Source organism: Silene latifolia, chromosome 1 (genome assembly GCF_048544455.1).
Source record: "Silene latifolia isolate original U9 population chromosome 1, ASM4854445v1, whole genome shotgun sequence".
Lineage (NCBI taxonomy): Eukaryota > Viridiplantae > Streptophyta > Magnoliopsida > Caryophyllales > Caryophyllaceae > Silene > Silene latifolia.
In genome coordinates, this window is record NC_133526.1 from 127,678,671 (window position 1) to 127,750,759 (window position 72,089).

The window sequence follows — 72,089 nt, forward strand, 5'->3', positions numbered from 1 at the left end:
CATTTGGCCTGGTTCACCACCGTGCCTCACCAAACGCCCCATTTTCTCAACCTACCACCACCGCAACTCTCACCCATCCCCTGTCAAACCACCACCGTCATGCTCGCCGCCAAACCACGCACCCAGACACAGTGGCACCACCGTTTCGACCTCCCCCAAGTCCACGGTGGCGCCACCCCAAACCTACCCATCTAAACTCGCCTGAAAACCCGACTCTTGACCCGTTTGCTACCCCCTGTCGCTGCCGCCTTTTACCGTCACTATCACCACCCAAAACCACCATAACCACCACCACTACACTCGTCATTAACCACCCTACCCATATACCCCGTCAACAACCACCAGAAACGCCTCTATCAGACACGCAACCACCAACAAAACTGATAGAAATTCGAAAACAGAGGAGGAGGAGTTGAACTCTTACCTTTTCCGCCACCGCAACTACCACCAGGGCCTCCCACGGTCGTCGACAATCAGCCTAAGGCCTTCCTTGCTGCGCCGTCAACACCCAGGCTCACTCTCTCTCTCTCTATGCGTGAAAGGCTGAGATTGGTGTTGATGAAGAAGGGAGGCGGGTTGAGGGAGTAAGAAATGAGGGAGGCGGGTTGGGTAGTGTACTATTAGGGTTAGGGTACTATTAAGGTTAGGGTACTATTAGGGTTTAGGGTTACTTGGGCTGAACAGTTATTGGGCCAACTCAAATGGGTTAGCTCACATTTCGAATTCCATATAAACCCGTCTCATTTAACTTAGATCGATACAACGCGAGTCAAGTAAAATAATTTAACGTAATTATCGACTCAACAATTAACCCGACTTAATTAGTAATATAAAATGTATAATAATTAATATATAATAATATCCGTTTAATTGATTATATAAAATACGGGGTATTACAATTTGCTTCAATCCAACCTGCCTCATCAACCTCTCCGGGAAGATGCATATCATAAACTCCAAACCAGGAATGCGAACAGCTCGGATAGGATCCAGGGAAGATACTCCAGTAACAGATTTGAGGTGCCACCATGGTACGATCCATCTAATTAGGGGGCCATCTTCACTTTTCAACTTGTTTTCCCAGTAATTGCACACTCGAGTGAAGTCCACCATGTAAAGCCTGATCCTCATTGCAATCGAACGAGCATGGTAAGAAGGAACATTAAGTGGGGGCTCGATCAATCGAAGTCGCTCCATGAGCCAGACCTACCAAAAGCGGGTATTAGCAAAAGCAAAAAAAGAGAGAAGAAAAAAAAAGAAAAAAAAAGAAGCAAAAGAAAAAAAAAAAAAAAAAAAAAAAGAGAAACGAAAAAGAAAAAAAAGAAAAGCACTCTTTTACCTGCAAAATAATGGGACTTCCCAAATACGGTAGGTCGCGGGTCGCTTTCCTGTTATCCAAACCCAATAAGATCTCGCCTAAACACAGACAAGCTGGGCTCCTGCGCAGCTCCATTTGCTCAATCAAGCTCAAAAGACGAGGGTCGTCCCTCATGTCCTCCTCAACATGCCCTTGAAGGACATATACATACAGCAGGCAGAACCCGAATGCCCTTCGTCTTGCAACATAAGAAACAGTAGGACCAGCCTTATTGATGAAGCGATCGATGAAATCCAACATTAGCACTCCTTTAGAGGTCACGAGACGATCAACATCAACTCTGGCCAATCCAAGCAAGTCTCTAAACTTATTCTTATACCCTTGAGAAGTGGAGGGAATAGCAGGCAAATGTTTCGGATCCCAACCACCAATCGCAGCAATCTCCTCAGGAAATGGGCAAATGTCTCCTCCAAGAAAGGCAAATACGTGATGATTAGGGTCCCAATAGTCAAGACAAACATCGAGAAAGTGTTTGACTACCTTGATCAATTTCAAGCTCAAAAGGGCTCCAAAATTATAAGCACCCATGTCATACTTCTCCACGCTAGAGAACTCATTGGTCCACTCTTTTAGACGAATTTCAAGAGTATTCATGATGTAGGCTTATTTTGGGAGTTTTTGTGTAATAAGACAAAGAAAGACGGAAGAATTATGTGAATAAAACCTCCTTCGACGTCTCTATTTATACTCAAAGTTGTTTCCTAAAATCCGTCAGAATGGACGCACTAGGGAACAGGCGCAGCAGGTGCTGCGCCTCTTCGAAGGGACGCAGCTCTTGCTGCGCCTCTTCCTCAGCTGTTTTTCTATGATTTTCCGCGTTGGATCTTTCCTAAATTCCTCAACGAATAATTTCCTATTCATACGGGTTATTATTTTGGTAAATGCGTCAAGTTACCATATTTCGTTTTTCCTAATTTCGCGGGCGCGCATCTCAGGACGATATCGACATTTTCGTCATTTTAGCACACTTGAATGTTCTTTTTTTAATTTTCTTTCTGAGAATCATTCCACCAATTTAATTTCATGTATTCTTTTTTACATTTTGGGATTTAATTTCATTATATCATTTTCTTCGAACTTTACCTCTTTTCCTTTTGGGGAATCATTTCACTCTCCACTTCAAACTTACATGTTTTTATTTTTTCTTTTTTTAGGGGGTAACCCTCCCTACCGTCCAGTCATTTCCGACCAATTGTTTTTGCATTTCTGGTCATATTCTTTTGCATTTTCGAGTCATTGTTTGCGCTAATTAGGCCATATGTACAAATATATGTTCTGTGTGATTTCTGTGTAAATTCCGGCAGCATGACAGCGTAAACCGTCATCTACCAAACCTGTTCAAAGCTAACCTGCAGGTACAAACAAAGCAACCCTGCAGCAAAGGCCATCATATATACAACCAAAAAAAGGATATGTACACCAAAGTGGGGGCTCGAGCCCCGAAACAAGATCCAAATGTCCAAAAATGTATAAATGTACAAAATACAACCAAAAAACAAAAAGCAACGCGGAAGCTACTGCTCGTCGCCGTCTAGCTCAGCAACTCTCGCCTCGAGAGCAGCAACCTGGGCATCGCGAACCTCGAGCTCCCTCAGCAGGCGAGCCGTCTCCTCCCAGGACTGGGCAAGCTCTCGCTCCAGCTCACGCTCCCTCTACAAAACGACAAAGCTGACCCATGTCAATCATTTCAAGCATAAAGGAAAATTAGAAAACTCAAAAATAAAGTAAACAGAGGGTTCATACCTGACGTCCTCGGCCACCAGCAAGTGCCTCGACGGCAGTAGCCCGAAGCCAGTTGGCTACCCTCCACAAAGACACGAACCGGGATGGCGTGACCTGCATTTCAAAAGGAAAATGTTTAGCAACTGAGCAAATGTGTTCTTACACGAAAACTATACAGGCTAGAAGACTCACTCTCCGAATCAGATGCTGCCAATCGTCCACGCCAGCATCTCTTACCGCCACGTCAAAGTCGTGCAGCTCGGAGATCGTCGTCATCCTACTCGTGTCGGTGCACTCAAGGGTCTCGGGGTACTCTGGGGGCTCGATGCCCGCCGCCTCGACCTCCTGCAAAGTCAGATGATTTCCGTTAACCGATGATCTTTCATCGTAGGCTCAAACAATCAAGAATGAAAGAGGGAAAAGCACTTACCACAACCGGCCAGTACGCCAACCTCCCGTAGAGGAACGCCGAGTAGTCCTCACCAGGAAGGAGGAGGGCGTCGCCACCGACGCCAGCCAAGTCAGCCTCCCTCTCAGCCTCAGAAGGCTCCCTAAACATTGTCCGAGGGGGATTGATGGGAACCGTCAAGACATCCCGGGAGCACTGCGGAGCCAAGCGCTCACCCAAGTACCACACAGGACCCATCGATGTCCTCAACAGCAGCCGACTCGAGCTCCTAGGTCGAAGGACCTCAGCCATGAAAGGAGGAGCACCAGCGTACTCCTCCCAAGGCCTAGGCACCCACTGAGAAAACCAAGCAAGGGGTCATTCCTATGATCGGTTCTAAAAGATAAGCAATAAAGAAAAAAAAGTGAAGTACTCACGCCGTCCAACTGAAGAGCGTTCACCTCTCGCCGACAGACGTCGTGGAAGGAACGCCGACTCCTCGTGCGGCACATCACCCAATCCCTCAAGGCGGGATATGCCCTCTCCACCGGCTTCGTCCTCTTGGGCACGAGGCCCGGAAAGTAGGAGTACACCCACGCCTGTAAATCAATATAATCAGCAATGATCTTTCATGATTTGACAAGAAAAAGAGATGATCTTACATGAGAAGAATTGAAGGTTCATACCTCCAACAACAGTCCAGGGCCGACGGCAGCAGGAGAAGTCCCCTTCTCCATCAACTCCGGACGAACCATGGCCCTCATAAAGCGGATGAAGACCGCAAAACCAACAGTGACCCAGTCTCAACGGCCTAGGGAGCTCAGGTCAGAAAGGAAGGGAAGAAGCTTTGTCGAAAGCCTCTCTCCCTTGTCTCCGAGGTAAATCGAAGACAGAAACCACCAGAACCACAAGCGGACTCTCTGCTCTGCAGTGCAGGGAGGAGGGGCCGTCTCCCTCCCCTCGATCACCACCAACGTCGGGGTCTTCCCCGCGAAGTAGTCCTGCACGTAAGAACTAGGCACCAAGCCAGGTACTGCAGCCGCCTTCGGCGCCAAGTTCCAGCCGATCAACCTCCTGGCCTCCGCCGAGTCAACCCTCATAGCCGTCTCTGGCCACTCCACCACCTCAGTCCAACACGGCAGACCAGAAATCATGCCGTAGTCCTCCAAAGTGACCCCCACCTCACCAAAAGGCATGTGAAACGTGGAGGTCGTGTCCCAAAACCGGTCCAAGAACGCTCGGACGAGACTGAGGTTAGCCTGAAGCTTCCACCTCGCAATATCTCTCCAGGCCTGCACCAAGGCGCCGAACGCTCCCCGCTCGATCATGGCCCGCTCCTCGGTCGACAGCCTCTCGTAGCACCCCATCACTGTCGTGTAGCCCGAGAACGACCTGATGTTCCCGGCCTCCTATGTTGATTTGAAACAAAAGCTATCTTTAGCTCAAATGGAGAAGAAAAGGAATGACAAACAGAAACAAAAGGAGATGAATGAAGAGTTATGAATCCTATTTACCAAGCTCTCCACCGTCCTGTAGGACAGGTGATCCTCCGCAGCCCAAAGCAGGTGCCTACTGTCCCAGTCTCGGCCACGCAGTGCTCCCTCCCTCGGTGGCGACCACCTCGTCCAACGTTGGCCCATCTCGGGGCCTCCTCCTCCTCAGCAGCCTCCTCCTCCTGGACCTCGTCCTCAGCAGCCGTCACCGCAGCGGTGAAAGCCTCCTCCAACGCCTCCTCAAGCACCTGAGAAGGGTCGACGGCAGTGTCTATATCCATGGGAGCCCTCCCAGACATAGAAGCCTCGTCACCTGCAAAATTAAGGTAAATTTAGGCCGCGTCAAGTGACGACAAGCCTTGATTAGGGGATTTTCGAGTTTTTGGAGCTCCGAAATCGCACTTTTCTTGCCATCATTGGCAATTTTCCCACAAACCCGTCCGCTCCTGTGGTAATTTGGGTCAATTCAAGCATAAGTTTAAGCCTAGTCATGGGTTCGAGTCGGAATTTCGGCAACATTTTCGTTATAACGGCGATTATGCCCTAAGAAAAGTGTCCTGAAAAAGCCGTCACAAACCAAAATTCCGAGATGGTAGGAAGTTTACCCATAACACAAGGATCCCAAATATCAAGTTTTGTCACAAATGGGCAATCCTAAGGCCATTTTCGAAGCAATTACGGTTTCGCTGTGAAACCGTCTCAATTTCACTCGAATGCTCAAAACTCAACGAAAATTCGTAACAAATACATGGTTATGATCCTTATATTACCAATTGGCCGTTTACAAAGTCAATTTAGCAAGGCAAAATCATTTGGGGGAAAAGCCCCAAATTTTCGACTAATTAGGGTCGAAAACACTAATTTTGTCGATCCCATTTGAGCAAATACGGAAGATAAATGCAAGATTGATACACATACCTCGATTAATCATGGCAAATGCAAGCTTTTGGATCAAATTTCGACGGAAATGGTTGGAATTTGAGAGAGTAATTGGGATTTTGTGTTTCGAATAAATGAAATGAAACCCCTGATTCATCGGGTTTTTACGCAGAAAAGACACGCCTAGGAATAGACGCAGCAGGTGCTGCACCTCTTCCAAGGGACGCAGCACTTGCTGCGCCTCTTCCTCATCTTCCCTTCATAAAATTTTCAAAAACTCGTTATGAGTTCGTTATTTTTGTGGGCCCATCCTTGGTGCGCCTCTTCCTTGATGCTGCATCACGCTTTTGGTCCGTTTGACATATGTTCTTCGCCCGGATTCACATCCCCCAAGCCAACAACAAAGTATCGCCTTACTTTCTCACACAAGACCTAGCTTATCACAATGAGCATCCCTCTTTGACAGGTGTTTCGACGCGCCTTTATTCTGTTCCCCCAGCGAGAGTACACGGATAGACTTTCCCTCTCGAGACATGGAGATCAGTTCCCGATTAAGTTCCCCAACGAGAGTTCATGACCGATAGTCACTTCCTCTCGAGACATGGAGATCAACATCAACCTTGCATTCTTCCGAAGTTTGTTTGAAGCTGAACACAAGCAGATTTCTCCCAGCAGTTCCAGAATGTGTCATGCTGTCTTTCCAGGTGAACCTTCATATCTTTTTGGTAACCCCTTTTCAGGATAAACCCTTCAGATCTTTCAGAAACTTACCTTAATCCTTCAGACAATCCCTTTCAGTCCTTTAGAGAGAGTTGTCCTTCAGCCTTTCCTTTAGTGAGAGATAGCCTTCAGAGTTAGCCTTCGGAAATGTTAAGAAATTTCTTTAGAATCCCCGTACCCCCTAATGCCTTCAGACACCAAGTTATCTTCAGAGCAAAGAGTTTTGCTGAAGCGTCTTCAGTCCCGTTTCACCCAGGGGTATCTCAGGTATGGTCTCTTCTTATGGCTGGCGAGCCTCCTTACGTAGTCTAATGGACTTTAAACGACCCTCCCCGATAATCGACAGACTCTAAAATGTTCCCGACGACAGGTCCTTGGTTCAGACCCCTTGAACCGCCTCGCATCGCCATAGTCATCAGGTTGTAATCATCGATTGACCTGATGGCTATACTTTGACTTTCACCTTGTCCAAGCCTCAGTCAAAGTGGGGGCTCTGTAGATACCTCATTTCTACACCTCCCGCAAATCACCCGGTGATGATTGGGCCGTATGTTTGGTACGCAAAACGATTTGTGGCAGTTTGTAAGTTTATCGTCAAGTGATCGCTCAAACATTTATGTCTACCTCTTAATTGTCATCTACGTGCCGATACGGTCGATTTCACAGTAATTAGAGTACATTTGAAGTCCGGGCCTAAAACCGTCTTCATTTTCTGACAACAATTAAAATGCCGAGTCGAAATGTTCTGGAATGTTCCGGATATTTCTATTCCATATTTTATAAATCTTTTAATCTTTGGTAAACAATTTCCCGTAATATTCACACAAAATATTAAGGAAAACCAAATTATTCCGTTATTCCATAACCTAAACACGGAAATCTTTCTTCCGTAGGAGAAAACCACTTGGGAATAGACGCAGCAGGTGTTGCGCCTCTTCCAAGAGACGCAGTGCTTGCTGCGCCTCTTCCAAGAGACGCAGTGCTTGCTGCGCCTCTTCCCAAGGCCTTTTCTGCGTATTTTTTCGTATCTATTCATATCTTTTCGAGATTCACTTCCAAAGTCTCTCCGAAAACCCTACTTCCTCCACGTGATTAGTATAAATAGGAGCCTTTGCTCCTCATATTTCTCACGCGAGTGTCCGCCCTTCTCTTGTCCCTTTGCATTCTAGACCACGTTCTTACTTTTTGGCGTCTACGTGCTTGAACTTTCGACCACGTAAGCTCGGATCTTTCTGAGTACCAGCCTCGTTTTGCATAACTGACCAATTTGACCAACTCCACCATAATCAACTTTAATCAATCTTACTCGTTTTCCTCTTACGAGGGCACTTTCGTTACATTCGAGTCGAGCATCGCTAATCGTAAACTTAATTCATCTCGTTTCGTCAAACATGTAAGTCTGAGGGTGTAAATCTCTCTTTTATTTATTGTTGTTTATTTATCGTAATCATATTGTAAGATTTGTGTCGAAAATAAAATTAAAAACGATTTATTAAACCCTTTGTTTAAAACCCTTTTTACGGATTATCAGAGGACAACCGTCGAGAAAGGACGCAACAACTGCTGCGCCTCTTCGAAGGAGCGCAGTACCTGCTACGCCTCTTCATGAGGCTGCCGTAGTTCCTGCTTCCTTTCTTCTTCCTTCGTCTTTCGTTGATTCGTTCTTTTTCTTTTACTTTCTTTTGTTCCTTGTTTTAATATAACAATCTGAACATGATAATTTGACATATATATTATTCATCATCATTAACATGTAGTTCATCTCATTAATTCCCGACTTAAATCCCAAGTAATCCACATTTGCGGGTTTTCGTCATTAAACTCAAATCCTGGTTTTAGAGGTTCGATTCATCAATATTGAGTCTCTGGAATTCGTCGTTGATATATTTTTTACCTTTTGTTCATCGTCACCATCATTAATTCGTCATTAATAACTTGTCTAACCTAATTAATTTGTTTGGTTTGTTATTTTGTCAATTAATCCTTATAAATCTTGTAAATAATTCATCCTAATCGGTTTTATCCATGTTTTATCGTTTTTATGACCTCAATCATATGTAAATAATCTGTTAATCACTTCCATCCGAGTAAATAATACCAATCAATCATTAAAATCACCAACGAACATTAACGATTTGCAATACCGGCTTCACAGCCAGAACTGAGCTAAGGAACAGACGCAGCAACTGCTGCGCCTCTTCCAGAGGGCGCAGCTCTACTGCGCCTGTTCCTGGTTGACTTCGCTCTCTGAACTTCCATTTTCCCTTGACCTAGTTTATTAATTACGTAATTAATCTACTATTATTCGTATTATCACCCTAATTCCTGTTCTTTAATTTATTTTATTTATTCTTTCTCAAATTATCCGTTTTAAGAGTATTTTCGACGTAAATCATTAAATCCGCTGTAATTATTGTAATTTTCTTTATTGTATTTTACTATTGTATTTTTTTCTTTGTTATCACTTGTATGCCTTCACATGTAATTGAACTTAAATTCCGATTCGACCTAATTGTATGATAAATTATGTGTTCACCGACTTAGTTAATTCTCACATGCTAGGATTAATTCTATGGATATTGCATTGCATGCATATAATCGACAATATAACGAGAATAGATGATTTTCCCTAATCATTAGTAGAGGATGCTATCGAGGCGGGCGGGATTAGGTGTTCGATCAAAAGAGATTCCTAATACGTACCCTCACCCCTTACTCCAGATCTCTGTGAACATCCGTGTTCATTGGCATCCACGAGAGTCATTCTAGACATGGAATGCTAAGGGTAACGAGTTCTTAGTGTTCATGTCACTACTTTGTGTCTTGACATGGAACGAGGTATTCGAACGGTTTCCAATTTTCCACAATAAATTGGTGGCGACTTCACAAATGCAAACGCTTGTTCCCAAGTGCCCCCGTGGCCCATGTCCACAATACCCATCTGGTCCAGGGGATTTGTTGGTAGGAATAGAGTACAATGCAACCCATATTTCCTCAGAAGAGACCTTCCTAACCAACTCCAGACCTTGCTCATCACTCACAATTTTCCCTTTCCTCACAGTAGGCACATGGACCCTTCTGACGGGCTTGCTTGACCCAGTAGGGTTGTATAGTACTCGGTGAATGCCAATACAATATCAGTCACACTTGTGCAATTATGGCCATTCATATCCTGAATAGCCATAATCTCATTATTCATTCTCCTAGCTTTGAAAATACTATGAAAGTATTAAGTATTATCATCCCCCTCTTGCATCCATTGAGCTTTAGCTTTTTTAGTAGGGAAGCTTCTTCTTGCAGCCTCCATATCTTTATATCAATGGGCAACCTCTTTTTCCTCCTGCTGTATTCCTAACATTTAAAGGATCACAATGCAACTCCTGAACATGATAGAAGTGCATCTTGGCAACCCTAGCAGATGTTTCAATATTGGCAAAATTTGATCCATTGAAGGTTTTCAGTGAATTCTTTAACATTTTCAATTTCTTAACCACTTGGAAAATCTTATAGCCATAAACATGCCTATCCCATATTTCCTGAACTGTTGACAAGAAATTAGAATCTTTACCCCCACATATTAAAATACTTAAATGCCCCCTTTTTCCTCTCCACTACAGAACTCGGAGATATTGTGCATGGGCAATGATCAAAAACCCCTTCACGGTGAAAAGTGGTAGTAGAGTTAGGAAATGACAGCATCCAGTCATCATTACTCATAGCTCTATCTATTCTAGTGAACACCATTTCACTTGGCTCATGCTTATTGTTCTGATGTGACTCATATTTGAGCACATTTAGTCCCCGAATTAACCTCGATCTTATGCTTTATTGTGCATAATTGGGTCATTTACTAAATTTAGTTTCCCATTTTGCATATTCTTTGAGGTTTTGTCTCCGTAGTAGGAAAGGAGTGCTAACCTTGCATTTACATGGCGAAATGGAGCTAAACTGATCGCATCTAATGACCAAGCATCAAAGAGAAGACATCACTAAGAGGCCTATGTAGATAATAAAGTGAAATGGGTAATGACGAAAGGATCCTTGCATCCCCGAAATGATCCTCGCGGATTATGAAGGAAGAAAAGAAGAGAAGCAGTCTGCCGTGGGATCCGAGCGTATCCCACCCAATCCGAGCATCTCGAACCTCCACCATCCGAGCGTCCCGCAGCCAAGACGCTCGTCATGCAGCCAGGATCCGAGCGTCTCCCAGACAACCCGCTCGGATCACAGTCCAGAGACCCGTGCCACTTCCCAAGACGCGCGGATCATGGCGAGACTAGCAAAACGGAGATGCTTATTTCCTTCGAGAGGAGCATTTCCTCAACTTTTCTTAAGGACTTAATAGTCATTTAAGCCCTTAGTAACCCTAATCCTTATACCTATCTTTTGTATAAATACCCCATTGTACTACTTAGATTAGCATGCTCTCTTAATACTTTCTTAATCAAGTTCTAATCATTCCTTAATCTTATAATCAACTTTTAATCTAGTCTTAATACAAATCTCAATACTTAATCTTTCCTTAATTTCTCTATTGTTCTTCATTTATTTTAGGTAATTAGAAGATTATTTGGGTTTATTTGAAGGATTGACAACCTTCCATCAATCATCAAGTACTTCTATTATTCTTTGCATTATTATTTGGAATCATCTTCATAGGTATAATTCTCTCTTAACTTTGTTTAATTATTGTTAATCATTTTCATTTATTCATCATGTTTTGCCTTGCTAGTATGATTGAAAACCTTGTTAGCATGTTAAACTTGATAATGAATGAGTAGTTTCCTTAACTAGGGTTAATGGGGAATTAGGGGAAACCAACATGGGGATTGATTCATGCTTAATCTAATATGTTTTCAAAATTAATTTTCTTGCTTGTTGTACAATCTAATCGATTCGGCTCCGGGACCCAAACCTTCTTAGGGATTGTAAGCTTATACATCAACTTGATCCCATCACAACAATAAGTGCTTGCATCTAGTAGAGAAAATGTTTGTATGATCAACTCCCATGAATCCCCTATGAACCCATGACACCGTAGTTCTTTAATCAATTGTTTACATCTCATTTTAATCACCTTGCTTGTTTTTATTGCTTTGCTTTTATATTGATAATTACTTTAGTTGATCTCCTATCTCAACCCAAATTGTGACACCCTAAGACACAACCTTTTGCAATTGAAAATCCTACATCAATACCCGGCCCTTGGGATCCGACCTTTACTTACCTCTTTGCTAAGAGTAGTTTGTGAAGTTATAAATATTGTTTTGGTTAGGTAGCTTTTGACGACAAGTTTAACCGACACCAAAAATGGCGCCGTTGCCGGGGACGGTGTTAGCTTGATTTCATTTTCATTAATTGGTTTTAGTTGTGTCTTTCTTTACCTTGAGGGAGATCACTTCCTCAAGGTACTTCTCACCTTTTCTCTTAATATATTTTGCAAGATGGATATTATAGATTGTTTTGTTGAGGACCACTTGAGTATCTCTTTCTTCAAAGACCCTTTGCAAGCATTGGAAGCCTTAGAAGCAAGTGAGGCCAAAAATAAGCATTGGGAATTGGAAGTAGATCTCCTTGAGGCCGCTCTAGCCAACAAAGAACTTACTTATTAGCAATCCATGTTGATACATGACATTCTTGAGGAAGCATCCCAATCCATTGAAGATGAACAACCAATCGAAGATCATACCACACAAGCCGAAGAGCTAGATGAATATGTCATGGAATTTGAGTGTGAAGAGATTGATGAGCTTGAAGAGCAAGTTGAGTATGCCATGAGGATGGAGTGTATAATGGAAATGGAGCAAATCCTAAATGAACCTTCAATGGAGGAAAGTGAGGTACCAACCTCAACTCTAAAACCCCTTCCCCCAAATTTGAAATATGCTTACCTTGATGAATCTAAAACTAAACCCATGATTGTTAATGATAAACTTGATGAGAACCAATTAGAAAGTTTGCTTGATGTGTTGAAACAACATGAAAAGGCTATAGGTTATAGTCTAGATGACCTTAAGGGGATAAGTCCCAATTTTGCATGCATAGAATTCATCTAGAAGAAGACCATAGGCCTACAATCCAATCCCAAAGGAGATTAAACCCCCACATGCAAGAAGTTGCAAAAGCGGAGGTTATGAAATTACTTGATGCGCGAATCATATATCCTATATCAGAATCTTTGTGGGTTAGCCCCGTTCAAGTGGTACCTAAGAAAGGAGGTACCGCGGTGGTAACAAATGATAAAAATGAGATAATACCCACAAGGAAGATCACTGGTTGGCGTATGTGTATTGACTATCGTAAATTGAATTCCGCAACAAGAAAGGATCATTTCCCCTTAACATTCATTGACCAAATGCTTGAGAGGTTAGCCTCCAACAAATATTTTTGCTACCTTGACGAGTATTCGAGATTCTTCCAAATCCCGATACACCCGGATGACCAACATAAGACCACCTTCACATGCCCTTACGGTACTTTTGCATATGGGAGAATGCCTTTTGGCTTATGTAATGCCCCCGCTACTTTCGAAAGATGCATGATGAGTGTCTTCTCCGATTATCTAGAAACCATAATGGAAGTTTTTATGGATGATTTTAGCGTTTATGAGAAAGACTTTGACTCTTGCTTGCATAACCTTTCTCTTGTATTGCAAAAATGTGAAGATGTTAGTCTTGTTTTGAATTGGTAAAAGTGTCACTTTATGGTCAATGAAGATATTGTTTTGGGTCATTTAATTTCGGGAAAGGGCATCGAAGTTGACAAGGCGAAGGTTGAGGTGATAGAGAAACTCCCACCTCCCATGAATGGTAGAGGGGTGAGAAGCTTTCTCGGTCACGCGGGTTTCTATCGCCGTTTCATAAAAGATTTCTCAAAAATCGCGAAACCCCTCACTCGACTTTTGCTTAAAGATTCCAAATTCCAATTCACTAATGAGTGTGTTAAAGCCTTTAATAGAATTAAGGAAGCACTAATCTCGACACCAATCATCCAACCACCAAATTGGGAACTACCATTTAAGATCATGTGTGATGCGAGTAACTATGCCGTTGGAGCGGTTCTTGACCAACGGGTAGGAAAGGCTTTACATGCTATGTATTACATAAGCAAGACTCTTGATTCCGCACAAGTGAGCTATGATACTACTGAGAAGGAACTCCTTGCCATTGTCTATGCCTTATACAAATTTTGTTCCTATTTGCTAGGATCAAAAGTGATTGTTTTCTCGGACCATCGTGCTCTTAGATATCTCTTGATAAAGAAAGAAGCAAAGCCAAGATTGTTGAGATGGATTTTGCTACTCCAAGAATTCGATTTAGAGATAAGAGACAAGAAGGGAGCCGAAAATGTGGTAGCGGATCACTTGTCGAGAATTCGATTCCATAGTGATGAGGGAGAGACACCGATCAACGACTCTCTCCCCGATGATATCCTAATGGTCATTCAATCACAACTTGAGAGGCACACCACACCATGGTTTGCCGACTATGCTAACTACATTGTGGGAGGAGTCCTTCCTCCAAATTTGAACTACAATCAAAGAAAGAGATTCTTGTTTGAAGTAAAGAGATACTTTTGGGATGATGCCAATCTTTACAAGGAATGTAGTGATGGACTTTACCGAAGCTGCATACCCCAATGGGAAGTTCAAGGTGTTTTGGAGGGATGTCATTCATCACCTTACGGTGGACACTATGGAGCACGAAGAACTATTGCTAAAGTCTTCCAATCGGGCTTCTTTTGACCTACCATGTTTGAATATGCTAGAGAATTTATTCTCCATTGTGATCCATGCCAAAGAACCGGGAACATTTCTTAGAGAAATGATATGCCACAACGAGGAATATTGGAGGTAGAAATTTTCGATGTATGGGGAATTGACTACCAAGGACCATTTGTATCATCTCAAGGAAACAAATACATTCTTGTAGCCATTGATTATGTATCAAAATGGGTGGAGTCAATTGCCACTCCAACCGATGACGCCAAAACGGTTACTAAGCTTCTCAAGAACATAATCTTCCCAAGATTTGGAGTCCCTAGAGCAATCATTGGTGATGGAGGGACACCATTCCATGGAAAGAAGCTCACATCCCTTTTGGCAAAGTATGGTGTTCAACATAGGACCGGCTTGGGATATCATCCTCAAATAAGCGGTCAAGTTGAAGTTTCAAATAGAGAGATCAAACAAATTCTTGAAAAAGTTGTTAACAAGACTCGTAAGGATTGGAGTATGAAGCTTGATGACACTCTTTAGGCTTATAGTACGGCCTATAAGAGTCCCATAGGAGCCTCCCCTTACAATCTAGTCTATGGAAAGGCATGCCATTTGCCAATTGAGCTAGAATACAAAGCCTCTTGGGCGATCAAAGCTCTCAACCTTGATCTCAAGCTAAGTGGCCAAAAGAGGATAATGCAAATCCAAGAGTTGGAGGAATTCTGACTACAATCCTATGAAAATGCCAAGATCTACAAAGAAAGGACAAAGTTGCTTCATGACAAAAGAATTAATCAAAAGGCCTTGCACAAGAGAGACAAAGTCCTTCTATTTAATTCCCAATATCGACTCTTTCCCGAGAAGTTGAATTCTAGATGTACGGGTCCCTATGTGATTACCGAGGTAGGAAAATATGGAGACTTTGAAATAAAGTCGAAAGATGGAAATAAATTCAAAGTCAATAGGCAAAGGTTGAAACCATATTATGAGGGAGCATTCATTGGAGAAGTCGAGGTCATCCGCCTCGGGCCTCTCCCTCCATGAGAAGACCATCAAGGAAAGAGAGTTTGGTGGAGTCCTCTCCAAACCACCATTTGTAAATATACTAACTCTTCTCACTTGTATTTTTAACTTTATTGCATTTTAATAAGAAGCATGATTCTTGACATGAAAGTAGGTAAGGCAGGGTCACTAACCCTTTTTATGAATGAAGGATTTAGGAATTCAAGTGTGGGGAAGCATTCTTATCAAATGAGGAAGAAGAAGATCAAAAGGAGAAGAAACTCCCACGGGCAGACCTGAGCCCGTAAGAAAAGCGCACAACCCGAGCGTCCTAAGCTCTACCCGCTCGTCTTGCGCATAATCCGAGCGGGCTGGGTACTATCCGCTCGTCTTGGGGTACCTGAAAATTGGAGAACCTGCACTGGTTATGAATCTGAGCGTCATCAGTAGAAGACTCTCGTCTCAGGCCAAAGACGTTCGTCTCATTGAAAATCCACGCGTCCTGGCTACTTCAAAATATGGGACTTCACTCTGACTGTGGATCCGAGCGTCCTGAGCTCAATCCGATCGTCTCCTAAAGCACATATCCGAGCGTCCCGAGCATGGCCCGCTCATCTCCTTGCCGTCCTGCTCTTCTATTTCTCGACAAATATAAACTCCTCCCACCACACAATTCATGACACCTCATCCTTCCTTCCTCTATAAAACATAAAACCCCCTCCCATATAACCCACAACATATAAAAAGCATCCACATATCTGTCTAATTCAAAAACCCCCAAAACCTAGGGTTTTCAAAAAGGACCCCAAATTGCAAAGAATATCCTCATCTTCAAAGCCAAATCCAAGATCTATGTCAAGATGAGACCAACAAGGTCCTTACCTAGAGAAAGGAGGAGACCGAGAGTGATTGGAAGTTCTTCACCTTCCTACCTCAACACTCTAAGAAGAGAAAATGAAGAAGTTGTAGATCTCCCAAGACTCAATGAATTCTCAAATATTGAGTTTGTTAATGATGTCCAAAGGCTTGTCTTTCATCGTTTACTCGGTAAGAACATTCTTCCCACTATATTTATTTTCCACGACACCTTGAGAAAACTCGGCATCTACCATCAAACCGAGGCACTATTTGAGCTATTTGGTCTTTCTTCTATATTCAATATGCATGAGCTCACCTATAGGCCTTTGGTTCTTTGAGCTTCCTAAAGATCTCCACCATAAACAATACAATTTGTGTACAATTCCGTCGTGAGAATGAAACCTGGATGATGACATTAGTGGAATTTGCGAGTGTGATAGGTCTCGATGTTTCGCCTACCCGAACATCTAGACCCCGAAACTACTCTATAGCATCTCTTTGGTGAGCTTTAACCGGTCGTGACTTTACTTACATCAAAGAATACTCGGCCTCCTACATTCAAAACCCCATCATTCGGTGCACCTATCGATTCCTCACCGGTACTATTCTAGCCCGCCGTGACCCCACGGTCGTCAATGAACTCGACTTTGTTTTCATGGAGTCCTACCTCAAAATACAAGGGCGGAGTGGTTACAACTTTAATGAACCCCTAGTACTTCTCGAGAAATGGGCCAAGTTTAGAAATGGGGACAATGATGGCATGATACATATTGTTAATGGAGGGTTAGTAACCAAGCTTGCAAAACACTTCAACCCCAATTTCAACCATAACAATGCCTAGACTCCTCTTCCCGGAAAAACAAGGATCGATGAAATGTTACTTCTACAACAACATCATTGGATAGTCCTTGAGGGCTTTGAAAAGATAAAATGGATCATCAAAGGGAGCACCCCTATATACCTCCCCATGGAAGGATTGACAAGGATTTCAACTAGAAGGGGCCCCCTCTCTCAAGTCCCATCCTACCTCATCCCGACAAATGCAAACCAGGCTAACCAAAACCAACCTCCTACTCCACCTCCACAACAAGAAACCCAAGCAAATGACAATGAGAAAGTTGTGATCCCACCATACCACTTCCAATACCAACCTTACAATCACGCGAACCCCTTCATCCTCCCTAGGGACGATTTTATCACGGGTATCCTTCAAGACATGCACCTACGGCATTATGAGGCCAATGTGGACAACTATTCTTTGTATCCACAATTCCACCGATTGGCCCGGCAAGGACACATTAGTGAGGAGGGAATGCTTCCCTCTTGGGCCCAAATGAATATCCTCTTTCTGAATTCGGAAAACGCCAATGGTGGAGCGCATGGTCAAGAAGAAGAAGAGGGTAAAAATTCGAGTGGTGATGACACGGTGGAGTTAAATAGTGAGGGGGATGAGTTCATGGACTTTCATGAGAGTGATGCATCAAGAGAACCTTGGGATAGCGACTTCGGGGGGGGGGGGGGATGATGACGACCTTTGAGGAATACTTCATGAGCTAGATGGAGCGGGCACGAGGCACCAATCAAGGCCAAAGTGAAGTTTTTCTTATCTCCCCTCATTTATTTTTCATGACAAGAATTTCATGATTTGTTAACTTGTTTTTTAATTGATTGTTTCATTTTCTTGGGTGTCCTCGTAAAAAGTATGACTATTATTCCACCTAGGCAACATTTGGGTGATGTTAAATTAATTGTTCCCACGTATAAAATCCAAAATGACAAGATTAGTTTCATGCATAGCATTTTGTGCATGAACTCCCCCAAATTTCTACACTAGCAATAGTGTCTTATTTGGTTTGGGGAAGTTCAAGCATAAGCATTGGGAGTTAATTCAAATTATGCTCTCCAACCAAACAAATTCATGCATCATATAGTGTAGTGTAGTTTGCATCACTTGTTTATATGTCATCTAGGTTTGCATTTAGTGTAGAAATCATGCATTCTCATATATCTTGCATAATTTCCTATCGTATTGGCCATTGAGGACAATGCCCATACTAGTGTGGGGATGGGAAACTCTAACATGACTTTAAAAAAAAATGATAAAAATTGAAAAAGTTTGAAAAACACAAAAACATGTCTTTTTATTCCATAAAGCATAAAAACCATAAAAATTTGAAAAATTTTAAAACCCAAAAACAAGTTCATTTACTTTATAGTGTAGTCTTGTATATATATTGTGTTTGTATATATTGTGTTTGTCTATCCTTTTGCACATTGATCGACTACGCCACATCCGAGCCATGAGGATATTGAAGACCGCATGGTATGATATTTCCAATCTCCTTTTTCTTCTTTATGTTAATGACTATATGGCTTTATTTTGATTGATGCGGTATAACCAATGTGATTATAGGATTGCATTTAGATTATTTGGCATACTAGTGGTAGAAGAATATGCATTAGGTTGTATAAATGTTAGTTGCATCATGGCATATAGTTGCATTTAGGAAAATTTTTGTGAAAACATCTATTTGGAAAGATTGACAAGTGTATATATGGCCCTTGTAGATACTTTTTCTTCTTAAGACTTTGCTCATTAGAGTACGTGTAAAACACCCTAGGATGTGTGATGTGACCATTATTTGAGCACATTTGGTCCCCTAATTGAGCCTATTTTGCATACTATTATAACATTCTATGGCCATTTTATCTGTCAAAACCTTCCTATTTGCTTTTCTATCGCATTTCATATGTTTTGTAGGAAAGAAGATAATAAGGCGGAAATTCCCGTCTTTCGTGCGTATTCGGAAGCTATTTGACGATGTTTGATGGACTAGTATGAAGAGGAAGCGAGAACTAAAGACCAATCCCACAAGAATAAAAAGGAAGTGAAGAAATAGGATTATGTCACAGAAGACGAGCGGCTTACCCACAAGACGCCCGTCCTGCAGTGACAACCCGTGCGTCCCAGCAACAAAGACGTCCGGATTCCTCCAAATAATCCGAGCGGATTCCTACGAACACGCCCGTGCACCACCTCAACAATCCGCCCGTCTTCCTCCTTGGACGCCCGGATTCCCTTACAGCAAATTTCGTTTCTTCAAGCTTCATAAAAGATGCCCATCCTTCCAAAACGACTAGTGTTTCCCTACTCTAAACTCAAAAGTGTAATTACTAATTTAGCCTTAGTTAACCTAATGAATCCCTACTATAAATACCCCATTTGTAATAATCAAAAGGGAGATCTCTCTTAGCTAGAACAAATCCTTCTTTAGATTAGATTAGGAGTAGATTAGCATAGATTACTCTTTAATCTTTCCACAAATCTCACATTAATCTCTCCTTAATTATTGTTCAAGTTTATTATTCAAGTTTATTATTGGGTAATTGAAGATTATTGGGTTATTATTGAAGGATTGACAACCCTTCATCAATCAATCAAGTTTCTTCTATTATTCTTTGCTTTATTGTTTGGATCATCTCAAGTTTGGTATAATTCCTTTACTCTTTAATCTTTATTGTTCATTTCTTCATTCCATTATCATGTTTATACTTGTTGTGATGATTGACACCATTAATGACATGTTTCCCATGATAATGAGTGAGTAGTCTCTTTAGCTAGGATTAATGGGTAATTAGGGGAAACCAACATTGGATTGATTCATGCTTAATCTAATATGTTCACATGATTAAATTGCTTGCTTGTTGTGGTGTCAACTTTATGCACATGTTATGTTTGATGAAATGCTAAGCCTATGAATCCTTGCATTTACAACCATCTCTTATCTACTCAACTTGACTTGTAAGATATAAACCAACTCGAGTCTTGTTAGACCATGCATAGAAGTTGAATAGGAGGAAAGTAAGTCGACTTGTAGGTGTTGTACAATCTAATCGATTCGGCTCCGGGACCCAACTCTTCCTATGAACCGTAAGACATAAACCAACTCGGTTCCTTTACAACATTAATTGCTTGCAACTTTATGAACATGTTTGTATGATCAATACCATGAATCCCCTATGACCCCATGACATCCTAGTGCTTTTAGTCTTTTGTTTACATCCTTCCTTTTATTGTTTACTTTACTTTATTGCTTGCATTAGTCTAGGACACAACTACAATCCCAAACAAATTGTGACACTAGCATAAATTGAGATAGATAGACTTAGAACCCAAAGCACACCGTCCCATGGATCGACCTCGACTTACCGCTAACTAGTTGTTTGTTGAGTATTATAAATGTGTTTGATTGGATGTGACCCGACGACATCGCTCCACGTCAAAATGGCGCCGTTGCCGGGGACGGTGCTATGTGATTAAGTTCTAACTTGTTTGTCTATTTTGATTTTGCTTTCACCTTGAGGAACTTGTTCCTCAAGGATTGTTCTTACCATTTTTGTGTAGTTTCCATGCTTGTAGTTGTTTCCTTGTCTTAGCTATTATGGCTCAAGACTTGACATATGGAGTATATGTTGGATCTTTTGAGTATGACTATGGGTATGGGGAGTTTGAGGAGCAAGTCAACACAAACCTACCTTACAACTCATACAATGAAAATCCTAACTACTACCCCAAATTTTCCAACCAAAACACTCACATCCAATATCCACAACAACCACCCACCCAATACCCACTTCATAATGAGTTTCAATTGCCACAATACAACCACTTTCACACTTACCCACAACAAGAAGATGAACCCATTCAAAATGCAATTCTCCAAATGATGGGAGATCAACAAAACTTCTTTAAACAAATGCTAGAGGAGAGACAAAGGAGGGATAATGTTCTTCAAGGCATTGTTGCCCAAGGTGAGGAATTGAAGATTCATATGATTCGTATGGAGATAGCGATGATGACAAGCCTATGGAAGAAGCTTGTGCGGAATATGTGTCTTGCATTGAAGAAGAGGAATGGAGTTGTGAGATTGTCTCACTTGAGGAGCCCATCCTTGAGAAGTTTGAGGTATGCTTCCATGAAGAAGATGAATTCCTCTTTCCTATTGACCATAAAGACCTTTTTGCACCCACCATGGAACCTATGATTGTTGGAGATGATATGGTGGATCTTCTCCAAAAAGTCAAATCATCATATAAAGGGTACTTGGTGGAAAAGCTCAAGAAGAAGATTGCGAATGAGCTTGCTTGTGGAAATTTGGCACCCACCACATCAACCCCTAAGGTATCCGGTCATCAATGTTATGAGAATTCTCCTTCTACCTTGGAAGGATTGAATAATCAAAGCGCTATCATCATCACCAAAATTAGAGGAGAAGTTGGCAAGTAGAAATCTCCGGATGAAAATAAGCCATACTTCATACCTAGTGTTGACAAGAATCATGGGCTAATTGGTTTGAAGCATCGAAAGTATACAAGTGCCAAGAAGAGGAAGAAAGCAAGAATGAATGACAAATTTCCTTGGCCAAGCTTCGTCTTGAAGTTAAGCAAACCATACAAATTGATGAAAGGGTATGATTGTGAAAGGAAAGGAAAGAAAGAAGAAGAAAAGAAGCTGAAGACGCCAGTCCCGAGGTCTGGACGCCCGTCCAGGACCCTCGTCACTTAAATGGTTGGCACTGTCTCAGAACCCGGGCGGATTCAGCAAAAGACGCCCGTCCTGAAAAAGGACGCTCGTATTCTACATGGGCCGCCCGTCCTAAATGTCATCTGAAACAAGATTTTGAAACTGCCAGGAAATCCGAGCGTATTTCTGAGAAGAGGCCCGTCCCGAGCAAGACGCCCGTCTCAACACAGAAGACGCATGTCTTCTTCCTGCTCCCAAAATTGCTGAACCCCTGTCTTAGAATCCGCACGGATTTGAAGGAAGACGCCCATCTTCTACTGGCACAAGACGCTCGTCCCGCATGAAAGACGCCCGTATTGCTGCCTTTTCTCGAATAATCCGGCCGGGTCCCACCCTTATCCGCTCGGATTCCCCCTACTTTTATAAAATCACCCCCTTTCTCCCTCATTTCTTCACCTTATCAAACCCTAAAACACTCATCTCCTTCCTCAACAACACTCCCTTCACATCAAAAGCCAACAAAACCCCCATTTCCTCAACTTCAAGATGATGAACCTCAAAGGCAAGGCCAAGAAGTTGGTTGAATCCACCGGAAGGAAACGCAAGGGATCATCCTCCTCAACTCCGCGAGAGGTAGCGCTACCAAGGAACTTCCGTCCCTTAATGAGAGGAGGAATTGAACAACTTGAGTACTTCCAAGAGGTGCTTTTTGAATCCGATGACCACCGCAAGAACTTTGTCAAATTGCTAGGTAAGAACTATGAACCCACTCAATTCATAGATACTAGGGTGTTGAAAATCCTTAAGATAAGGTACCCTACCGAGATGTTCTTTGATGGCCTTGGGATTGGAAAACTTTTCCATGCCCATGAGGAGACATACCTTAGTCTCACCCTTGAATTTTTGAGTAGCCTTCGCATTGTAACGAATACCCGTACAACTGTGGGCATGGAGTTTAGGTTGTGCAACCTACACCATAGTCTTTCCCTTGATCAATTTGCCTTCATTTTCGGTCTTGAAGTGCCCACCAACTATACCGATAAACCCGATAATTTCGATGTGGACTAACTTTGGAGGGCTATTTCCGGGAGGAATTTTACCGGTTTAAAGCAATGCTACACCTTCGCCATCCAACATCCGGTGATTCGAATCACCGAGCGCTTTGTGGCCAGTACCATCAATGGGAGGTACGAACAAGATAGGTGTACCCTCATTGATTTAACTTTTCTTGAGTCCTATTTGAATGTTCGAGGGACAAGGCGCTATAACTTCAACACGCCCCTTGAGATACTTACTAGGTTCAACGATTTTGCTCAAGGGACCACCCAACTCAAGACCTTTGTAATGGGAGGTCTAATTACTATTTTGGCCAACTACCTTTGCCCCGGGTTCAATGCCCGTGGGATCTATACTCCTCTTGAGGGGAGGACTTTGATTGATGAGCACACCATCTTCAACCATCACCGGTGGTGTAACTACACGCAAGGCGAGAGTGTAGAATGGTACACCAAAGGATGCACCTCAATCATCCTTTAGGGTTGGAAGATACCGGGCATTGACCCAAGATTAAGCCCATACTCGCCTCCACCAAGCTACCTCGTTGATATCCAAATTCTCGACAATCCCCCTCAAAGGGAGGAGCCGCCCCGTCAACAACAAGTACCTCGTGGGGCACCGGGAAGGCCTATTCGCCCACCCTCCTATGTACCCATCCCACCATACCCTACCCTATATACCGAATTTTAACCGGAAATCCCCAATACCCCGGGCATTAATGATTTGATGGCGCTCATGAATAGAGTGGACCTCGGGGTATATGAAGGGAGGGTCGACAACTACTTGGCCCTTTATCCCCAATACTATAACATGGCTCAACAAGGGTATGTTGACCCCAATGGTCCTAAGCCCTCTTGGGCCCAACCACAACACTTATTCCCTAATCAAGGGAACCAAGCTTGGGATCGCGACGGCGGAGGGCATTCTAGCCAAGGTGGAGGGTACTCGGGTCAAGGAAGAGAATTTGACTAAGGAGGGTATTGGGGCCAACCAAGAGGGTATGACCAAGCCGGGATCTCCCACCAACATGGCTATCAAGATGAGGATGATGACGAGTGAAAGAGGCCTACCTCATCACCTCCGTTTGTATGATATCTCTCTCCCTCTCTCTTTTGTATAAACATTGCATTTAGTGTAGTTTTAGCTTGCATTTGTGTTATATCTCATATTGCATTTGCATTAGTTAGTTCATTTAGACTAGTTTACATTGTATATATCTCACATGATTCATGTAGATAATTGCATACAGACTAGAATTCATGCATAGTCACTAATGAACAATCCTATTCATTTCTACACTAGAGATAGTGTTTAATTCGGTTTGAGGAGGTTTGATCATAAGTGACTATAGTTTAAAACATGTATCATATAATATAATTTAGATTGCATTCATTTGTTATATATGTCATATAGAATTGCATTTAGTTAGAGCATGCATTCATTCGTATCATATCATTGCATTTGTACTTTATTTCAAAAAAAAAATCAAAAAATCCAAAAACACGTTTTCCTTTTTATTCCTACCCCTACATGTACATTGAGGACAATGTCCAAAATAAAGTGGAGGATGGGAATTTATATTCGAAAAATGCATAAAAATTGAAAAATTTCGAAAAATCACAAAAACATGTCTTTTTATTTCATAAAATCAAAAACCATAAAAATTTGAAAAATTGAAAAATCCAAAAACAAGTTCATTTCCTTTGTAGTGTAGTCATGTATATATTGTTGTATATATTGTGTTTGTTCATCCTTGTTCACATTGATGACTACGCCACATCCGAGACATGAGGATATTGAAGACCGCATGGTATGATCTTTCCAATCTCCTTTTTCCTCTTTATGTTAATGACTATGTGGCTTTATTTTGATTGATGCGATATAACAATGTGAACTTAGGACTTTCATTTAGTTTATATGGCATACTAGTTGGTAGAATCATATGCATTAGGATGTTTATATGCTAGTTGCATCATGGCATGTAGTTGCATCATAGAAAAATTTTGCGAAACCGTCTACTTGGGAAGCTTGACAAGTGTATATGGGCCCTAGTAGATGCTTTTTCTTCTTAAGACTTTGATTGTTATAATACTTGTAAAACACCCTAGGATGTGTCATGCTAGTATCCTTTGACCCAGGGATTAAGGCCTAGTCAAGAGTACCTTGTGGTGTGATAACTCCTTGGCTACCGTTTATTCCAAGGTGACCCTTGAAACTATGCATCCATGCATCCATCATCCATGTTCTACCACATCTTTGTCATCAAAGGGAATGGGCACAAAAAGAAATCAATTTGAGTTCAATGAAATGAAAAGTGAAAGAAAGTTTGCAAAAAAAAAAATAAAAAAAATAAAAAAAAAATAAAAAAAAAATAAAAAAATTGCATCAAATGAAAAGAGGAGCAAAAATAGACTCCTATTCTTCAAATATAAGGCACCCTCACTACATATGGGGTGACTTTGAAAATGTTCAAAAAGAAGTGGCAAGAAAGTGTTCTCAAATGTTATATGCCACAAGAAATTGGGGGGAAAAACAAAAACAAAAGCAAACTCCCAAAGTGAAACTCAAATATCTATTGATCCCTTTATCCATCGTATCCATTTTTGTGCATGGTAGAGAGGGGACGGCCCTTCTTCTTGTCTAGGCAAGAGGGGGAATTCCGCGATCCTCCAGTGTTTCTAACACCATAGGGAGTCTACTCTTGACAAAAGCATTTAACGATTGAGGACAAAGGTACCCTAGCTTGACACAGTTTGGAGGTGATTTATTTGTACCCTTCTAGGCTTAGTAGTTTGAAGAAATTGCATCTATGAAGGAGTGTGTACCCTTGAATTGCTTCCCTTGTAGATAATTTCCGCCACTTAGATGAAGAAAGTGGATATTCTTTTGTAGATGCATCCATTACTTGATTTTGTGTGCTTTAATGATTGGATGTGTCGCCATTTTGGCAAGACCCACCTTGCCTTACAAGAAGGCATCCTACTTCATGGTTGTCTTGTTGTGAGTTGAAGGGGCGGAGTGAGACCCGCTAATTGTCTCATGTCGGCTATATTAGTAGGACAGTTTAAATAAGGGTCCGAGTTTTTGTCACCTCTTTACTCGGGACGAGTAAAGGTTCGGTTTGGGGATATTTGATGTGACCATTATTTGAGCACTAAAGACCAATCCCACAAGAATAAAAAGGAAGTGAAGAAATAGGATTCTCTCACAGAAGACGAGCGGCTTACCCACAAGACGCCCGTCCTGCAGTGACAACCCGTGCGTTCAGCTACAAAGACGCCCGGATTCCTCCAAAGAATCTGGGCGGATTCCTACGAAGATGCCCGTGCACCACCTCAACAATCCGCCCGTCTTCCTCCTTGGACGCCCGGATTCCCTTACAACAAATTTGGTTTCTTCAAGCTTCATAAAAGATGCCCATCCTTCCAAAAAGACCAGCGTTTCCCTGCTCTAAACTCAAAAGTGTAATTACTAATTTAGCCTTAGTTAACCTAATGAATCCCTACTATTAATACCCCATTTGTAATAATCAAAAGGGAGATCTCTCTTAGCTAGAACAAATCCTTCTTTATATTAGATTAGGAGTAGATTAGCATAGATTACTCTTTAATCTTTCCACAAATCTCACATTAATCTCTCCTTAATTATTGTTCAAGTTTATTATTCAAGTTTATTATTGGGAAATTGAAGATTATTGGGTTATTATTGAAGGATTGACAACTCTTCTTCATTCAATCAAGTTTCTTCTATTATTCTTTGCTTTATTGTTTGGATCATCTCAAGTTTGGTATAATTCCTTTACTCTTTAATCTTTATTGTTCATTTCTTCATTCCATTATCATGTTTATACTTGTTGTGATGATTGACACCATTAATGACATGTTTCCCATGATAATGAGTGAGTAGTCTCTTTAGCTAGGATTAATGGGTAATTAGGGGAAACCAATATAGGATTGATTCATGCTTAATCTAATATGTTCACATGATTAAATTGCTTGCTTGTTGTGGTGTCTACTTTATGCACATGTTATGTTTGATGAAATGCTAAGCCTATGAATCCTTGCATTTACAACCATCTCTTATCTACTCAACTTGACTTGTAAGATATAAACCAACTCGAGTCTTGTTAGACCATGTATAGAAGTTGAATAGGAGGAAAGTAAGTCGACTTGTAGGTGTTGTACAATCTAATCGATTCAGCTCCGGAACCCAACTCTTCATATGAACCGTAAGACATAAACCAACTCGGTTCCTTTACAACATTAATTGCTTGTAACTTTATGAACATGTTCGTATGATCAATACCATGAATCCCCTATGACCCCATGACATCCTAGTGCTTTTAGTCTTTTGTTTACATCCTTCCTTTTATTGTTTGCTTTACTTTATTGCTTGCATTAGTCTAGGACACAACTACAATCCCAAACAAATTGTGACACTAGCATAAATTGAGATAGATAGACTTAGAACCTAAAGCACACCGTCCTATGGATCGACCTCGACTTACCGTTAACTAGTTGTTTGTTGAGTATTATAAATGAGTTTGATTGGATGTGACCCGACGACATCGCTCCACGTCAATGTGTCATGCTAGTATCCTTTGACCCATGGATTAAGGCCTAGTCAAGAGTACCTTGTGGTGTGATAACTCCTTGGCTGCCGTTTATTCCAAGGTGACCCTTGAAGCCATGCAACCATCTTCCATATTCTACCACATTTTGTCATCAAAAAGGGAATGGGCACAAAAATTGTTCAAAATTTGAGTTCAAGAATTGAAATGAATGTCAAAAAGTTTGCAATTGCATCAAAAGAAAAGAGGAGTAACAAAAATGAAAATTCCTATGCTTCAAATATAAGCACCCTCACCACAAATGGGGTGACTTTGTAAATGTTCAAAAGAAAATGCTAGAAAAAGTTGAAAGTTGTCAAGTATTGAAATGTCAAACATCAAAAGAAATGGCAAAAAGAAATTGTTCTCAAAAATGTCAAATGCCACAAGAAATTGGGGGGAAAAACAACAACAGAAGCAAACTTCCATATGAAACTCAAATACAAATGATCCCTTTATCCATCGAATCCACTTTTGTGCATGGTAGAGAGGGGACGACCCTTCTTCTTGTCTAGGCAAGAAGGGGAATTCCGCGATCCTCCAGTGTTTCTAACACCATAGGGAGTCTACTCTTGACGAAAACATTTAACAATTGAGGACAAAGGTACCCTAGCTTGACACAACTTGGAGGTGATTTATTGGTATCCTTCTAGGCTTAGTAGTTTGAAGGAACCGTATCTATAATGGAGTGTGTACCCTTAAATTGCTTCCCTTTTAGATAATTTCCGCCACTTAGATGAGAAAAGTGGCTATTCTTTTTGTAGATGCATCCATTACTTGTTTTGTGTGCTTTAATGCTTGGATGTGTCGAACTGTCGCCATTTTGGCAAGCCCCACCTTGCCTTGCAAGAAGGCATCCTACCTCATGGTTGTCTTGTTGTGAGTTGAAGGGGCGGAGTGAGACCCGCTAATTGTCTCACATCGGCTATATTAATTGGTTAGTTTAAATAAGGGTCCTAGTTTTTGTCACCTCTTTACTCGGGATGAGCAAAGGTTTGGTTTGGGGATGTTTGATGTGACTCATATTTGAGCACATGTACTCCCGGAACTAACCTCGTTCATATGCTTTATAGTGCATAATTGGGTCATTTACTACCTTTAGTTTCCCATTTTGCATATTCTTTGAGGTTTTGTCTCCTTGGTAGGAAAGGAGTGCTAACCTTGCATTTACATGGCAAAATGGAGCTAAATTGATCGCATCTAATGACTAAGCATCAAAGAGAAGACATCACTAGGAGGCCTGTGTAGATAATAAAGTGAAATGGGCAATGACGAAAGTATCCTTGCAATCCCGAAATGATCCTCGCGGATAATGAAGGAAGAAAAGAAGAGAAGCAGTCTGCCGTGGCATCCGAGCGGATCACACCCAATCCGAGCGTCTCCAACCCCCACCATCCGAGCGTCCCACAGCCAAGACGCTCGTCTTGCAGCCATAGGATCCGAGCGTCTCCCAGATAACCCGCTCGGATCACAGTCCAGAGAACCCGTGCCACTTCCCAAGAGGCGCGGATCATGGCGAGACTAGCAAAACGGAGATGCTCATTTCCTTCGAGAGGAGCATTTCCTCAACTTTTCTTAAGGACTTAATAGTCATTTAAGCCCTTAGTAACCCTAATTCTTGTACCTAATCTTTAGTATAAATACCCCATTGTACTACTTAGATTAGCATGCTCTCTTAATACTTTCTTAATCAAGTTTTAATTATTCCTTAATCTTGTAATCAACTTTTAATCTAGTGTTAATACAAATCTCAATACTTAAATCTTTCCTTAATTTCTCTATTGTTCTTCATTTATTTTGGGTAATTAGATGATTATTTGGGTTTATTTGGAGGATTGACAACCTTCCATCAATCAACAAGTACTTCTATTATTCTTTGCATTATTATTTGGAATCATCTTCATAGGTATAATTCTCTCTTAACCTTGTTTAATTATTGTTAATCATTTTCATTTATTCATCATGTTTTGCCTTGCTAGTATGATTGACAACCTTGTTAGCATGTTAAACTTGATAATGAGTGAGTAGTTTCCTTAACTAGGGTTAATGGGGAATTAGGAGAAACCAACATGGGGATTGATTCATGCTTAATCTAATATGTTTTCATAATTAATTTTCTTGCTTGTTGTGATTTCAACTTATACACATGTTATGTTTGATGAAATGCGAGCCTATGAATTCTTACATTTTTTACCCATCACCTATCTTTTCAATGAGTCTTGTAAGCTTTTACATCAACTCGAGTCTCATTAGACCATGCATATAGTTGGGTAGGAAGGACTAAGTCGAGGTGTTGTACAATCTAATCGATTCGGCTTCGGGACCCAAATCTTCTTAGGGATTGTAAGCTTATACACCAACTCGATCCCATCACAACAATAAGTGCTTGCATCTAGTAGAGAACATGTTTATATGATCAACTCCCATGAATCCCCTATGAACCCATGACACCTTAGTGCTTTTAATCAATTGTTTACATCTCATTTTAATCACCTTGCTTGTTTTTATTACTTAGCTTTTATATTGTTAATTAGTTTAGTTGATCTCCTATCTCAACCCAAATTGTGACACCCTAAGAAACAACCATTTGCAATTGAAAATCCTACATCAATACCCGTCCCTTGGGATCCGACCTTTACTTACTTTTTTGCTAAGATTAGTTTGTGAAGTTATAAATATTATTTTGGTTAGGTAGCTTTTGACGACAAGTTTAACCGACACCATGTTCCATGTGAAAAAACCTCCATGTGTTGGCATATCCACAACACCGCAGTCATCAACACACTCTTGAAGTCCTCTCAACTCATAAGAAGAAACCTCATAACCCAATCTTTCACACATAGCTAAAACATTGTTGAGGTCTTCCATGACCAACCAAGGACCATTAACTACATGTCTCATATTCCTCAGGGAAGTCCTTAAAGGGATTATTTCACTCGCACTATTAAACCCATAAATCACAGATATCCACCACACCTGACTAGTAGTGCAAGTGACTTTAGTATGGATAACCTGAGCCTCACAACTAATAACATCAACTGTATAATTCCCAGCATTCCATATCACCCAGATCCTACCACCATCATGAGAAGAATTATTATGTACCAAGCTCCAGTTATTGCCAATACCTTGATGCACTTTATTAATTGAATTATTACGAACTCTAGTTTCTAATAAACTAAAGAACCCTACATTATTATTATGCAGAAACCATCTAATATTACTCTACTTATTCTCACTATTTATACCCCTCACATTCCAAAATCCAATACTACCCATTTTCAATATGAGAAGAGCTACATTCTATTTCCCCTTCCAACACTCTTTTGCAATGAACAGAATGCCTCAGGACTTCCATAAATGTTCTTCTACCATTGCCAAAACTGATCCCTCCTTGTTTAGTCATCTTAGTGATAATCCTTGCTGGGGAGAAAGATCTAAATCCAGTTGGCATAGGAATTATCATACCACCCAAACCTTCCAATCCCTGAGGGTCGGGTGAGCGCCGACCGGTATTTGGACCATATCCCTCTAAAAATCGTATTTCAACCACAGTTTCCTCATTAACAGGTTCCTCATTCACATTAGGACGAGGTACATGTACTTGTTTAGGCATCTGAACCTTTCTACCACGCCTATACCCCTTAGGCTGCTATTTTTTCCTACAATCTGTGGCAATATGACCCATGCCCTTACATTTAGAACAAAGAACTGGCTTCCACTCATAGTGGACAATTTGCCTATCCATATTACCTAATTCATCAGCAAATTGTATCACATCAGGCAATTTAGTCCCAATTTTCACTTTCACCATAACACGGGCATGCCCCAAGAAGGTTTTCAACATTGAATTACTATCACACCTAACAATTTTTCCAACAAGCTCTACAATCTTCATCAAAGGATTACCCCAGAATTTCAATGGCAACTTATAGAACCTAATCCATATGGGAACCACATCTATGGCATCCTTAACCATTTTTTACTCTAGCTCCATTTTTTGATTATAATAGGGTTGTTGTCAAAGAAAATTGGACCTGCTTGCAGCTTCCTAAATTTCATTTCCTCAATTTTAAAGCGCAGCAGAAAAGTACCATTGGAGTTAAATGAAATTTTATCATAATCAGTGTACCCCCAGACACGTTTAATAAAACCATCGATGACCTTAAATGGAGGATTAGCTCCAAGAATATAACAGTAAACTGTCATTGACCAATACTTTCAATTCAGACGCAACATCATCATCAGTAAGCTGAAGAGGACTTACCACCGAAGCTACATCTGAATCAGAAGATTTCCCCTTCTTGGAACCTCCATCCATTCAGACTCAGAACCACTTCCTTCTTCCGAAATTGAATCCATGACATTACTCAAATTATATGGACGGATTATCGAATCCTGCTCAGATGCGTGCTCATCCAGATGATTAATCCCCAAATGAACATCATCATCTTGAGCAATGATCTGATATCTCGATCCACTGGCGATATTATTTGGTGCATTATTACTATTTTTTGATCTTTTAGAGTGATTTTGTGCTATTAATCGTATGATTCTATTATATTTACGAGAATTTTTCCGAGTACGAGCCATTGTAGGAACGAAAAGAATCCCTGAATCGTGTTCTCTTACTAGCCTTTCTCTCTCATCGCTCATTAAACATAATATTATCTTTTAGAGGGAGTTCAGGATTGTGGGGATTATATGAGGGCTAGTGAACAGAGGTGGGTAATATGTGCGGAGAAAGTTGAGCAAATGTAATTGCCGCATAAGTAGTTGATTCTTGAGAATAAGACTAAGGGGGCGTTTGGTACGGGAAAGGGAAAGAGAATGAAATCAAGAAAGAGTAAGAGAGGGAAATGAATGGGATCACCCATATTATAATTGGGTGTTTGGTTGACAATTAGAGGAAAAGGGAATTAAAAGCGTGGACAGGCGGCGTCGCTGGTGGTGGTTGTGTCGGCGTCGCTGGTGGTGGTTGTGTCGGCGTCCCTGGTGGGTGTAGGGTGTAGGTGGCAGTGGTCGACGGTGTGAGAGGGTGTGGTGGGTGTTGGTGGGAGTGGTGGAAATATGGAGTAGGAGGAAGAAGGGATTATGGGGTTATGGGCTTACCCAAGGAGGGGAGGGGTAAGGATGAGAATGATTTTGGGGGTAAGGGGGGGTATGGGTTACCCTTTCTTTGTGTCAAACAAACAACAACAAAAGGAATCAACCATTTTTATTCCCTTTCCCTTTACTTATTCCCCCCAACCAAACGCCCCCTAATGATATTCTACTTATAAAAAAATTCAAGCCTATGTGGACACCACTTTAATAAATAGTTTCAAAATTAAACCAAAATGATAAATTTTTGTATTTTTGAACATTATTTAAAAAAAAAAAAATTTACTATAGCCCATTTGACAATGCGCTATGGCTGGGAAAAAAATGACAAGACTAAAATAGAAATTAAATACTTACAAATTTCGGAAAAATATCGGGTTTCTCAACCATGCTTTCAAATTTGGACAAGTTTCTTCTATCAATGAAACTAAAAATACATTAAAATAAATACAAATTTTATTAGTAGAAAGCAATACCATTACAATCCTCTATATACTAAGAAAATAAAGAATCTCAATTGTTTTTCCTCCAACATGTGTCCACCTAAATAAGGAAACAAGTGAAATTTTCTTTCATTAGACAATAATCTTTTAACTAAATATAATCTTATAATTACCTCTAATCATTTTACTAAACTCTAAATTATGATTTCCAATTAAAATAAAATAAAACTAGAATGAAAAATATAAACTATAAATTACTAAATTTTACAGTAATTCAACAATTATACTTTAGAGAATTACTTGAAATACTATTAGTTTCTTAAAAAAAAAAAAAAAGTTCAATAAAGTGAATGGATTAAAATGAAATCCTTAATTTTATGATAAAAAAATATTTTCATTACATTACATAACTTTACACACGTCTTTTTTATTAGTTTTTTTTTGTTTAATTACTCTCTCCGTCCCGGTCAATTGTTATCTATGTCATTTTACATGAAGACCAAGGAAAGAGTATAATATGTGAAATAGATCAATATATTAAAGAAAGGTAGGTCCACTTGCCTACACTCACCCACTTGTTCAATACTTACCCAATATAAAAATTCCCTATAGACTAAAAGAATAACACACCTGTGTTATTCCCGCACATATTTCTCGCTCAACGGCCTCCATATGCAATATTCCCTTCTAAAATATCCCCTTTTAATAAATTATAATCAATAATATATTGTCACCTAATTGCTGACAATCTATTTTGAGTAATAATAAATATATATAAACAGAAAATCTCAGAAAATCAAGAACAATAAATGGCAATTTTATATACACTATACAATATTCTCTATCGAGATTATCATCCAATACACAATACTCAAATTATATACACAATACACAAATTATATACACAATACACAATATTCTACCGAGATTATCCCCCAATTTATAAATCGTCTTTTTAGATTCGTACTATATCATCGTTTTTACCGGATTTCTTTATAAGGCTAATATGTGTTTTAATTAGAGATCGTACATTAAAATTAAAATGTATTATTAATGTCATCAATTAGTTGTATGTAATACTTATTTACCATTATAATTTTATTAATACTTCAAAACAGATATAATGTAACTTAAACTATCCTTTCATGTTAGTAAACTTTCGTATACTTTTATGTTAGTTATATCAAGTACATTTAATATTAAATTAAGATCTCATTCAATTTATACAAATAATATTAATTCGGATACCTCTCTAGAACAACTCCCTATAAAATTACCATCTTGTAGCACGAGTTCTATACTAGTAGATAACAAATAAATGATACACCCCAAAATGAAAATAGATAACAATTCACCGGGATGAAGGGAGTATTTTGTTTCATATTAAAGTGCAATGTAGTTGAATAATATTAAAAGTTAATGAGGTGCCAAGTTAAAATCTATGAGTAATATCCTAAAAATAAAAATTATATGTATATCGCGCATACATTGTGCGAGATCTATAATAATATTTAATTAAAAGAACAATAGAAATAAACGCAATTATATTTTACCCTTATTCCCACGGCCTCATACATCATTGTATAAAACTCGAAAAATATTATAATAAAACTCTTTAAGTACATCAATGCGTGTCATCTTTTAAAAAAAAAAATATTAAAGATTAAAAATATGTTTATTCTTTTTAAGAAAACATCTATAAAATACTATTAAAAGTCTAGACTAAAATGACTCATAAAGTCCACGTAGACAAAGCCACATATGATCATGAAATGCCACCTTTGATTAATGAAATGCCACGTTTGACTATGGAATGACACGTTCGCATAAAAAATGCCAGCAACATTAACTTCTTAATCTTATCTTTTAATTAATTATTTTTGTGTATTTATAGATAGACTATCTCATGACCTTTGGTTTCAAATAGGGTTATTTAACGAGAATACTCCAAACTATTGGGGTGCTTCTCAAAATACTCTAAATTATAATTTAACTAACAATATAATCAACTATTACACCTCTTCACTTTTAATAGAATTGGACTTTTCTTAACCTATAGTAGCAGGTAACAAGGTAATGCCTTTCTCATTTTAGATGATCTTCATCTTCTCCATCTTTCCTACACTAAGAAAATCCAAGAAAACCCCAGAAAACCTAATTCAAATTACCAACAAATAAATCAAACCTTAATTAACCAAATTGAACAATAATGTGACGATGACGGAGGAGTATTAATTCACCTATTCATCAACAATAATTCACCTATTCATTCATCAATAATAATTCATCAACAATAATGTGGCGATGACGGAGCATTAATTCGACCACCACCATTGATACACCACCTGTTTCTTTGTTCAACCGCTCTTGATTTTCGCACCGACATTCCTTCTGTCATCCACACCTACAACAAACCCACCTTCTCATCCACCCTAAATCAGTCAACATCTTCTCCCTTTATCAACCAATCACCCTCACTGCCACAACCATATGAAACTCCATAGCTATTCGACCTTGAGGGTTTTTGTCGTCATCGATGGTGTTCCGAAAACCCTAAAGAGATAAAATGGTAATTTGGGGGAAATAATATAATTGAGATATAATTGTGACTTGGAGAATTGAGGGTTTGCCTGTTTGAGGTTGGTATTTACAGGGATTACCCAGTTATAATCTATTTTCAACAAATTAGAAATTAGAACAAGGAACCAGCAGGGACCCTTGCCTTGCCTGTGTGTGATGCGGCGTTGTGATCAGGTGCGGAGTGCGGCGGTGATTAATAACAGGGATTGTGAGTGTGAGATTAAGTGGTTCTCACAACATTACTGGGGTTAAGGTAATCTGGTTGCCAACGACCATGGTGGTGCAGTGGTGGTTGCCAGTGGTGAGCACTAGCCTTTAGGTGTGAATGATGAAGAAGATAGAGTGTATTAATATCAATGGAATATAAATGACTCATAAATGGCAGTAGAAGAGAAAAAAGAGGGGTTAGGAGGAATTAAAACTTTTTTTACCGGCTTAACAGGTAGACAGTTTACCTATTCTAATATGGGGAAAGTGGTGTAAAAGTTGGGTATATTGATAGTTAAAATAAAGTCTAGAGTATTTTAAGAAGCACCCTAATAGTTTAGAGTATTGTTATTAAATAACCCTTTCAAATATTGTATAACGTAAGTTTGAAAAACATACATCTAATCCACATTAAACAACTAATAAATATTTTACCTCTTCGTATTCCAAAAGCCATCACTAAATGCATACATCCTTATATAAACTAAACCAACACAAATCAATAAATAATATAAAAAGGCTAAACTGAATGATCCACGTGGTACCACAACATTACTAAATTCCCTTCAATCTAAGCCCTCATACGTTCTCCCATTGTGTGTGCAATCACAATGTAACTTGATTAATGCAAAATTATTGATCACCATTAGCCTTTTCACATTCTGAGTGAACAATGCATAACCTCTTACTTTATCTTCCCCTCTATTTAATGTCTTAATTAAACACAAACTCTTCATCTTATATACGTAGTAACTGTATTCTTCCATCCCCTATTCACCCATTAAAATCCCATACACTAGGACAATCACGGAAGTTATTAAGTTAAGATCTAATCTTGAAGGGGTTAGTTTCATGGATGACGTAATTCTTCAATTTTGAATAAATGAAGTTTCTTGTATTATATTTTTAAATTTTTTTAACCTTTTCATGTTATTACAAATTTGGTAGGATTTATTTGTATCTAATTTGTTTTTTTTTGTTATATTTGTCAGAAATTAGTACCTTTTGTGGGCCTCTGAAGATTTTCGTTGTTAAGGACATCGAGCTGAATGCCTGAATCCAAGCCAAAGTTAAGGGACAATAAACAATTGACCATTTGAAGACATCAAGGAAGAAAATATATGTTCATCATGTGAAGGAGGTGGATGAACACATGTTGCCATTGCTACTTCGCTGCCCGGAAACATTGCCCAAATAATTTGGTGTTTCTCCCTCTTTGTTCTTCTCTATTCCTAAATCCTAAGTAGTGATTAGTTTTGAATTGTTGTTGGTGAATTACTGCGTAATATTTCATGTGAGCTACTACTCATTGTCAGAACGAGATCAAGTAACTAATACTTCATTGTTGTTTTTGTTTTTCAAAGACGGAGAAAATAGGTATGGTGAATGGTCATGTGACTCATGTCTACTCCTTCGTTCTCTTAGACTCTTAGACTCTTACCATGTAACCATGTACCATGTACTCTAACTATAATAACTAATAAGGAGTAAATAACTAAAATATCTAGCCTAACAATTTTGCCCCAACTCCATTTTATTATAGTTACAAAATTTTGATTAACTTTATGTATACTCCCTTCATCTCAATTTTATAAGGTTAAGTAAGTTGATTCGACTTCATAATAGATTTCTTGAAAAGCTTGTAACAGATCATCGGGCTATTGGAGAGGCCCCTAAGAAACCACAAAGGAACCTAGGTATAATGGTGTGGATGGATTTCCCCAATTTCCTTCAAAGGATTACTCTCAATTCCCTCTAGCGCCGACATATAATCCTTTTCTTTATACGAGTCTTGAATTGGTTAGAAACATTGACATTACTAATTTGTTATATACAAATGGAATTTCTGAATAAATATTATGTTTATCACTATTATATCATGAACTACCGGCACTCCCTGTAGCCTGTTGGTAAAAAGCATTAGCTTTAGTCGTGCCACAGGTCAGGGGTTCGAATGCTGGTGGTGGTGGTTGTGGTAATGGTGGTGGGCAGCAGCAGCAGTACTATTATCTCATGAACTCCTTGGAATCATTTTACTTTGTTGTTCCATATGATATAAGGTTTCACAATAAGTTTGTCTTTGTAATATGATATGTACTAATTATATGGCCCTTCTAAATTGAACTTTTAGAAGGTGAAGAGAGGAGATCTAACGAGTTCGAACAAAAATGCATGACGTCGTGGCAGGGGCCGAACTACTTATGCGTAGATGTGAACTTACTTTATCGCATCATTAAGCTTGAAAATTGAATTGTTTCTTGTCTGTAAATGATGACTACACACGTTTTGGTTTGTAGTTTTTTTTTAGTACTCCATTTCATTGAATTGTTTGTTATGCTACGTTCTCTCTAAAGGTTTGCACAGTAGTAACTCCAATTGTTTGTACACCATAATTTTATGCCAAAATTAATCTTCTCGCAATATATTCAAGTCTATTATTTACTACGTATGTGTTGTTGTATTAGTGACTTGAATTTCCTTACCATTGAATGAGTTTAGGATTTGAAATTTGATAAGAAAGATTGTTATGAGTTTACTGGTTCGAATACGTATAAACATACTCAATAAAATATGTGTAGATAGATGAAGAAAAAGCCGGTGACTTAAAACATCGCTTAATGAAGGCCCGGTAACAGTAGAATAATGATGGTTAGTGCACGTCGACATCTACGAGAGTCTACTACACTATCCCCTATCCGGTTTAATTTAGCTATAACAGCTATAAGTGAATAAAAAATATCCGGTTTAATTTAGCTATAACAGCTATAAGTGAATAAAAAGGGGGCTGATTTATATCGACGACGTTTTAGTAAATATCGACGACGTTTTTCATAAAAAAGACGATGAATGCCCTTTTGACTTTATCTCTCTAAAAAGAATTCTCTCAAATTCAACTAAATAAAAAACAAAAAACAACAACAACAACAACAACAACAATTAACAATATGTCGGATCTCGATTCAACGGTATGTAAACAACTTAATCATTTGCTTAATTTTTCAATTTTTTTTTGCGCATCGTTCATTCTATTCGATAGTTGAATTAATTGACGTATTAACTTAATAGTAGCGAATGTTAGAATTTGTTGCGTAATCTGAAAAATGTCCCCCCGAAAGATGAACCATGGCCAAACTTGGAAACCAACGTTCAGACCACGGTCCAAACGTTGGAAACCAACGTTTGCCACGGACCAAACATTTATTTCCAACGTTTGGCCATGGTCCAACATTGGATTTCAACGTTTGGCCATGGTCCAACGTTGGAATTCAATGTTTGGCCGTGGTCAAACGTTGGAATTCAATGTTTGGCCGTGGTCAAACGTTGGATTTCGTTGTTTGGCCGTGGTCAAATGTTGATTTTCATTGTTTGGCCGCGGATTAAAGTTGTATTTCGTTGTTCGTCCGCGGTTGATCGATGGAAAGTAATGTTTTGCCGCGGTCGTTTATTGAGTCTCGTTGGAATTCAATGTTTTAGGCATGAATTACTCGTTTTTACATGTTTTTCTTTCGTTTTACGCAACTTATGTTGTTTATTAATCCTTTTTATTGTCTTACTATAGTCCTTATTGCTTGTAACAGAATCGTGGAGGATTTTGGCGAGAATCCAATTGATTACAACCCGTTGTTCGAGACTACTATAGATTTCAAACGCGTGACGATGCTTTCAATTGGGCTCGAAAAATCGCATTCGAGAATGGGTTTGCTTTGGTTAAAGCAAATAACGGAGCTAAAAATAGGAAAAAGAACGGGTTGTTGGCAAGTTATTTTCGATGTAAAAGACATGGTAAACCAAAAGAAACGGACGATCTTGAAAAGCCAAGGAGGTCGCAGAAGTGTTCATGCAAGTTTCGTATTCGTGCCGTTCAAAATTTCGTGTCTAAAAATGATAAAGAGACGATGGTGTGGAACATTCTAACCTCCGAGGGTGGTGGACTACACAACCACAACGTAGCCGTTTATAAGGACGGGGATCGGCACTTTGCGGGATTGGACGCGGAAGAGAAGGCATATGTTAGGCAACAAACATTGGCCGGGGTTCAACCGAGGGATATTAAAAATGGTCTTCATTTGAGATCCCCCGATAAATCTCAACCGTCAAGCACCCAACTGTATAATGAAACAAGGAAAATTAAGAAAGAAGAAATGGGTGAAAGAAACACCGCTCGGCAAATGTTGGCTCTAGCGGTGGCGGAAAAATACGTCCACTTCTACGAGATTTCTTCCGATGAGTCAAAAGAGTTGACTCACATTTTCATGGCTCATCCTGAAGCGATTAAGTTGTTCCGGGCTTATCCTTATGTGGTCCTCATGGATTCGACTTATAAAACCAACATTTACCAGAATCCACTCATTGAGATGGTTGGTGTGACACCCACGGGATCGTCCTTCTTAATTGCATGTGCGATGATTCCTAAGGAGAATGACGTGAATTACCGGTGGGCATTGAGAAAGTTAGCTGCGATTTTAGATGCCACCGGAGTTGCGTCCCTGCTTGTATTTGTCACCGACCGGGAAATGGGTTTGATCGGCGCTCTTGAGCAAGTATTTCCCAGTGAGCATTTGTTGTGTAGATGGCATGTTAACAAAGCCGTCAATGCAAAAGCCTTGACAACATACCAAACTGAAAGTATGAGGAAATTTGTCATCTCAAATGATGAATCCGGTTGGTTTAAGGTGATCAATTCAACCACCGAGGAATCGTTTCAGCGTTCGTGGCAGTGTTTCCAACGTAAGTGGCCAAAAATGGTGGATTATGTACGGACGGCATGGGGTCCACACGCAGGGAAGTTCGTTTTATGCTATACAAACGAGGTCTTACATTTTGGTAACACGGCAACTTCCCGTGTTGAGTCAGCACATTCTCTATTGAAGGCTTGGTTGAAGTCAAAGCATCTCACACTTGACTCCATGTGGTCCCGTATCCACGGCATGCTTGAAAGTCAACACTCGAAGATTAAGAAAGAACTCGAAGATGAAATGAGTAAACCTAGGAGAACATCTCGTACTTTCTCCTTATTGCAAGGAAACGTGTCTACTAAGGCCATAGAGTTAATGGAGAAAGAACTTACTAGAGGCCTTGGTTTGGGTATCGGATTGAATAATCGTTGCCGACACGTGATGCGAACGACTCATGGATTACCTTGTGCATGCAATTTGGTATCTTTGCACGGAAAAGGTAGGAGGGTCCATCTCCAGGATATTCATGTCTTTTGGAAGACATTGGTGTATGATATTCCTCAACAAATGCCGAAAAATGACGGTGATTTATGGGATGAATTAGCGAATGATATGAGGCACGATGACCCGGTTAAACTAAGGGCGGCCATAGACTTGTTGCGTGATTTCCAAAGACCGGAGGACCAAGAGATTTTGCCACCCCCTATTAATGAGCACCCGAAAGGTCGTCCAAGAGGTTCAACCACTAGAAACAGGTCGGGTTTTGAGCATGCAGAAAGGAAGTTCGGGACACCAAGTACTCACTGTTCAACAAATGCAGAGGTTCAACAAAGAATTGGTGATTTCGAATCAGGAACTCTCGGTGCTCCTTTGGGAATGAACTTTACCATTGGCTTTATATCAACATGGGTCAAACGGTGGGGTATACCTGAGGTTTTGTGGGGCCACTTCGATGGTTGGGTGGATGTTGGAGATGACGGTCATTGTGGATTCCGGTAATATCGCACGCCAAATGAGGCCGAGAGACAGATTATATAGTTATGCGGGAATGGTGTTCGAGGGAGATGAGGTCCGACTCTATCTACGCAGAGTTATATGGAGGTTTTCTATCACCACTCGGGTATGTCGGGGTTAGATTTAGCGATTCGACGAGTTGAGTTTTTTCAGCAGATTGGTTGTGGGCATGACCATTGGATGTGTAGCGACGATTTGCTAGTTTTTGCAACGATGTTCAACTGGACGATATGTGTGATTGGTCATACACTGCGAGACGGGAAGAATGTTTGGGAAGGAAGTTGCAAAACTATCATGCCATTGAAGACCCGAGTTGAAGGCCGACTACCGTGTGGTATTTTGTGGTTTGTCCTACATCATAGCCATTGGATGCGGTTGCATTCTAGCAGCCCCCTTGAGAGTCTCCCTATGCCGCCACTTGATCCCGCTTGGTTGACCTCCTGAGATCCCAGTGTCGTTCACCTAGAGACTTTGTACCAACATAACATTGAGATTTGGCAAGCGTTCATGTTAGAAACTCCGAGAACACGTCGTAGAAGTCGGTGTCCGATAGTGCGACAGTTATCTCAGTTAGTAGTTGTTCGCATTGAAAAAACTATTAAGTTACCGTTATAATTCAAATGTTACCGTTATAATTCAAATGTTACCGTTATAATTCAAATGTTACCGTTATAATTCAAAATAACCGTTATAATTCAAATGTTACCGTTATAATTCAAAATAACCGTTATAATTCAAATGTTACCGTTATAATTCAAATGTTACCGTTATAATTCAAATGTTACCGTTATAATTCAAAATAACCGTTATAATTCAAAAATAGCCGTTACAATTACTAGCTTATAAATAGGCCGTTCTATTTCAATTTCAATCACAACATCCAATTCTAATCACAACATCCAATTCTATTCACAACATACAATTCTAAAATGGATCTCACAAATGCACAAAAACCGAGTTTATCAAATAAGAATCGACCTAATTGTTCAAAATTTACCAATTCTAATTGAGCGTCTTGAATCGGTGGTTCCCGAGTGCCACTTTGTATGGCACATGCTTGAAGAGCCTCCAATTGGTAGCCTTTGTATAATTTTACAAGGAAACCGAGAAGATGTGCTAACTCCAGCAATTACAGATGAGGTTGTCTCTGATGAAGCATTAACCGAGAAGATGTGGGAGTTTCGTAGGTTAAAAAGTGACATCTTAACATATTTTGAGCGCATTCTCACCGTGATCGATTACCCAAGACTATCGGACTTATGTCTTTGGTAGAGTCTTAGGGCCAAGGAATTCTTTATCTCTACTTGAATGATTTGTTGACTGAATATATGTCTACCCAACCTGAAGAAATTGAGGTTCATGACCATGAAGAAGATACGGAATCGTCGTCTTCATCATCCGAAGATAATTAAGTTCGATAGTTATTTATTTATGTTATGTTTTAAGTAATAATCGTTTATGGTTTGGGGTTTAGGGTTTAGGGTATGGGGTTTAGGGTTTAGGGTATGGGGTTTAGGGTTTAGGGAATGGGGTGTTGTTGTTAGTTTTGAATTTATGTTTTAAGTGGTTTATGTTTTAATCATATTTTAAGTGCTTTATGTAATGTCCTTGTATTTCAATTAATGAATGTTTTAATTAAATTATGTTTAAAGTCATTTAATTAAATATCGTTGCATTTACTTAAATACCGTCTCCAAACAATAATAAAAATAAAACATAAAAATTATCCATACAAAGATACTAAAAAAACCATACAAACATCATCCAAACATACATAATCCAACGAAATAGAAAAACATAAGAAAATGAAAAGAAACTAGTCATCATACACGTCTGCATAGTAAGGACGCATCCCCTCAAACAAATCCTCTAGAGTCTCTCTCTCGGTCTCCTCATCATCTTGCTGGAAGACCGTCTTCAACTTACGACTAACAGCTAGGGCGACTTCCGGCTCCTCATGAAACTCGACAGGCCGAAAATGGACGCGGTGTGAGGGGGGATAAAAGTAGGGGTGTGAATGCTCTACATACCAAGCCATGTATCCCTTAGTACACTCGAAAGGCATATATGCCTTCTTTGACAGGTGTCGGAGGTGTATGATGGATATCTCGGACATCCATGTCCTATCGGGGTCTTGCCCGAAATCCAGCCTGTAAGTCCCGTTCGCGGGCCGAGACTCCTTCACCGCAATAGGCATCGAGGCGGGACATCCCGACGGTACCCAACCGACGCATGCATCGATCCTACTGGTACGGCTCTACTATATCAAGATGTCCGATAAAACCCGAGTAAAGCGATACTCTGCAAGCTCCACGAGGACGGTTCCCGTAAGGCAACCATCGGACATGCTCTGCCGTAAGATCGTCCAAACTATGACGATACAACTGAAAAGTATGAGAATCGCCCTTACTCCGAGGCAAGATGGCCCAACCCTCAACAAGAGGACGGCCCTCAAAACAGAATCCAAGACCGGCCGGAACACGGGAAAGTACTCGTATATCCACGCCTGGAGTAACGGTAGACACCCACTAACACCCAAACTATCTCGGCGCGATGCTATCCCTAGCCGTCGGTACAAAGTAAGCCAAACAAGCCGCACCCCAAGCATATGAACCAACCCGCTCAAGACTATCAAACAAGGGCAACAACTGAGCGGACACCCTATCACCACTCTTATCCATGAAAAGAGTGTGACCCAAAGAACATCAAGAGGTAAGCCCGTAACGAGTCATGCTCGTTCCCTAGGTAAACAACACGACTCAACTCCGATGTTAGTAAACCGCCATTCTTGTAGAGCGGTGGTACAACATCGGACTCAGGAACTCCATAAAACCTCGCAATCTTGCCCCGCAAACCACTGTCATCATCCTCGCCCGAACCGGCCACAAGAACCCGATCACCACTAACAGGTATCCCAAGAATATGCTGGACATCATGGAACATGATACTAATCTCTCCAAAAGGCATATGGAAAGTGTTAGTATCCGGGTGCCACCTCTCGATAAAAGCACTAAGGAGGTTATCATCTAAACCGGTGGTAAAACACCCCTTCAAAACCCCAAGCCCGCTCGCCTCTACCCTAGCTGCAACACCCTCAGTGAGAACCATGTGCCTAATCTCCCTCGCAGCTTTCGGCCTCTCGTAGATCTTGATCCACGACCTCATATTCTCCGGGTTAGGGTCCGACCAACTGTTGAACGCAACGTGACCACCAAAACTCCGTAGGGTGCTAATGTTCCTAGGACCACCGAGAACGGGCTCTCGGGACCCAAGAACTATCCCTACTCGGCCTCCTCGACCTATCGGTGCTAGAGGACTCTCTAACACTCGAATAACGTCCTCTACTATCCCGGCCCAACTTCAGACTCAACACTCTCGGCGGTGCCGGGTTCGGTTGGACCACATACTCTCCAGCGTCCTCCTCCTCCTCCCCAGAACCGTCATCCGACGGCTCATCATCTCTATCATGTTTGGTAACTACCAAAGAACCTCCCGAGACCTCGCCTCCTCCGACTCGCTAACGACGTGGCCGGGAGTAGGCATCATAACCATACCGGACGTCTCTCGAAGTGGGGGTGGCTGCTTGTGGGCTCGCTTAACTCGCAAACGACGCTGAGCCAGTAACATAACGCCCAGCGATGCGGTCGTGTATGTTAGGCGGAGCCGAGCATTCATGATTGCCTTTCCTCTCTCATTTCGATCTGCCATCTGCATTAGGAAATTGGAAGTTGTTAGAAAACACGTTAATCGACTAAATATCATATAAAGTAACAAAAATCGGCAAATAATAGCATAAAACACGGTTTTTTAAAAAAAAAAATTAATTTACCGCGGACAAACATTTTTTTTTTTTTTGACCGCGGTTGAACAAAAAAATCCCTTAGTTGACGGTGGCTAAACATTTTTTTTTTTTTTTTACCGCGGGCAAACATTTTTTTTTTTTTTTTAACCGCGGCCAAACAACGAAAATGGAGGTTTGACCACGGCCAAACAATTTTTTCCAACGTTTGACCACGGTCAAACGTGAGAATTAAACGTTTGACCGCGGCCAAACCTCCAAATCCCACGTTGCTCTGCCCTTAAACGTTGGAATGCAACGTTTCACCACGGCCCAAACCCCCATTTCCCACGTTTGGCCGTGGTTTCGACCACAAAACGCAACAAATTCACTCCCAATCCGATTAACAACAACAAATTTCGACTCAAAAATCAATCCCAATCAACTATATTTCGCAAACAACATAGTTTGGCCATGAATTTACATAATAACAACTAATTAACATGAATTTTAATAGAAAAACTATCAATTTCTAAACTAATTCAATTAATTTTAATAAAAACCTAACACATAACCTAATTTCAATTCTAAAACAAAACCCAATCAATTTAATCGATTAACAAAAACAATAAAGGAAAGAAAACTATTTAATTTCATAGTTTAATTCAATTACTTTCAATTTTCTAAACTAATTTAACCAAAAAAAAAAAAAAAAACGCCACTTACCTTTCTATGTAGCAATGCATGGCAGGGGGTGGTGTCGGCGGGGGTGGTGTCGGCGGCGGGCCGTGGTGGTAGCAAAGATGGTGTGGTGGTTGCGGCCATGGGGGTGTGGTAGTGGTGTTGGTGGAAGGTTGATTTTTAGTTGTTTTGAGTTAGAGAGAATAAAGAGAGAATTGGTGAAAGGTTAGTGAGATAGTAGGGGCATTCATCGTCTTTTTTATGAAAAACGTCGTCGACGTTTACTAAAACGTCGTCGATATAAACGAATCCGGAATAAAAAATAGGAGATCAATGTGGGACAACCCTCACATGTGGGAACTTTGGGTTTCTTCACACTCCCCCGCATATGTGAGGCCCACTTTTCACACAGACTGGACAAATTCATTCAACTGAGCAACTTTGCTCATCCAGCTGCAAACATGGCCCAGTATTAACTCAGACCGGACAAATTCAACTGAGTAATTTTGCTCGTCCGACTGCAAATTTTGGACCATGAAACCCAGGTCTTTAGCCATGGGCTCTGATACCATGTTAAATTCAACAACGGGCCTGGACCGCACCCAAACGGAGGAGAAAGAGTCCACAACGTAGGCCCAAGAGGGTTCCACTCTAAAACCAATTGGCGATAGAGGGAGTAGCCCCTTGCCTTATAAGGTGGTAATTCTTCTCCTCTTTTATCAATGTGGGACAACCCTCACAAGTGGGAACTTTGGGTTTCTTCACACCCGTTTTTCACTTTAGATGGATATATCCGACTAATTACTAGCCAAACTACTAGATGGTACTCCTGAGCGTAAATGTTTTTATCAAAACATGTACGGAGCACTATAGAACTAAACCTACGTGTCCACCTTGATGGAAAACATACGAATGAGTCTAAGCAAAACCCGTGCATTGTACGGGTCACAAAACTAGTTTAAACTTAAAAACCTGGAGGCACGCGTCAAGGGGACGTACTGAATCAAAACAATGATTCAGAGTCGCAACAAAATACTGAATTATGGATACACGTCCCTTTATATGGAGCTACTGTAACAGCTCCACTAAAACCTCAATTGAAACTTCAATTGAATGATGAAAAAGTAATTGATTCATAAGAGATACGAAATCATTTACATCATCCTCCATCTTAGTTTTACCAACATACAAAGCCGGTAAGATTCATGCCCTTGCACTTTTTGTCACATACATGCCTCTTTTCAAATTTTCATAGCAACATATTTTTTTGTATAAAAAAAGTTAGTGTTACAATAACATTATTGTTATTCATTATTAAAACATATCATTAACAAAATAATAAATAAACTCAATAAGAGTGACGTTGTAAAATTTATATTAATTGATAACTTACCGAAAAATTGTATAAAACTCCTAAGGTATAGTCTTCTACCAAGTGATCTTGATCTCATTGGACATCTTTAAAACCTTTTCCACCAGTTAGTCACAATAATTCCGAAAAGTAGAAACACTTGTATAACCTTGAACACGCAGTATTATCAAATAAAACTACTTATATAGAAAAAAGATATTAGCATCCATACATTTTTCCTGCTATTAACTCATGAAATTTTAAAAAAATTCTTCACTAAAAGTCCATTTTCATAGTACTGTCAATTTAGAGCTAATGCGAGAGAAAATTTGGATATTTATAACTATAATCAATATCTATCTATATTAATTAATGAATCTTTTTTCGACCGATTATAGAGAGTCCAAGTTTTCCGAATTACCTAAATTATTTCTTTAATAAAAATATCTTTAGCTAATAGCCAAAGATGTACTTATCTTTATTAGAAGATAAAATAAAACTATGTTAATTAAAAGATCGAGAAATAAAGTGACGTTAACATTTTTAATATACTGATATTTGAGTTTGACGGCTAGACTAAGGCCCTCTTCTTTTGGACTTAATTTCAATTCTAATAAGTTCATTCGATTCATTCATCCATTCGATTCATTTAGTTCAATTCATTGATTTCGAATCGATTCGATTCGATTCGATTGATTAGTTTATTTCAACATTAATATTATTATTCTTATTTTATATTCTTATTGTTATCATTATTATTGTATTTATTTATTTACTATTGTTATTATTATATTAAAATTTATTTTTAATATTTATTATATTACTATTATATTTATTATTATTATTATTATTTTATTTATATTTATTGTATTTATTTATTGTTATATTATTATTATTAATGGCAATATTATTATTATTATTAATGGCAATATTATTATTATTATTATATTGTTATATTATATTTATTATTTTATTAATATATTCATTTTTATAATATTATTGATGGGGCATATTCTGCACCGCGACCAAGTCAACATACTGAGCAAGGTCAAAGATACCTACAGCAAGACAACGGCTTAGACGACCTGGCCGATCTGCGATCCATCGGTGTCGGCTGGTCCCGATGGCAACTTTGCCCGCCAAATGACACACATACCCGCGTACTCATATCCAAGACCCCTCGGTGAGTCAACATGGCCGCCGGCCGCCATAGGTTCCTCGGCGAGGGGTAGATCGCCTCTTTCCACCGCTAGCCACTTGGCCACTTGGCCACTACGTGACAAAAGGTGAGAGTCTATAAATACTCCTCAACCTTCATTGAGGAGGGGATCCACAACTTGACCTAATATCACACATAAATCCGGTATTATCTTCCTCATCTCTCTACAATATATTGCTCTAAATAACACAACTTAATCCCTTTAAGTTCACCGACTTGAGCGTCGGAGTGAGTACGCTTGCACACAAACAAGCCCTCGCCTCGTTCATTGTTGCAGGAGAGATCGAGAGGAACGACAAAGACAAGAAGAATCCAACCAAAGACATTATTCTACAAGCCAAGGGTGGTGACAAATATCTGCTCTGGAATTACACCCGGAACAATTGGCGCCGTCTGTGGGAAAAGACACTAGAAGCTAGTCACATTCATTCCCGAAAAAAAAAAAAAAAAAAAAAAACCAATGAAAAACCCACCCAAAAAGCTAAGAAAATGTCGAAACAACAAGACGCAGTCGTAACCGACGAAACCGCATTCTACCAAGACGACACCTTCAACAATTCTGGAGTCATACAGCCCTCCACCGGCGGAGCACTCCAACCGGAGTTCGGGATGCCATCAATACCCGACACGCCGCTGCCAGCCAACCAGGTCACCATCATGGGACATGTGGTTGACGTAGCAAAACTGAAAATGCTCCTGGACTTAATTAGTAATACGCCCGCTCACACTGTCACGCCGACAAGAGCGGCGGAAGCTGTCCAGGAGACCAGGGCCCAAAACGTGACTCCGAGAAATTTGAACGGAGCGCTAGGAGAAGCTGACCCAGCCAAGTCGCCGGGGGAGCCCAAAGTGGGTGCGGTAGACCTAAGCCTTTCCCATACTCATGGGAGGACAGCGTCCCCGCCGCACGAACGAGGCTTACCCCAAAGGAGCCAGAGGAGTCCGACTCAGCAGAGTTGGAGGAGAAGTCCAAGTCGAAGAAGGAGCCCTTCCCGCTACGAGGGGAGGAGTCAGATTAGGAATGCGAGGAGCCGGTCGCCGCGTACAGTTCGACACGTGGTCAGACAGCCCCTCAGCGCCTACGTTCTAGAAATCCAGGTGCCAACCAAGCTCAAGCTACCACCTCTCTCATACAAAGGAGACAGTGATCCAGCCGACCACGCTGAGGCTTTCGAGTCTTACATGTCGGTATGGGAGCAGCCCGATGAGGTCTGGTGCCGAGTTTTCCCAACAACTCTGCATGGGATGGCTCAAAATTGGTACAAGGGGCTCCCCGACGGCTCGGTATACTATTACGCCGACCTAAGGGACGCCTTTCTAGCCCAGTACTCTTGTAATAAGAGGAGGGCCGTGGAGACGTCGGACCTCCTAACTATCAGACAGGAGGGGGGCGAGTCTCTACGAAGCTACGTGAAAAGGTTCGACGGAAAGGTCCAGCAGATTCGAGAAATTAATCCCGAATTGGCGGCTTTCGCACTGATGAAAGGCCTCCCAAGGGGAGACCTCAAAAATGAACTCATCAAGGGCGGAGGCCTGGGCTGGGACGCCGCCAGGGAGATGGCTAACCAAGCCATCAAGGTAGAGGACTATCACAAGATCAGGGTAGGCCCCAGCGAGGCCGAGCACTCAGAAAAGAAGAGCCACCGGGAGGACAACCCGGATGAAAGACGCCGTGACAACGACGGGTCACGGTCCTATGAAAGACGCCGTGAGAATAATAGGTCGCGGTCGGACAAGTCTGCCAGGAAACAGAGCTCGGCGGATGCCGGGGGGAGTTCAGGAACGTACTACAAAAAACGGTACGATGATCACACCCCCCTAGTCGTATCGGCCGCCGAGGTCTTCACTTTGAGTAAAAATGAGGGTCAGAAGTGGGAAAGACCCCCTAGGCCGAGGAGTGACGGTGACACGAGCCAGTACTGTGAGTACCACGGCCACACCGGACACTTAACCAACGATTGCCGACATCTGAAGGATGCCATTGAAGAGCTGATCCGGAAGGGGAGCCTCGGCAAATATATTTCCAGAGGCCAAAAACCAGATGTCGGCGGATCAAGTAGCAAATCCGTCCTTGAACGGATAGGAGTAATCCATGTCGTCATCAGGGGCAACGAGAACGATGGGTCCGCTCATGGGCACAAACGGCATCTGACTGAGCCATATCAGGCCATCAACTTTGTGCCCAACACAGCCACCCCCGCTCCCAGCATCCCCGATATGACCATCGGACAGGAGGACTACGAGGGAGTCATCACTCTTCATAGCGACCCACTTACAGTCCGCCTGGACGTAGCCAACCACTTGGTGAAGAGGTGCCTGATCGACACAGGTGCCTACACGAACATTATGTACAGAGAATGCTTTCTCAGCCTCGGTCTGAAGGTTGAAGATTTGAGCCCATGCACCAGTTCGTTGTACAGCTTCTCTGGGGACGATCTGGTACCCCTAGGGTCAGTCAGATTGCCGGTGAGGTTCAGCGAGGGAGGCGCAACCAAGAATGTTATGTCTGAATTCGTAGTCATCGACGGCGCGTCTGCCTACAACGTTCTCATAGGTCGGATCACTTTGAGCGAAATCGACGCTGTGGTGTCCATCCGGGCCCTGACACTGATATACGTCTCGGACCGGGGGGAAGCACATAAAATCGTCTCGGAGAAAAGGGAGGATCCCGGCGTATGGGAGATACACGCCAACGGCCCTTCCATGACGGATAGCTCGAAAGCCAACATCGTCATTCTTAGCCCAGACGGAGACATGTTTGAGCACGCCTTGAAGCTTACCTCCCCGACCTCAAACAACGAATCCAGGTACGAAGCGGTGATAACGGGGCTCAAGCTAGCCAGAACCGCCGGGGCGGAGCATGTCGTGGTGAAAACAGATTCGCTCCTATTGACCAACCAGATCAAAGGAGAGTACAAGGATCGGGACTACAGGACGACAAGGTATCTGGAGAGGGTGAGAGCCGGCGCTTCAAAACTAGAATCCTTCCAGATACAGCACACTCCCAGGTCCGAGAACGACCGAACCATCAACATGGTTGAAGGAGTAGAGACAGAGGAGGTGGAGATTGATCCAGGCCGCACCGTAACCGTCGGTGTCAACCTGGAACCAAAGTTCAGGGCCGAACTCCTGGATCTGCTAAGGAAAAACAAGGACGTCTTCGCCTACTCGGCGGCCGAGATGCCAGGCATGAGCCGGGAAGTAATTATTCACAAACTAAACGTACTCCCCACCGCTCGCCCTGTCAAGCAGAGGATGAGGAACTCCTCAGTCGAGAAAGATGAGGCCATCAAAGCCGAGGTAGATAAACTGCTTACGGCGGGCTTTATCACGCCTTGCACCTATCCTGAGTGGTTAGCCAATGTTGTAATGGTGAAGAAATCATCGGGGGCATGGAGAATGTGTGTAGACTTTACCAACCTTAATAAAGCATGCCCCAAAGATTGTTACCCTCGGCCTCGGATAGATAGCTTAATCGACGCCACGGCAGGCTACACCATGCTGAGCCTGCTAGACGCCTTCTCGGGGTACCACCAGGTATTCATGGCTGAGGAAGACATGCCTAAATGCGCATTATCACCGCTAACGGCACATACATGTACAAAATGATGCCATTTGGTTTGAAAAACGCCGGCGCAACGTATACAAGGCTGGTGGACAAAGTGTTCCAAAATCAAAAAGGGCGAAACATTGAGGCCTACGTCGACGATGCTATTGTGAAAAGCAAGTCCGACAGCGAGCATCTGGCCGATTTACACGAAACATTTTGTTCACTAAGAAAATACAAGATGAAGCTCAACCCAATGAAATGCAACTTCGGTGTCCGGGCAGGTAAATTCCTCGGCGTACTTGTCAGTGCCAGAGGCATCGATGCAAATCCAGACAAAGTCCAAGCAATCCTAGACCTGCCGGAACCAAGGAATCGAAAAGAGGTTATGATGATGACCGGGAGAATGGCGGCTCTCGCCCGTTTCATCTCTCGGTCAGCCGACAAAAGCACCCCATTCTTCAAAGTATTAAAAGGAAACAAAGACTTCAGCTGAGGGGAGGAACAGAGCACGGCTTTCAAGCAACTGAAAGCTCATCTTCAGACTCTCCCAACACTGTCCAGGCCGATACTGGGGGAGACGCTATACCTATACATAGCAGTTACCTCGGCCACGGTCAGCGCCGTGATCATCAGGGAAGAAGACAAACAGCAACACCCAATCTACTTTATCAGCCATACGCTGCTGCCCGCCGAGAAAAATTACCCACTAATTGAAAAAGCAGCCTTCGCCGTCGTCGTAGCCACAAGGAAGCTAAAACCCTACTTCGACGCACACCCCGTGACGGTTCTAACCGATCAGCCATTGGAGAAAGCTTTAGAAAAATTCGAGCAATCCGGCAGGCTCATCAAATGGGCAGTGGAACTCTCCGGTTTCGGCATTCAGTACAAACCAAGGCCTTCGATAAAGGGGCAAGCACTCGCGGATTTCCTAGCCGAATGCACATATCAGGAAGAGCCAAACCCAGGCGTATGGGAGATCTACACTGACGGCTCCTCCACAGCGAACAGCTCAGGAGCCGGCATCCTTATCATCAGCCCAAACGGGGACGAGCTCGAGTACGCCTTGAAATTCACATTCCCGGCCTCGAACAACGAATCCGAATACGAGGCGGTGATAACCGGAGTCGAGCTAGCTAGGGCTGCCGGAGCAGAACACATTGTGTTGAAGACAGACTCACTGTTGGTTACCAACCAAATCAGGGGGGAGTTTGAGGCTCGGGACGACGGAATGGCAAAGTACCTAGAGAGGGTAAAAGCCGACATAGCAAGGTTGAAATCTTTCCAAATCCATTGCGTTCCCAGATCCGAGAACAACCGGGCCGACGCTCTCTCCAAACCGCCACTCAACCATCAAGAATGTCGGCCGAATCGTGTCTTTGGTAGACATCAGGAATGCGAAAAGCATCACTGATACCGTCGGCATGGTAGGTAACATAGAGACCGAGACAACGTGGATGACTCCGATAATGAAATACAAACTTACAGGCGAACTGCCGGAGGGCCGCAACCCCTCTGCCAAAATAAAAAGGATCGCCGCTAGGTACTTGGTGTTCGAAGGGGAACTATACAGAAGATCCGTAGTAAGACCACTCTTGAAGTGTGTCGGTCCAGCCGACGCAGAGCTGATACTGACAGAGATTCACGAAGGCATCTGTGGACATCACATGGGGGCAAGAACGCTAGCCCACAAAGCTCTCCGAGCTGGCTACTTCTGGCCCACCATGCTTCAGGATTCCAGAACAAAGACCAAGAAATGCATGAACTGTCAGATGTATGCCCCGGTAATACACGCTCCCTCCAGGGACCTACAACCGGTGCTTAGTCCCCTTCCTTTCGCACAGTGGGGGATGGACATGCTAGGGCCATTCCCAACGGCCTCCGGAGGAAGGAAGTTCTTAATCGTCGCCGTTGATTACTTCACCAAATGGGTGGAAGTCAGAGTAGCGATACCAGAAAGACCACAAAGAATTGTCGAAAGGTAATCTGGGAAAATGTTATAACTCGCTTCGGATTACCCCAAGTTATGGTATTTGACCACGGCCGAGAGTTTTGGAGCGACCTGATAATGAACTGGTTAGAAGAGCTTGGCATCAAGTTCGCATACTCCTCCGTCTGCCACCCACAGAGCAACGGGCAGGCGGAGGCAGCCAACAAAACAATCCTCAACGGTTTGAAGAAGACAGTTGAAGACCTTAAGGGAAGGTGGGCCGATGAATTACCCGGCGTCCTTTGGTCCCTCCGGACCACGAAGAAAGAAGCAACGGGGTACACCCCCTTCCACCTAGTCTACGGATCCGAAGCAGTCTTACCAATTGAAGCGATGATACCAACATTCAGAACGGCTACCTTTAACCCAGTCGGAAACGAGGAGGGCCTGAAAACTTCCCTAGACCTGGTCGAAGAGAGCCGAGATACAGCACGCCTCAACCTGGCCGTATACCAAAGCCGGATGAAGAGAGCCTACAACCGAAGGGTCCACAAGCGGGACTTAAAAACGGGAGACCTGGTCCTAAGGAAGTCGGTTGCCACCAACAAAGGAAATATTCATGGTAAACTGACAGCCAACTGGGAGGGTCCCTACAAAGTAGTCGAAGAGATGAGGCCGGGTACATACCGACTGACAGACATGGGAGGAGTACCTTTGATGAGCCATTGGAACACCGACAACTTGAGAAAATACTTTGTATAGCGGCGGAGGTGTCCAAAACCCATTGTGGACACCCCAACGCACGATCATAACAAACGAATGAAATCGCCCAAGTTTCCCATCAAAGTGTTTGCCCCCTCCAAATTGCCACCAGGCAGGAACTCAAAGAGAAGAATTGCTATCGAGCCATAACCCCGATTACCTCGGCCTTAGCCGAGAGCGACGGGGACACAATGACCGATACGCCCGAAGAACTGCTATCGAGCCATAACCCCGATTACCTCGGCCTTAGCCGAGAGCGACGGGGACACAATGACCGGTACGCCAGAAGAATTGCTATCGAGCCATAACCCCGATTACCTCGGCCTTAGCCGAGAGCGACGGGGACACAATGACCGATATGCCAGAAGAATTGCTATCGAGCCATAACCCCGATTACCTCGGCCTTAGCCGAGAGCGACGGGGATACAATGACCGATACGCCAGAAGAATTGCTATCGAGCCATAACCTCGATTACCTCGGCCTTAGCCGAGAGCGACGGGGACACAATGACTGATACGCTAGAAGAAATGCTAAAAACGTTACGCAATTGAGATGAGCATTCTAACTGACCCGGCCATGCTGACGGCAAAAACGAAGGCACTCAATCAATAACGCAAGAAGATAAGTAAAAATCGTGCAGAGTCCCGGCCAAGCCGAGGACCAAAAAGAAAAAAACTATTGAAAATGATTGCAAGGAGAGTACAGACGACGGCCGTCCCCATAAGGATAGCCTAAACTCTACCTACCAAAGCTTTACAAAAAGCTAGGAAACAAAAAAAACAAAAGGTTACAGACTTAGGATTTGAAGCGCCAAAAGATGGCAGGAAGAGAAGGCTCAATAATTGGCCCCCGAACAGCTAAAGCTATCCGAGACGCCAGGTGAGTCTGGTGACGACCGCCTGACTTCCTATGCCTGTTGCTGCCCCCCATCAGCAGTAGCAACATCTTCGGTGGCCGGCTCAGTAGAGGGCTCGACATCTTCAAGTGCCTTTGGCATGTCACCCTCCTTCACCTTTGCATCATAGGCCGCCTTGGCCTCAGCTATCTGAGCCGCCTTCGCTGCCTCCGCTTTCTCTGCAGCCGCCTTCTCCGCATCATCGGCCATCTCGTCCAGAAGCTGGTCGAATTTATCCCACGGAAAAGAGCCCTCTGGGACGAGTCTTTTTATGGCCTCCCTGGTTGCCTCCTCGGTCTGGTCCCGGAGTTGGGCGCACATTTTAGGGAGAAGAACATCTTGAAGCATTTCAATGTCCTTCTCCTTTTGAGCAAGAGCAGCCTGCGCACCCCTGAGCGCCTCCGCCTGGTTGTCGAACAGATCCTTCCACTTTTCTCCCTTGGCAACCACGGCGTCATAAGAATCCTTGTACCTGTCCCGCTCCTCCATCATCTTGGCAGTAGCGGAATCAGCTTCCTCCACCTTGGCCCTCTCGGCCCCTAGCAGCGTCTCAGCTTCCTCCACGCGCCGGCTGGCAGCAAAGAGATCCCTTTTGGCCTTCGCGGCTTCCCCCTTCGCGGCAGAAAGGTCAAGCCTAAGTTTTGCGATCAGTGGCGCAGCTTGGCCCATGGTCTTCTCCTGCTCCAAGATGTAGGAGCCGGCTTGTTGGGTCCACTTGGCCATCCTCTTATACAATTTCGTACCCTCTGCCACAAGCTCGGAGGGAGAGATCTTCTGAGCCGAGGAGTCAACGATGACATTCCCGTCACCCACCTTCTCAATAACCTTCTCAATAGCCTTCTCAGGCTGCTTCCCTATTTGCCGATCAGTAAGAACGGCGGATGCCAAAGGAGGATCTACAAAAAATTTACACAAAGCATCCATGTCACCATGCATTGACACATCAGAAAGCCGGTCATCAGGGATGTCCAGCGAACCGGCTAAATCCGAACCGCAAGTTAAATCCGTACCAGTTTGTACCCTCTTAGTTGGAGGGACGGTAGGCTTCTCCCCAGCGACGGTGGAATCAGATGGTGGCTCTTTTCTCTTCTTAGGAGAAGAATGAGCCTTAGCAACGGTCACCACATCATCAAGGACTTCGATGACCCCCACAGATTCCTGAGCCGCTGGGGTCGAAGAGGGAGCTGGCATGGACGCCGCCGCTAACCTGGACGCTGCCCTCTTTGTTCTCTTGGGCATGCCCCCGAGAACCCTTGCCTGGGCCGCCGCCGGATCCAGTGACTTCAGCTGCCTATCCATGAGTTCGTTGGGAGACGGCCTACGATCACGCGAGTCAGCCGTAGGATGCTGTACAACGACCTTCCTGTCCTTGTCAAGCCCTAGCCTCTTCAAAGTCTCCTCAGACAGATCCTGGCAATACCGGTCTGCAAGAAGTCAAACAAAGGTTATACGAGAAGAAAAACAAAGCTCCGAAACAGAAACATAAAAGACAAAAATGGGCCTCACACCGACCCCACTCACCCCGGTTGAGGGCCGGTATGAGGCCGACGCGGCAAAGCAGTTCATCTTGGAGAATAATCTGAGTCGGGGGCAGCCATCCTTTCTCAGCATCGAACAGTTGCATCGCCCGCCGCTCATCCGCAGAAAGAGAGACCAACGAAGCATCCATCTTTGCCTTACCCCGGGAGATACACTCCTCATACTCTTCTCGGTTCTCACACCGTAAGTGATACGTGCCTAATGTATAGTCTTTTTAGCCTATTTCAGCACGTATTTCCATGCATTTATATACTGTTTTTATAGTATTTTGCCCCGAATTGGCTACTTTGGTGTATTTTGTCCTTTTTGTAGGGATAATCGCGGAAGTAGCGAAACCATGCTCCATTTCGTCCTTTTTGCATGCATTTAGAGGAGACGGGATTGTCCCAGAGTGAGATGCTGCACTTGAAGTGTCGTTGCACGCATTACGAAGCGTTTGGGTGAAGACGTGAGCTGAATTGAAGACCCAAGTGGTCTATCGAGTTAACAGGTGGTCTATCGAGCAGTTATAGGACGATCGAGAGGTCCCTAAGCTTCCCAAGTCCTCGATCGAGCTGTTCCTTACTCGATCGAGTAAGCTGCATTCGACCTGGTCCTCGATCGAGTTCCCTGAAGGACGATCGAGGAGTTTCTGCTGAGCCGTTGGTCGATCGAGTGGTTTTGCCTACTCGATCGAGAGGATTTCGTCTGTGGGCTTTAATTAGTCCGTGTTTTAGTATATTCCGCATAAACACTTAGGCTTTTTGGCTATTTAACCTATGTTTAACTAGGTTATTAGTCATCTTTTATTCTCTTATCATCTTTTTACTCTCTTTTATCTTTTTTACTATCCTTGACATTAGACACTGTTACTTTCGACGTTGGATTTTCCTTTGCTCGGATTTCGTTCTTTACGCCGGAAATTGCTGGATTGTAATTCTCTTCCCTTTTTAATAATAATTAACCTTCTTTTGTTGTTTTAATTCTTGTTTTATGTTATTGTTATTATTCTTCTGCCCTAGTTTGATTATCACTGCTTTATATTATCATTTCATTATGTTTTCTGCTGGAATTTTACATGCTGTTAGTTTATCAATAGACATGAGTAGCTAATCTCCCTTCATGTTGGGATTAGGGGATCTGCGGTAGAATAATGACGACGTAGTGAATGAATTAGACGAATTGGTTAAGAGACTCTGTCACTATAGCAATATAACTGTAATCCCCGACCTAGTTGAGTGCACGCTTCTATGTCACCCATTAATCTGGCTACATTTAGTCCTGGATCGAAAGATTGGATTAAATAGGCCTGCTATAAGCGATGAGACTGCCCCTAATGAGGACGAAAGTTAAGTTAGTGGTATTTTAGGGTGGGAAGTGGACCGAAAGGACCTTCTAATATCCGTCTCGCATTAGTTCGTCTGAGTCATTTACTGCTAAGTTGTTAAACTACCGTAGTGAACCGAATTCCCGACATGTCTCCCTCTTTTTGATAGTTAATTCACATTTCTTGCTTTACTGCTCTCTGCCTTATTTTCTCTTCCTTTTACTCCGTAGTTTAGAACCAAAAATTAATCAAACCCAATTGTTACCTTAGAATTAAAAATAGATAGCTGTAGTTACATTCCTCCCCGTGGATTCGATACTCGATTGCCTCTACTACATTTTTAGTTGAGACCGTTAGGTTTTATTTTTGACAGTACGCGACAGGGCGTGTCAAATTTTGGCGCCGTTGCCGGGGAGGCAATTGTTCCAATTACTAGCTGTTTTATTTTTAATTCTCCTTTTTAGTTTAAGGAACATCGTTCCTTAGACTGTTCTCATATCTTGTCTGTAGTTTCGTCTTATGCGCAGGTCGCAAGGTGGTCCACTACTACCTTTTGATCCCGAGATTGAGAGATCCTGTCGCGCAAAGAGGAGACTATTTCAAGAGCAACAGGCAGAGGAAGAGCTTAGTTCTCGTGGTAACTTTTACGAGAACGAGCTTTTCGAAGACAACCCGCCGTCTTCTCCAGTTTCCGATTTATCACTTGAGTCTATCACTTTCCCAGAATTTCCTGAAATGGCCGAGGAAGCAACCATCGCTAGTCACTCCGAGCCCACAGCTGACAATCTTTATAAAGGGTTCGAACTGCCGGAGATGCCAGGAAGTTCGAGCCTAAGCCTTCTTACATCAGCATGGTAGAGAAAAATCGGTTCGGGAGGCTGCGAAGGAAGATGCGGCTCGGATATGGAGACCTTCATTGATTACTCGCTGCTCCATACCTCCTCCCACTTTGGCGTGACAAATGATCGAGATCAAAGAAACTATGTTCATCTTCTCACTCCGCGATCTTTGCAAGGGAGTGGTACAGGGATTTGGACCGAGCTGCTCACGGCATCACGGATTGGAATTCGCTAGCATTGGCGTTCTATAAAAAGTATTTCTCTGCTTCGAGAACCATAGCCATCAGAGCTCAGATAACTAGCTTCAAACAAGGGCCCGACGAGAATTTCCATGAGGCGTGGCTTCGTTTTAAGAAACTAGTGCGAACCATACCGCACCACGGTTTCGAAAAATGGAGTCTGTGCAACCATTTTTACAATGGTTTATATGATGATCAGAGAGCGATACTAGATGCGGCAGCCAACGGTCGATTTTCTGACAACTTGGGGCCGACAAAGGGCTGGAAAATCATAGATGATTTAGCCACTCACGAGGGAAATACGGGAATTCAAGAGGAAACCAAAGGAGAGCTGCTGAATCCTCATCGCAGCCGCATTAGAAGCCCTTCTTTGCTAGGTTCGACAAGTATGAACTAGGGGAGCTTTCAAGCCGGGGGATGTACCAGGTTAATGCTATGACAGACAAAGTCCTTTCGTGCATGTACGAGGTGCGGGGTAGACGGACATGTCTCGATTTCTGTCCTAGTCCTTATGAGCAATGTGCTGCCTTTCAACACTATAGGCAAAACAACAACCAGTACGAGCCAAATATCCACCCCAATTTGAGGTGGAGTAATCAGAGCAACATACTCAATCCCACCGCCCCTCCAAATCAGCGGCGCGCCTATATTCCTCCACATCAGAAGCAACAAGGCTATCAAAAGCCTCCGTCTTTCAACCCTCCTAACCAAGGTGCTTCGTCATCTAGTGGGGTGAGTGAGATAAGTGAGCTAAAGACCATGATGCAGTCCATTGCAAAGCAATTACAACAAAAGGACACGGCATTTAAGGCGCTTGAGACTCAAGTTGCGCAATTAGCTGAGAATCAATCCTCCAGGAAGCCCGGTCATTTACCGACTCAAAATGACAAGAACCCAAATGAGACGGTACATTTGATAGAGTTGAGAAGCGGTCTCTCTTATGAGGGACCAGAATTGAAGAAATCAGACCTGGAAGCAGCTGCAACTGATAATGAACAGTGTTCTGTTAAGAGGAAAGGACTCACGACACAAGAGTTACTCGATCGATCAAGTCCGTGTCAAACAGTTCGATCGAGTGGAATTGGTGAGGAAAGCCCTCGATCGAGTAGTCACCCTGCTCGATCGAGTAAACTGGAAGCTGAAGAAGGTCGATCGAGGGGGACTGTTGCTCGATCGACTGAAGTTGATGAAGAAACAGCTCGATCGAGTGGACACATTGCTCGATCGACTGATATTGTTGACGGGAAGCTTATTCGAGAGCCTGCTAGTGCTCGTTTAAGCGATGAATTACCAGAAAGGCCTCGTTCGAGAGGTAAGAAGCGCCCAAAGGACACCGAACTTGCTCCGGAAGACACATTGGAGGCGCGAAATAAGGGACTCGAGATTCCAATTACTGTTCTCTTCCCGAGGCGGCTGCAGAATACCAAGATTAATCAACAGTTTGGCAAATTTGTTGAGCTGTTGAAAAGTTTGGAAGTTTCCGTGCCGTTCACTGAATTGCTGACTAAGGTACCTTCTTACTTGAAATTTATGAAGGAGATTTTAGCACGTAAGAGGACCATTAATGATAATGAGACTGTCGCTTTGACTGAGATGGGGTCAGCCCTGTCTCAAAATAAGCTACCTGCCAAGCAATCAGACCCGGGTAGTTTTTCGATCCCTTGTCATATAGGTATGCAGTTGATTGACAATGCGCTATGCGATTTAGGCGCTAGCGTAAGTGTTTTGCCTTTGTCTCTAGCTAAGAGACTTGGTGTGACAAAGCGAGTTGCACCAATATGACTGTCCCGGATGGTGACCGTAGTCTATCACGGCCACTAGGTGTAGCGGAAGACGTACCTGTTAGGATCGGGAAGTTCTTTATTCCCGTTGACTTTGTCGTCCTAGATATCCCCGAAGATGTGCATACCCCTATCATTTTAGGGAGACCATTTTTGTCCACTGCCCGTGCAGTGATAGATGTCGGGGGGAAGACTTTGACCTTCCGGGTAGGGGATGAGGAGCGACCTTTCATCGGTCCAAGTTCCGGAGGGCTCCCATGCAAGCTCGGCCTTGCAATGCCCTCTCTTGATTGACCACTGTTATTGACACTCCAATTTTGGAGAATATTGCTATTATTGCTGACCCTCCGCCTCACACTGAGAGCAAAAAGGAGGAAGATTCGTCTGTTTTCCTTACTGCAGGTACAGATAAAGGCAAGAAAGGAGTTGTCAAGGGACGAGGTGCAACCAGTATCAATCAATCTGGAGCAAAGGATGTCAAGGAAGATGACAGAGGAGCGACGACGAAGACAGTTCGAACCTACGTAGATTGGAATTATGTTCCTCCTCCTCTCAGAAATTCGAGTTCATGGAAGTCAAAGAGGACGGTCGATGTCGCTTTGAAGTGACGTCCTCCAGTCAGAAGCCCACGAAGGGGCTACTGACAGCTGATGGGAATTAAACGGGGAAATGCCCCGTGTAACAAATTGTAATAGATATTCTTTGAATTACTTTTGAATTTCTTTTATTACGTTTTTATTAGGACAATTAGATTAGACAATTTTTAGCGTAGACTGAGACTATAGATTGTTTTGCTGCGTATTTGGTATTTGGGATATGTTTGGAATTGTTTTACGCAGGTTTGGGGAAATGCACGCATTTCGAGGAAGAAAGGTAGAAATTCAAGGAAATATACACGAGGAAGTCCTCGATCGAGTACTTTTGTACTCGATCGAGTGAAAGATGGTTCGATCGAGTCTGCTGGCTACTCGATCGAGGAAGGCCACAGAGGAACAGGTCGATCGAAGGGTTTCTTATTCGATCGAGCAAAGGGGAATCAAAAGTCCTCGATCGAGAGGTTAAAACCACTCGATCGAGTGGACTGAACAGTAAACGAAGGGAGTTTTTCTTCTTAAAACTCTTATTTTTCCTAATTCATTTCTAATCCATCCCTAATTTCCTCTAACACTTCCCCCTATTGCGATTCCTTCTTCCCCAAATCCCTATTTTTGCCCAAAATTTATCAAATTCGTCACCTACATCCTATTGCTAGCTAATTATTCTTCAATAGCCCCTTGTTTTCCCCTTATTTGGTGTTCATTTTCACGGTTTTTGAGGGACATTAGGGTTTGCGGTTTTTCAATCGAAAAATCCGTTTGCTTGCTTGTTTTTGAAGATTAATTGCTAAATTGTAGGTCAATCATCATCAAGTAAGTGTTCATTCAACCTCTTTGCAACTTATCTTCATTTTTTTTCGAATTTTTATGAGGTGATTTGAATTAGGGCTCGAAAATTCCATGTATAGTCGACTTGTTTCGATTTTATTGAGTTTATTTGCCCTTGATTAGCTTATTGATGATGTTTTAGCAATCCCTCGCTGTTTTTACATATTAAATTCGAATCTTGCGCGATTTTCGCAATTAGGGTTCCTGTGAGTCGGAAATTTCGACTGTCAGACGGTTGTTTTGCTTTGTAATTGCAGTTATCGCCTACTTGTCACTGTTGCTAAGCGCTGTAACTGTTTCCCGTCCCCTATTGCCGTCACATGCTTTGAATTATTAGGAATCTCGCGCTGTGAATGGTTATTCTCGTTTGCCCGGAGTGATACATGCCCCCATTTTCGGTTTTCCTGCTGTATTCACCCTTTTGCAGTCACTGTTTTGTCATATTATCACCACTCACATGCTGTTTTTCGAAAATTTTTGAGGAATTGCTTGGTTTTGTATGCTGTACGTCGATTGCCTCGACTGATAGGGCCTCACATTTGCTGTCACATGTTGGTTAGCGGGTTGTTTTGATCACGGTTAGCAGCATATTTCTTATTCGTGCCCTTTGATATTTTGCAGGATGGACGCGAGTTCCTTGCCTTCTAGTAGTACGTCCTCCAGCTCTTCTGTGAGCGAGCAAGTGGCTCCTACTGCTACCACTAGCTCTGCCTCAGTCACCACCACAAGACCCGATTTTACTTGTCTCACCAGGGACGGTCTACGCGCACCCGGCTCGGCCGGGAGCTCGGTTCGAGCTTCACCACCATCACTCCCGTGCCTTTCTCTTTGCTTTGGATCATGGATTCAGCCCCGTTTCCCGCAGCTTGGTATGGTGCCACCGAGGACATTCCCGTAGGCTAGCCAGTTAGCCTCACTTCCAGCCCTTCTGAGGCTGTTGCTACAGGGGAGAGCGCACTCACACCTCTACCGAAGATGCCTTCGGTACGTTTCACTTCAGAGGCTCACCGGACACGGTTAGTCACTCTACTTCGTTGCCCCCTCTCCTCCACCCGTTTCCTTGCACGAGCTGACCTAGAGACCTTAGGCATCTACGAGGAGGTCTGTAGTTTATTAAACGGGACGGGTATGTCGGGTCTGATTACCATGCAGGAGGCTACCATTCGTACCCTTACGTACGAGTTCTTTAGCTCCTATTCCTTTGACACCGACTCTTACACTGCTGACAACTCCAGTTCCTGCATTCACTTTCGACTCCGCAACGAGTCGCATCACTGGACCTTGGCCACGTTTGGGCAGGTTTTGGGACTAGTTAGTGACGGTCCCACTGCCCCACCTAGAGAGCTCCTTCAGCCACTTTGGGCTGCTCTTTCTCACACTCCCTTCCAGACACGGAAGGGAGCTCACGTTCACTTACCCGCGCCCCGTTATTACTTGCGTCTGTTAGGAGAGACCATTTTTGGGCGCCCTGAGCCCAATAACTTGACCAACACTGAGCTAGCGATTCTCGCGGGGTACCTCAACATTGACTCCGGTTCCCCGTTTGTTCTAAACATTGCCTATCTGGTAGCTCAGCATTGGAACGGTATTGGGACTCGGGTCAAGACCGCTGTTGTCTGTGGCGGGCTAGTTACTAGGATTGCCCGCCACCTTTACCCCACTGACCCTTCACTCACTGCACCTAATGAGGTGGCTCTCCTTGACCTGGAGGCCATGGTAACATTGACCTGGTTCCCAAAGGCGAAGGGGAGTGCGAGGACGTGGAAGATCTGTGGTTCCACGTCTGTTACCTTGCCGTGCTCTACCCTTCCGCCACTTTCACCGCTCCCTACTGCTGCTGAGGGAGCGAGGCCACCTCCACCTACCTACCACCTTACCTTCACCCCTCCCTCTTCTTCCTCTAAGAAGAGGAAGCGGGAGGCCGGAGCTTCTTCTAGCTCCCGGCTCGGACTCGAGCCCAGTGGACCGACACCCACGCCTCAGCCTACACCCACACCCACTCATACTCCACCTCCACTTGACCCTCCTTCTGGTTCGGCTTTTCCGGCCAATTTTGTCTGCCCTCCTGCTTTAGAGGCGCCCGAGGTCATGGACCAAGGGCGTCGTGATGCCGTGCTTTCGGATATGTGCAGGTACATTACTGAGATGAGACGGGATATGGCCTTGGCTGTATTCCCGCTCTACGAGTTCCACATCCGAGCCCGGCGACCGATTCCAGAGGGGTGGCCGCATCCTTCCTTCTACCGATACCCAGCGGACGGGTACCCTCCACTCTCTTCTGACTCAGAGGAGGAGCCGGAGGAGACAGCGGTAGCACGAGAGGTGCGATTCTGGCGGAAAGATCGCGGCGAGAGCCGCCGAGAGGGAGGCGAGTGACCCTCCGTTCGTACCCGGTCCGGATGATCGGCCGGAGATGACGACCGAGTCTCCCCCTTGTTTGTTCTTTGGTTTGGGGAGACGGTTTTGTTGAGTCGGAGTTCCCGAGAGACAATGTGCCGACGACGAGTAGCTCTTCGGTCTACTCACTTCCCCGTTTTAAATTTGGTTTGGGGAAGTTCGTGTTTTGTATGTCCTTTCACTCTTTTTATTTTTCGTCTTCTCTATTTTTCTTTTTATTGGTTGTATACCCCCATCCCCCATTTTTCTGCTGGTGTATGCTGGAGGACAACGAGGGCGTTGTCCGTTTTGGTTTGGGGAGGGTATTGCATCCTTTTGAGTCTGCATCTGCATTTGTTTTGCATTCACGTTTAATTTTTCAGTTTGCATTTGTTGTTTATTTTCATTAAAATCAAAAATCCAAAAAAAAATTAGAAAATGTTAAAAATTCAAAAAGAATTTCACGTTTATTTTTGCATTTAGGTTGAGTCGGAACGGTAGATTCCCGTGATGAAATTGCACTTAACTTGTCAATTCACTTGAGCCTTGCACTTTATTGATAGTTTTGAGCTTTGTCATACGCATAGTCTACAATTTCTGTTCAAATAATAGCCGATGTTTTAGACTTGACCTGATAAACTGGCAAACTACTTAAAAATTCTGAGTTTTTAGAGCCCATAACTGGTGACATTCATGACCAGTTCTTCAGGAATTTTGAGAGTAGTACTCCTTGCATAGCATGTTCGTCTCATTAGCACATTTATGACATTCAATTTCTCGTCAAATGCACATATTCGGGTCTGCGGTTGGTGTCACATGCAGGGAGGGTCTTGCAAATTCCCCCTTTCTTTATATCTTTCACCCATTTAGCTCCACATTGACCAAAACTTGCCTTTTTGACCCATTAGCCACATTCCAAACTTAGCCTGCCTAGTCAAGCTAGTTAGTCTGTCCTTTTGTGGTATGTTTTCCGTTGCAGTTTGGTCCGTAATTCCCGATGGAGTTGGTGTTGTATTAAAGGAGGAGGAAGTGAAAAAAAAAGAGTATTGAAAAAAAAGAAAGAGAAAAAACGTGAAGTAAGAAAAAAAAAAAAGAGAAAAAAATGAGATTCACGAAAAAACAAAAGAAAAAGAGATAGATTGTGAAAAAAAGTTGGACCCTCTTGTCAGAGTTGAGAAGATGTTTGAAGACGTACAATCGACAAGAGGGTTGGTTGTTTCAGTTATTGTCTCAGACGGTGTTTAAAAAGGGAACTTTGTGACCGTCTGACTCCTCCACTCTTATTCCATATTTTTTGAGGAGATTGTGCTTCCAGTCTAGTGAGTTTTGTGCCAAGTGAAGGGCACCTGTGTTAGTCTTTCAGTCAGTTTGAGATCCGGATGGTTTATCATGGTCCTGTTAGGAACTAGCTTGACGCTTTTACCTCCACATTTCCATAACTTGTTTTGCCTTTTCTCACCTGAACCTCACTATTCCCATATTATTTGCAAACCCTCGGCTGTGACGGACATTATTGGTTGGAGTGTGTGCATTAGTACTTGAATTGTCTTTCATTTTTGTTGCATGCATGCTATGTAGGTCGCAGTTAGGTGAGTGACTGTCTTTTCTTCTCTCTTACATATAACATTTGCCCTTTGCTTCTTGAGAGAAGAGTGACCACGTGAGAGTCCGGTTTTGTTGGTCTTGCAAGGTCGATAGGTCAGCTTTATTTCTGAACAGCTTATAATTCGTTTGCGTATTGACTTTCTAGCTTTAACTGTTGATTTTTGTTGCATTAAAGTGGTTCAAGTAGACAAGTTAAGCTAGCTCTGAGTTATCATTTCCGTTCCATTAGTTTAGTTTTGAGTTTACTCGAGGGCGAGTAAAGGTTTGGTTTGGGGAGATTTGATACGTGCCTAATGTATAGTCTTTTTAGCCTATTTCAGCACGTATTTCCATGCATTTATATACTGTTTTTATAGTATTTTGCCCCGAATTGGCTACTTTGGTGTATTTTGTCCTTTTTGTAGGGATAATCGCGGAAGTAGCGAAACCATGCTCCATTTCGTCCTTTTTGCATGCATTTAGAGGAGACGGGATTGTCCCAGAGTGAGATGCTGCACTTGAAGTGTCGTTGCACGCATTACGAAGCGTTTGGGTGAAGACGTGAGCTGAATTGAAGACCCAAGTGGTCTATCGAGTTAACAGGTGGTCTATCGAGCAGTTATAGGACGATCGAGAGGTCCCTAAGCTTCCCAAGTCCTCGATCGAGCTGTTCCTTACTCGATCGAGTAAGCTGCATTCGACCTGGTCCTCGATCGAGTTCCCTGAAGGACGATCGAGGAGTTTCTGCTGAGCCGTTGGTCGATCGAGTGGTTTTGCCTACTCGATCGAGAGGATTTCGTCTGTGGGCTTTAATTAGTCCGTGTTTTAGTATATTCCGCATAAACACTTAGGCTTTTTGGCTATTTAACCTATGTTTAACTAGGTTATTAGTCATCTTTTATTCTCTTATCATCTTTTTACTCTCTTTTATCTTTTTTACTATCCTTGACATTAGACACTGTTACTTTCGACGTTGGATTTTCCTTTGCTCGGATTTCGTTCTTTACGCCGGAAATTGCTGGATTGTAATTCTCTTCCCTTTTTAATAATAATTAACCTTCTTTTGTTGTTTTAATTCTTGTTTTATGTTATTGTTATTATTCTTCTGCCCTAGTTTGATTATCACTGCTTTATATTATCATTTCATTATGTTTTCTGCTGGAATTTTACATGCTGTTAGTTTATCAATAGACATGAGTAGCTAATCTCCCTTCATGTTGGGATTAGGGGATCTGCGGTAGAATAATGACGACGTAGTGAATGAATTAGACGAATTGGTTAAGAGACTCTGTCACTATAGCAATATAATCGTAATCCCGACCTAGTTGAGTGCACGCTTCTATGTCACCCATTAATCTGGCTACATTTAGTCCTGGATCGAAAGATTGGATTAAATAGGCCTGCTATAAACAGTAGACTGCCCTAATGAGGACGAAAGTTAAGTTAGTGGTATTTTAGGGTGGGAAGTGGACCGAAAGGACCTTCTAATATCCGTCTCGCATTAGTTCGTCTGAGTCATTTACTGCTAAGTTGTTAAACTACCGTAGTGAACCGAATTCCCGACATGTCTCCCTCTTTTTGATAGTTAATTCACATTTCTTGCTTTACTGCTCTCTGCCTTATTTTCTCTTCCTTTTACTCCGTAGTTTAGAACCAAAAATTAATCAAACCCAATTGTTACCTTAGAATTAAAAATAGATAGCTGTAGTTACATTCCTCCCTGTGGATTCGATACTCGACTGCCTCTACTACATATTTAGTTGAGACCGTTAGGTTTTATTTTTGACAGGTACGCGACAGACGTGTCAGTAAGTAGACAGGGCTCTGGAAAGACCGGGGCAATGGGTAGTCCTCCGGCACTTGGACGTACACCCATCGCCGTTGCCAGTCTTTGCAGGAAGTAAGCTTGTTCACGGAGATATAGCCAGGCTCCATATGCACGCTGTACCACCCCACTTTACCGGCAATTGACGGCCGCAGATGATGAAGGCGGCGGAATAAGTTGACCGTCGGGATCTCCCCCCTAAAAAGACAGAGCCAGACAAAGCCAACTATCGTCCTCACGGCCAGCGGGTGTAGTTGGGCCACAGCGACGTTCATGGCTTTGATAATAGCCACGACGTATTTATTCAGAGGAAACCGCAGCCCATACTCCAAATGCCTGATATACACGCCGGTGTGACCCGGTGGAGGGCAACAGACCACCTGACCCTCTTTAGGGATAACGATTTTGTACCCCTCACCGAGGAAGAAATGGCCTCCGAAAAGTGTCTCGCCGGAGCAACTGGCGAACTTATGAAACCAAGCACGTTCTAAACCAGTCGTGCAGGGCTCGCCATGATCCGGGATAGACAGCCTCCCACCATCAGAAGGAGCCCCCTCATCCTCCCGTCCCTCCAAAATTGGTGTATCAGCTACGGGAGAAGGAGACATAGGGCCCCCAAACCTTATCGGGATGGCGTCAAGTATCCCCTCCCCGTCAAGACGCGACGGGGAACCCTCCGGCGCAGACGTGCTAGGCCCGGCATCAGCAGAAGACATAATGGCAATAATTATTTAACAAAATAAAAAGTGGGAAGTTTGTTTGTTTACCTTGAAGAAAAACACACGCCGGAATAACAACTGAAGATTAGAAGACAAAGAAACCCTTGAAAGTTTTGAGGAAAAATTTTGGAGAATGAAATTGGTGGCCAATTTCACGGAATAACTTCCCTATTTATAGGGAAAAGCCCATAAAGAAGGACCAATCAGCGAACAGCCCATGAAGCGTCAACCAATCAGCGTGCAGACACGTGTCGGACAAGCAACCATGGGATGTCAATCGTTGCAACAGTTAGACGTCAATCAATGCAACAGTGACCAAGCGTCTTCAACACGCCCATTCATATCTCTCCGCCTATTCACCTTCCTCAGCAAAATTCCCAAGCATCTGTTCTCCGCCGGCCACTTGATCAACCAAGCTATACAGCGCCGGTCGGGGGCAATCAAAAGCAACCGGCACTCTCAACCCTGGTCCTGGCCAGCGTCACTTTCTTTTCCACATCGGATGCCCTCTACACATCCATGTGGAGGGGGGATATGGTACGGCCTAAGCAGAGGCCGCCGAAGAAGAAGCCGATGCAGAAAATTTTTACAAAATCACTTGCGCAGAATATACGCTCGAACGTACATCGGAGCCCATACCACGGCATAGGCTACACTGGGGGCAAATTGATGGGGCATATTCTGCACCGCTGACCAAGTCAACATACTGAGCAAGGTCAAAGATACCTACAGCAAGACAACGGCTTAGACAGCCTAGCCGATGCGGGTCCATCGGCTGTCGGCTGGTCCCGATGGCAACCTGCCAGCCGGGACACATACCCGCGTACTCATATCCAAGACCCCTCGGCGGTGAGTCAACATGGCCGCCGGCCTGCCATAGGTTCCTCGGCCGAGGGGTAGATCAGTCTTTCCACCTGCTAGCCACTTGGCCACTTGGCCACTACGTGACAAAAGGTGAGAGTCTATAAATACTCCTCAACCTTCATTGAGGAGGGGATCCACAACTTGACCTAATATCACACATAAACTGGTATTATCTTCCTCATCTCTCTACAATATATTGCTCTAAATAACACAACTTAATCCCTTTAAGTTCACCGACTTGAGCGTCGGAGTGAGTACGCTTGCACACACGCCCCCCTCAGTTCGTTCATTGTTGCAGGAGAGACCGAGAGGAACGACAAAGACAAGAAGAATCCAACCAAAGACATTATTCTACAAGCCAAGGGTGGTGACAAATATCTGCTCTGGAATTACACCCGGAACAATTATTAATAACATATTTAATATTATTGTATTAATAAATTATTATTATTATTATTATTATTATTATTTATATTAATTATTATTATTTATTATTATTTATAATATTAATATTATACTTATCATATTTGTTTTCTAGTTATTGTTAATATATTTTATTATTTCATATATTATAATATTATCATTTATATAATAAATATATTATTATTATTATTATTATTATTATTATTATAATATTTATTATTATATTACTATTTTTTTATATAACTTACTAGATTATTATTATTATATTACATTAATAATAATAATAATAATGGATAATAATGGATAATAATAATGGATAATGGATAATATTATTATAATAATATTATAATATTTATTATTATTATTGGTATTATTGTTATTATATTATTTATTATTATTATTGTTATTGTTATTATTATTATTATTATTATTATTATTATTATTATTATTATTATTATTATTATTATTATTATTATTCTTTTTATTCTTTTTATTTAAGTTCATTCAGTTCAGACCAGTTCTGTTCAGTTCAGTTCAGTGCCATTAAGTTCAGTTAAGCTCCATTAAATTCAGTTCAAATCAGTTCAGTTCAGATAATTTCAGTCCAAAAGAACAGGGCCTAACACTATCCAAAAGAGTTAGATTTTCACTATGATGCTCGTGTTGCTATGTGTGTGTATATATATATACTCATTACTTTTCATGTAATATGTAATCCATGAGATTAGTTTCTATCACATATGTGTAATGCAAAGTAGTTGTAGATTGTCTATTTCTAATAGCTAATTCTTTTCTATTTTGATTTATGTAATTTTTATAAATATTTTGCTATCTTATTGGATGAGAATGATAACATAAATGATTAGTTTGATTGCTTTTTATGTTCATATTTGTTGGGTCTCTAATTTCAATATATCTACTCATTGATTTTTTTTATTCGTTTTAGGTGCTATGCTGCTTTGATCTAATTTAAGTAAAACTATACAGAATATATGGTTTTAGTAGGATAGGGATAAAAGATGACTTAATGGAAAAGACTATCTATCCTCTAAGTTGTTAACCCTTCCATGACATTCAAGGCCGTTTGTAAACCAAGTTTTACGAAAAAATCTTCGAACGAAATAAAGTTTCCAACATTTATGAACTACTTTACTATTGTTATACTACAATTATTATACTACATATAGTAGATAAAAAATAGATTAAAGATCATAATCGACAAAGATTGTATAGCTTTTCATATAAAATAGAGCAATCGGCCACTGCAGCCCCCAAAGGGGTGGCTTACATGTTCCATGTGGTAGTGCGGGAATGCATGGGCCCGGGGGGATTCAACCCCCTCGTCATCAAAAAAAAAAAAAAAAAAAATAGAGCAATTAAGCTATAGAATCTCAATTTACGTATCTACATCATATAAGATCTTACGTACTACGTATATCTAATTGACTACAAGTGTTTAATTACGGAGTAGAATTTAACGATGAGATAGAATCTTACGTACATTAACATACATATTACATACCTACTTCTTTATATTACTACTTAAGTATATTTGAGCAATAAAGGACATAACCAAAGAAAGAAAAGATATTCATTACTGAGATATTGTCCTACAAGAGAATTGGTGTTATACGAGA

General features: G+C 42.1%; 1 protein-coding gene and 1 long non-coding RNA gene across 2 annotated transcripts; one reads left to right on the top strand and one right to left on the bottom strand.

Moving 5' to 3' along the window:
* Nucleotides 1–34,853: 34,853 nt before the first annotated feature.
* On the bottom strand, nt 34,854–35,979 carry LOC141602212 (uncharacterized). The gene is made up of 2 exons (XR_012524389.1): nt 35,133–35,979; nt 34,854–35,016 (listed from the first exon to the last, which is right to left on the bottom strand). It is a non-coding gene; the product is annotated as an uncharacterized LOC141602212 (long non-coding RNA).
* Nucleotides 35,980–39,575: 3,596 nt separating this feature from the next.
* LOC141655502 (PKS-NRPS hybrid synthetase cheA-like) lies at nt 39,576–41,354 on the top strand. The gene has a single exon (XM_074462581.1). It carries the CDS (start codon nt 39,576–39,578, stop codon nt 41,352–41,354), a length of 1,779 nt encoding a protein of 592 aa, XP_074318682.1.
* The last annotated feature ends 30,735 nt before the right edge of the window (nt 41,355–72,089 follow it).

Excerpts from the sequence above, each read along its gene's own strand:
- LOC141655502 (XM_074462581.1), top strand. The coding sequence starts at position 39,576 with ATGGTGTGGAACATTCTAACCTCCGAGGGTGGTGGACTACACAACCAC.